Source organism: Mauremys reevesii, linkage group 5 (assembly GCF_016161935.1).
Source record: "Mauremys reevesii isolate NIE-2019 linkage group 5, ASM1616193v1, whole genome shotgun sequence".
Taxonomy (NCBI): Eukaryota; Metazoa; Chordata; order Testudines; family Geoemydidae; genus Mauremys; species Mauremys reevesii.
Window position 1 is genome coordinate 73,129,018 of NC_052627.1, and position 60,948 is coordinate 73,189,965.

General features: G+C 41.0%; 2 long non-coding RNA genes across 4 annotated transcripts; one reads left to right on the plus strand and one right to left on the minus strand.

Annotated features, from left to right (window-relative positions):
- Positions 1-3,194: 3,194 nt before the first annotated feature.
- On the minus strand, positions 3,195-38,082 carry LOC120406560. Its single transcript, XR_005599349.1, has 4 exons — positions 38,014-38,082; positions 18,130-18,248; positions 13,296-13,406; positions 3,195-3,421 (listed from the first exon to the last, which is right to left on the minus strand). It is a non-coding gene; the product is annotated as an uncharacterized LOC120406560 (long non-coding RNA).
- LOC120406561 lies at positions 14,190-32,492 on the plus strand. Of its 3 annotated transcripts, none has more exons than XR_005599350.1 (5): positions 14,190-14,305; positions 14,969-15,039; positions 25,112-25,207; positions 27,570-27,681; positions 32,373-32,492. It is a non-coding gene; the product is annotated as an uncharacterized LOC120406561 (long non-coding RNA). The 3 variants fall into 3 exon arrangements; XR_005599351.1 differs by having other exon boundaries at positions 14,200-14,338; XR_005599352.1 differs by lacking the exon at positions 27,570-27,681 and having other exon boundaries at positions 32,373-32,486.
- Positions 38,083-60,948: the final 22,866 nt, after the last annotated feature.

Sequence of the window (60,948 nt, forward strand, 5' to 3'; positions counted from 1 at the left end):
CATAGTGATTATGTCCTAGAACAGAGAAGGAACTGTGGAGCAGAAGTGTCTGTGAACATTATAATGTCCGAGTGGTAAAGCAGGTGACTTGCAGCTGATATTAATGTTAATTTTGTTCCAACTAGTGATTTCCTTGATTACTTTGATACAAGATGTACTTGAACAACCTTAATTCTAAATTAATGATCAGTGTGTGTGTGTGTATGCATATGTGTATGTATATATAGATATATAAAAAACATTTTAACAGAACACAGAATATTTGAATTTTTAGTTTGCCTGTTAGTGAATTTAAATAATAAATCCTATTGATGATACCAGAAACTTTCATTATTGATGAGATATTTTACATGATAATTAATCCTCCTTTGCAGAAATGAGAGAGAAGATTTTGAGAGAGATCACAAGAGTCAATCCTTTGGTGCCCTTTGCTTCTAAGAATGTATTTGTCTTCAAAATTACTTAGATTTCTTAAAAATAAAGCAATAACATGGAGCTAAATTAATCCCTGGTGTAACTCCAAGACTTTTGCAGGATTATATTAGAGATGAATTTACCCTTCAGTGTAACTTTTAAAAGGAATAGAAAGATTACTGTATTACCTAGAATATAAAATGAGATATTTTAATATGTTGTGGTTTGTCAGTATCTAGAATATGTTAATCCAAGGGATAAATTCCATGGGATAAAACTACACAGCAGCAACAAGGGTTCTTCTTCCAGTAGTGTCCCTGTGAGTGCTCCACTCTTGGTGTGCTTGAGCCTCCTGCGCCTTTGATAGGAGACTTCTCATGGCGATGTCCATTCGTCCCGTACGTGAACGTTACTCAGTCTCACGCTCCATGCCATTGTTACTTAGCACTGTGTAGGTGAACCACCCTCAGTTTCTTCTCAACTGCCTCAGTCTGAGACAGAGCCTTAGCAGCTTCCCTCATTGAGTTTTACATCAACTGTGTCCCTTTAGCTCTTTTAGCAGTTAGCTTATTGTAATTGTTGTCAGTAGTTAATACTTAATAGCAGTTTGAGCTGTAGTAGTAATAAAAAAATCAAACAACTTTTCTCTCTCTATATGTATATAGCTTTTAGATAGCTAATTTCTCCCCTCCTGGGAGTTCTTACTTTACTGGAGGGCAAGCCCAGTTCTCCCAGTTTTAAACATTGCATGTCATGCTGGGAAGCAATCCTTGTGAGTGACATACACTCCCGGTCCATTTGTCACCTTGGGAGATCTCACATTTCCCAAAAGTGCAGCTTCTGTCTGATATTAAAGTCTAGAGCCAGAAAAGACAGGGAGATCAAGCTCTGACGCCTCATGATTAAGGCTCCGAGTTTGTCATGGAAGTCATGGATTCTGTGACTTTGACGTCTGAGACTTCTGCAGCGGCCAGTGTGCCTAGTTCAGGGGCAGCTCAGGCAGCCCCTGTGCCAGGCACACCAGCCGCTGCTTGGGCAGTTTCAGGCCATGCTCTGCCACCCCACCCAAGCAGCTGGGCTGCCCTCTCCAAGTACGTGAGGGGCCCCCGGGCAGGTACCCCCAAGTTTTATTCACTGGTATTTTTAGTAAAAGTCATGGACATGTCATGGGCCATGAATTTATGTTTACTGCCCATGACCTGTCTGTGACTTTTACTAAAAATACTAAAAAGTAGCCTTACTCACTGTGCCTGGCCTCTGACCTTGGACTGGGGACCCATCCCCATACACTGGGCTCCAAGTAACTCCACTACCTCCACTGTCTCTGAAATGCACTCCTCAAGGACATCTAAGAGGCAGACCAAGATTCCTTTCATAAGACTCCCAAAGAATATCCCTTGGGTTATCCAGGTAGGGAACCTACTTCAAAGAAGTCGTGGTCTCCGATGCCTCCAGCCACTTCGGCACTCACTGGTCTCCAACCTACATGAGGTTGCAGGTTCCTCAGACACTGAGGCCACTGCTAAACCTAAAGACTGCAAAGATCCAGGCTCCAAGAGCTCATCTGACCATTAACAGAGCAAGGTGGCAAGAAATGCGTTACCTCTTCTCACCCAGTTTTGAAGGAGTTTACTTGGGGTCCAGCTGGACTCTCCTTGGTGTAGCAAGATTCACGGTGACATCAGCTCCCTCATCCATTATCACTTCAGTGTAGGCCCTGGACATGATACTGACAACACTCTCTGTACCACAGGAGTTTTGTTTTCCCCCAAGACTTTGCTGTGTCCAAGATGCTTGACTCACCATTGCTCAGCTCCAGTATACTCTTGGAACCAAGGACTTCTAGGTCTCTGGACAATCACCCAGTAACAATGATTTCACCTCATGTTTCTTCCAGTGCACCACTGCTACAGAGTAATTTGGAAGAGGAGGATTCTGATGATGAATCAGTCTCCCAAATATCAGTGCAAGGCTCTCTTCTCCATTCCTATAGAGGCTATTTTCCAGAAGGCTCAAAGGAGATTGGTGTCACTCATGAGAGATGACCACAAACACTATCTCACTAGTATGAAAAACCATGGTTGCCTCCACCCATACCATATGCACACCTCCTTTGACATACTGGGACCCTTGGGTAGCATGTCACCAGCAATTCTCTAGGGCTTCGAGCACCACCAATCACAGAGATAGACAGCCTTCATCACCCTTCCTTTGTAGAATACCAGAACATCAGGAAAAAAACCTTTGAGGAACAAGAAACTAGGGCTGATGAAGACATCTCTCCATCAGCCAACATCTTTTCCTCATCCCTGGATGACGCAGTTATGATTGATGATGGTTTCAAGCAGTTTCAGGACCTTGGCAAGAGAATTCTAGATTATTTACAGATCCCTCTTGAAGCAGTCAAAGAATCGCATCATAAGCTGCTAGACATCCTTCATAGAGTTTCATCTGTCTGTATTAACTTGTGTGTTAATGAGGGCCCACTGGATCTTGCAAAGATTATCTGACATACTCTGGCCACAATTCCACCTACATGCAAGAGAGCATATAAGAAATATTATGTGCCATCTAAGGATTCTGAATTTTTATTCTCTTCGCCTCCTCCTAATTCCTTGGTAGTTGATGTGGTTAACAAATGACCATGCTAAATCCACACCCTGTGACAAGGATCATAAGAGCCTTGACCTGTTTGGTAGAAAATTGTATTAATCCACTACTGTATAATTCAGAATCACCATTTACTAGGCTTTAGTGGTGAAATACATTCATACAAATTATACCAAGCTGAACTTATTTATTGAGCATCTATAAGCAGAACATAGACAGCAATTCCAGGCAATTTTTGTAGAAGGCCAGCTGCTCACCAGAATATCTTTCCAGGCCTCCCTTGATGCTACTGATATTGCCACTCATTCAATTTCTACAGCGGTAGTTATGAGGAGGGCCTCCAGCTCTCAGGATTTCCAAAGGAGGCCAGCTGCCATTCAATATTTTCATCATTGATCTGGAAGTAAATATAAAATTACTGCTGATAACATTTTGCAAATGACAAACATTAGTGAAGTAATGATGGTCAGAGGACAGTCACTCACCACAATTTGGATTGCTTGATAAAATGGGCCCATTCAAATAGAATATGTTTTAATACAGTCAAATGCAAACTCTTACATCTAGGAAGAAGGAATGCAGGTCATACCTACACAGTGGAGGATTGTAGCTTGGAAAGCAGTGTCTTTGAAGAGGATTTAGGAGTCATAGTAGACAAGAAACTCAACATGAGTTCCTAGTGCAATGCTGTGACAAAAAAGGCTTAACTTCTCTTTGGATGTATAAATAGGGAAGTGGGAGCAGGAATAAGAGGGTAATTTTACCTCTCTATATGGGAATGGTGAGACCAATACTAGAATACTGTGTCCAGTTCTGCTCTCCACAGTTTTAAAGGGATGTTGAATAATTGGAGAGGGTGCAGGAAAAACAAACAAACCCAAAATTATTTAAGGGCTGGAGAAGATACCTTAGAGTGAGAGATTTGAAATAAAAAGATTGAAAAGTGACTTGATTAGTGTATAAATGCCTTCCCTGGGAGGAAATAGCAGGTACTAAAGGGCTCTTTAATTTAACGGAGTAAGCCATAACAAGACCCAGTGGCTGAAAGCTGAAACCAGACAAATTTAAATTAGACACAAATATTGAAGGTGGAACAAACTACCAAGGGAAGTGGTTGATTCTCCGTCTCTGAATATTTTCAGATTAAGAAGATATGCTTTAGCTAAACATATGCTATTGGGGTATACCGGGGTCTCTGGGTGAAATTTAATGGCTTACAATATTCAGGAGGCCAGACTAGATAATCTAATGGTGTCTCCTGGCCTTAAACTCTATGGATCGACTTCATGTTTTCCCTTATAGTCTGCATAAATATTCTCTTCCATTATTTTCTCTCATTGTTCCAAATTATAGATGCTTTTGTTATGCTAAATAGTTGATCTCCCCCATGCTGTTTACTAGAGTGTGTTACAGTTTTTGATCTAAATGGTTTCTAGATAGAAACTGCCTTTTTTGACTAAATGGAAATGTTCAAGAAAAATTTCATCAAAAGTCTGTCAAAAAACCAAAACGCTGAAAACATATATTTTCAGTTTTGGGGGCAACTATTTTTTCAGTTTAAAACAGGGAAAAACAATTTATTTTTTTCAGTGAAAATCTAAAACTTTCAAATAAAAATAATTTCCTGACTAGATCTATTGTTTATATCCTTATAGACTATTGCCACATATCTTAGTTGCTGCTTATCCAAACTATACATATCCAGTGTTGCCAACTCCTGTGATTTTTATCATGAGTCTTGCCATACTAGGTATTTTTTCTTAAAGTGAATAACTCAAAATCTCAACTTTCATTAAAAAGTAACTTTTCTGCTTTCTTGGTTATGGAGAAAATGTGAACCGAGTTTACCCTAAATGCCCAGAAATGGCAAAAGTCATGTTGTATTCCAAAACTATATAGGCCTTTTATGCTACCATATCCCTTTGCAAACTGATGTCCAATTTGCTGTCCATATCACTACTAAATCCCTGGTGACATTCCAAGCACAGAGAGCAGCATAAGCAAAAGCTTGGGAGTATTTCTAGAAGACTACAAAGAGAATGTGGTGGAGAGCCAGGCCAAATTTGTAAGTGGTTAGAAATAAGGTAAAAGGTGAGGCAGGGACAGAGTTGTTGTACAGAGTCTTCAAAGGGAGGATGAACAGTTTGAATTTGACATAGAAACAGAAGTGAAGTCAGCAAAGTGACTCAAGACAGGATGTGTATTTGGAATATATAGGCCAAAATCTTGTCTGCAACATAAAGCCTGAGAAACCTCAATTCTCAGTATTAAACAATCAACTTCTGCTCCATAAAGTGAGACTTGGAGCTTGTTTTTGGCTTTTAAAAACCAAATTCTAGATATAATTTTATTAAATTTATATTTTATTGATTGCCCTCCCCCTCCAAAAAAATAAGGGAACAACAAAAAAAGAGGGGGTGTGTGAAGGAATGGAAAGGGAGGGAAAAGGAGAGCAAGGTCCCAGTTTCCATCTGCTAAAATTAATCAAATATTTCTAAGTTAGATCAAATCTTTTCAGATTTGTCTGAGGTCCCACTTCTCCGAATTGTTACATGCATTTTAGCTGCCAGGACATCCAAGTCACTGTGCCACAATAAAAATATTTTACATTAATGTCCGCGTTAGTGTTGGAGAAGATCAAGGCAACAAGTAAGAGCTTACAGTACAGACAAAATACATACTTAAAAAAAATGAATAGGGCTTGCTGGCTAGAGAATAAATCTAAGAGGAAGTATAGTACTAGAATACAGAGCAGACATGTTATTCCAATAGCCTGCGTACAAATCACTTGCATATTATGGAGTTATATAGTTAATTACATTAGCATTTGCTAGCAGCACTCGAAGCAGTGGCAGCAACAGGGATAAATTACTTCATAATCCAACTAAGGTAAAATCTAATCAGCTATCTACATGATTGCATGTCATTGCTGAGGTTATGTTAAGGTTAGCTTTATACGTTTTCCAAAGTGTTGGTAGGCAGAATACCAGCTGAAAGGTCAGGATCAGGAATGACATAATAATGTCTTTAAATATTCACGAAAGAACCAAATCCACTACCAGTTCTCACAATGATTTTAATAGCATCCACACATTCCACATCTGTTGCTCTTGTGTTCAGAGAAATTTGGAGGCTGCTTTTTCATTGACTCATGACTGTACTTCAGAAAGGCTCCCCAGCCTTCCATCTATTTTACTGTTGATTAGAATTTTATCAAGACATTCCTCCACCCATCAGAACTCCTCAGCTCACCACTTCAAATTTAGTATATCACTCCCATACTGGCTTGGTGTGGCTGAATAGGACTAGGCATATAAAACAAATGACCCTGCTGGGATCATTGACAGACTAATTGCTTCAGATTATGTACTGGATAAGGAGAAACTATCCTTTGCCCTGAAACATGAACTGCATGCAATAATTCCTTGTAGTGAGCCGAGAAGAACCAAAAGGCAACAATTACTCATTAATAGCAAATGGAGGCTGATTTATGTAATACTTATTTTTTTGGCCTTACATTTGATGCTCTGTTAGCATAGACTAAATAGAATTCACACTAAAGAAGACAGAATTTCAGCTTTATTTTTTTTCAAATATCATCTTTAAATATCTTAGCATTTTGTTAATGTATTACCAGAAATAAAGCATATGCCTGCAATTTAAAATACGCATAGTATTTGCTAGCACTGAGTCCAGAAAAATATATGGGCTATTATCAGGCCCTTATAGACTCATAGACTTTAAGGTCAGAAGGGACAATTATGATCTTCCTGTCTGATCTCCTGCACAATGAAGGCCACAGAATCTCACCCACCCACTCCTGTAATAAACTCTTGACCTATGTCTGAGCTATTGAAATCGTCAACTTGTGGTTTAAAGTCTTCAAGGTGCAGAGAATCCTCCAGCAAGTGACCCGTGCCCCATACTACTGAGGAAGGCGAAACCCCCCCAGGGCATCTGCCAATCTGCCCTGGAGGAAAATTCCTTCCCGACCTCAAATATGGTGATCAGCTAAACCCTGAGCATGTGGGCAAGACTCACCAGCCAGACACCCAGAAAGAATTCTCTGTAGTAACTCAGATCCCACCGTATCTAGTGTCCCATCACAGACCATTAGGCATATTTACCACTAATAGTCAAAGATCAATTAATTGCCAAAATTAGGCTATCCCATCATACCATCCCTTCCATAAACTTATCAAGCTTAGTCTTAAAGCCAGATATGTCTTTTGCCTCCACTGTTGCCCTTGGAAGGCTATTCCAGAACTTCACTCTTCTGATGGTTAGAAACCTTCATCTTATTTATTTATCCTTACAAAAGAGAAGATGCTAATCCACTGGTAACATTCTCATTTTCCATGAGCAACATGAGGTGAATTCTCAGAGCAGGCAGGCTAAGTGTATGCCTACACTTGCGGGTAAATTGGCACTGCTGCAATCAATTTGTGTACTCCACCTCCCCGAGAAGCGTAAGGGAAGTTGATGGGAGATGCTCTCTCATCGACACAGTGCAGTGTAGCCACCACAGTAAGTGGATCCAACAATGTCAAGTTGCATAAGTTAGATTGATTTACTGCGATAGTGTAGACCAGCCTTAAGAAAGTCAGTAGTTTCAAACTCACTTCTCCCCCTCCCCCATCCGCTTGGGTTGTGCCTCCATTCAGCCTCACTGTGATACCTGGTGCCCGCTGTATTGGAATACCAAACATGAGCTGGTTATGTCACAGCGGCCAACTCCCATTGGATCTAAGAACCACCACAAAACTCACCATTTTCTAATCCCAGTGCACTTCTTTAACTTTGCTTTAATTAATAACATACTGTAAACATACATTACAAAATAAATAGTAATAATCCATACACAATTTTCCTCCTGGGGAGAGGAAGAAGTCTCATGTGACAGATTCTCATGATGCTTATTGCACTGTTGGAAGGCACTCAGATATCACAGTGATGGCCATGGTATGAGAACCTGAACAAAGCAGAATTTCATGGAACCCTGCACTTGTCTGGCCTACGTGGGATAGATGGTAAACCAGGGGTCAGCAACCTACGGCACGCATGCCAAACATGGCACGCATGCCGATTTTGAGTGGCATGCTGCTGCCTGCTGTGGTTCCGGCCCCCAGCCCCACTCAGCCCTCCCACCCACCGCTCTCCCTTGCGGGGGCAGGAGGCAGAAGCTTGGTCCTCCAGCAGCCAGGCTTCCCCCATCCCCTGCTTCTTCCCCCAGCGTGCTGCTTTCCTTCCCCTCCTTCTCTCTTTCCCTGCACTGATCAGCTGGTGGCCCTTGCGATGGGGAGGGGGAAGAGTGGCAGCATGCTCGCTGCTCCATAGAGGAGGCAGAGAAGAGGTAGTGATGGGGACTTGGGGAAGGCGGTGGAACAAGGCATATCCCTTCCAGCCCCCTGCCATGAGCTGCTCAGGGCATGGGAGCACCCCCACGAGCCAAGCACCCCAGCCCTCTGCCCTGACCCCTGAACGCCCCCCACACCCAGCCTTCTGCCCTGACCCCTGAACCCCCCCACACCCAGCCTTCTGTCCTGCACCCCCACAGCCCTCTGCCCTGACCCTTGAGCCCCCCACACACCCAGCCTTCTGCCCTGAACCTCTCCACACACCCTCAGCCCTCTGCCCTGACCCCTGAGCCCCCCAGGTCTGGGGTCCCAGCTGCCGGCCCCTTGCCAGCTGGCGTCCTGGCCACAGGCCCCACTCAGCCCACTGCCGGCCTAGGTGAACAGAACCCCAGGCTGGCAGCGAGCTGAGCAGGCTGGCGGCGTAAGATCAGCATTTTAATTTAATTTTAAATGAAGCTTCTTAAACATTTTGAAAACCTTGTTTACTTTACATACAACAATAGTTTAGTTATATAATATAGACTTATAGAAAGAGACCTAAAAATGTTAAAATGTATTACTGACATGCAAAACCTTAAATTAGAGTGAATAAATGAAGACTCGGCACACCACTTCTGAAAGGTTGCCGACCCCTATGGTAAACTATTCGGAGCTGACTTCATCTTTGTGCATAGTATAGCATATTATCTGTGCTAAACAAGTAATAGCTTACAAGGTTGGTAACATTTTTAAACTGTACCAAACAAATGCATTAGATCATATCTGAAAGGATTCATTATCTTAAAACTTTGCAAAATTATACAATGCACTTGGGTGCTAAAACAACTTTAGAGTGGGGATTTTGAAGGACATTGAACAAAACTGTAATCTCTGTATATGTTGAAAGCCAGGCATTTAGTTGCTATTAGTACTATACTCCAGGGGGTGCTGCCACACCCCAAAACCCATAGGTCCAGTGCTCCTGAATATATTGTAAAGAAAGCATCGCCTAACTGACACGTCCACAAATACACACGCTCCAATTGGCTTTTGAGAGAGTTATATGACTTAACCAATTAGTATGTGCTGCGACATCATACCTCAAAACAAGAGCCAGTGATCTAAGTGGACATCCGATAGTATGGTGACAACCACCACCACCTGTACAAATCCCTAGGGTCCTGATCATGTAAAGACTTGCTAATGTGCTTAACTTTAACTTTTGTGATTACAGTGCATAAAGTTAGGCACACAAGCAAGTCTTTGAAGGATCAAGACCTAAGGGTTTGTCTACATGGAGAAAAAGTCTGGGATAGCTGGTGCAGAATGGTTATTGAGCTTTTGGAAGTGGAGTAACCTAAAACCACAAAAAGCTACTCATCACATAAAATAAGAATGTCCTTATGGGGAGTTAATGTAGAATAGCTATTGAGCTTCAAATTGACACCCTAACTATTCTGCACTAGCGTTCCTCATTAATTCTTTTTGTAGAGAAGCACTTAGGTAATTAGATGGGTGCTGATTGAAAATTTTCCCTATAGAACACAGAGGTGATCAGGAGAGGGAAAAATACATCACCAAATTTTTCTTTGTTTTTCTTTTTTATTGAAATGTTTTGACCAGCTCTATGCAGAGGAGCTCCCATCCCTCAGGCTGGCTCTTGTATATATTGATGACATTTTTATGAATTACATGAACAAACTAAAATAGCTAATCACTACTAATAAATTAAATAGCAACGTGAAAACCTACAAATTATATATCAGCAAGTCATCAAGACCCAGTGGCATTCATCCAAGATTTGTGAAGGAATCAAAGAATGAAGTGCCTAGGATGTCAACAAAAATATAACCCCATTAAAATCAGTTACTATACTAGAAGGCAGCAAATGTTTAACCTATCTTTTTTTTTTAAAGGCTTGCTAATGCTGGGGTTGGGGATGAGGGGTTTGGAGTGCAGGAGGAGGTTCTGAGTTGGGGCAGAGGGTTGGGGCACAGGAGGAGGTGCAGGCTCTGGAAGGGAGTATGGGTGTGGGAGGGGGCTCTGCATGCTGCCTTCACCCACAGGTGCCGTCCCCGCAGCTCTCATTGGCCATGGCTCCCGTCCAATGGGAACTACGCAGCTGGTGCTCAGGGTGGTGGCAGCCCATGGTCCCAGGGCCATTCCTCCACCTAGGAGCCAAGGGGCATGTTGCTGCTTCCAGGGAGCCGCACAGAGCCAGGTAGGGAGCCTGCCAGCCCTGCACCAACCAGATTTTTAATGGCCCTTTTCAGCCAGGCATTCTGGTTGAAAACTGGACACCTGGCAACCCTAAGCAATACAGAGGCACAACTGCAGTGTTGCAGCTACATAATTGCTACAGCTATGGAAGGGTTTTTTCTATCTGAAGTAAATCTATGCCCTCAAGAGGTGATAGCTAGGTTGTTGGATGAATTCTTCCATTGACCTAGCAGTGTCTATACTAGGGCTTAGGTCAGCTTAACCATGTCTGTCAAGGGTGTGACTTTTTCATGTTCCTGAGTGACTTAGTTACTTTGACCTATGTTTTAGAGCTAGGCTTAAGTAGTCACAATGTGAAAGGTCAAGTAGTGTTATGGTTTCTCTACTGCCCTCACTTTTGGTCAACATAACCCAGTTGAGCCTTTCCCCTTTTAGAGTCACAGACTTAAAATTTTGAGCCTAAATAGGCTCAGCTGTACCCAATTAGCTTCCAGCTGGGCATACTTCCCTGAACTTCCTCTGAAATTAACCCTGAAATTTTAGGCCAGGATCTGACTCAGTGAAGTTTTTTCCTAAGGGAACAACTAGAGTAGGGTGGGGTGTAGTAGGACTTTGGGGTTCCCATCCAAAGGGTGCAGAAAGACCTGAATGCCTATCAAATACATTATTTCCTGCCACTTACAGTTGTGCCCCACTTTTATCATGGGTAATCTGCATTCAGGTGCTGCTTCCCTTAGACAATATAGCTTAGAATATTGCTTCGCAATAAAGACCTGAAAGTTTTGGGACTGCATGGCTCCTGGACCAAGGCTGGACTGGTCTGAAATGTGGAGGTTTAGATATTTAGGCATACTCAAGGTTACATGTTTTACTGAAGCGGCAATTTGAAGGAGACAGAACCCCTATCTTCTTCTGAACAAAACAATAAATGGATATTAAGGCACATAAAGTTGCGTATTGCTATATAATCCTGGCCTCTTTTACATTAAAATTTCATTTCTCTTTCTTCATCCTATGTCAGTGATTGACAAGAGCAAGTAAACAAATTCACATTTCTCTGGCCTTCCCAAAAACTCCAAGCTATTGGACTTACTATATTAGACCTGAGACTTGGGTAAATGAAAAGGGCAGAGGAGTTTAATTTTTTTAAATTGTTTGCCACTGAACTCTGGTAAAAACCCTTAGATACCACAAATGTTCCTTACTGGCCCAGTTTTTCCACCATATGGTCTAGACAAGCAAATGAGATAACCTCAAGTGACCTCGTCTACGCTCCTAAAATTCAATTTGGATTGAGCCAGGCTTAGACTGTGTAGGAACTTCTTCCCTGAGACTGTCTGTCCTCACAGCTCTTTTTAAAGTGCATTGTAAGTTTTTTGTGTTGGGCTAATTTAATCCATGATCTTTTAATTACCCAGTAGCCTTCTGTACAGATGTATGCTTGGGGGTGTGCAGCTGAGCCACTGGGCCTGGTTCATGATTTTTAAATTACTGAATTATTTTATCTACAGCCCAAAGGTGCCTTTTTGGAAATGGGGAGTGGGGCTCCGTAAAGTAGGAGACTAAATGAAAGCCATTCGAGCAGAATTGTCAAGATTTGAATGTTTTTCTAATGTATGCTTCATTAATGATGAGAAACATCAGAACTGACATTTAGATTGTCACAAATGGAACTGGACAGCATAGGAACAGGATATTCCTCTGCTTAGAATTGCTCAGATTGTGATGCTGTTTGCAGTGGGAAGAGAAAGGGCTACTTCTCTGCTATTCTCCACTGTGAGCAAATGGCCAGGGAGGAGAGTGGGGAGAGCCTTGGCTATGTCCTTCCTACTTGCCTGCCAGAGAAGCTGTCTGTATGGGTGTACCAGGTGGTGCAAAAAGGAGCGAAGTAACTTAGGGTATGTCTACATTGGAACAAAAGACCTGCAGCATGGCCACAGCGGGCCCAGGTCAGTTGGCTCAGGCAGCGAGGGTAAAAATTGCTCTGTAGACATTCAGGCCTGGGAGCCTCCCTGCTTGCAGAGTCCCAGAGTTTGGGCTAATGTCTGGGCTAGAACACCTACACAGCAATTTTACAGGCTTGCAGCAGGAGTGCTGGAACAGTGTGAATAGTGGGGTTGCTGAAAGCCATTGAACAAAACTGTAAAACCTGTATATGATGGAAACCACTTCAAGCCATAGGGTATGGCAGCACCCCCCATTCCAGCACCTATGCTCTGCATCCTGAGCCCCACAAGCACAAGTCAGCTGACCCAGGCCAGCCCCTACAATTGCTGTGTAAAGAAACCCTTATTCCCCACTACATGAAATAATTTGAAGTACATTTCCAAGGCAAGTTGGAAATAACTAGTTCCACTTTTTCTCATTTACACCACTTTATTTTGGTCATTAATTAATTACCACAATAACTCCCCTAAAGCAGCTACACTCAGTCTGCCTGCCTTGCAACTGGAAATGCTAACAAACTTCTCTCAGGTACCAAAAAAAAGGAGTATGTACTGAAGAAGACTGAGAAAGTCTTGTATCTGCAATATTCAGAGTTTCAGGTGACCCAAAGAACCTTGGACAGGCACCTGAATCTTGACCTTCCACCACATTCATTCGGCCATTAGTAAAATATGCCAAGACAAAGTGTTCTTGGACAATGGTAGAGGAAGTGGTGTTGCTGCTGCTATTGCAAGTACCCCAGAGCAGTTATAGTAAAATACCAAATACCTGAATATCATTGGTTGCTTTTTCTCCAGATTAGTGTCAGTTTCTGCTTTTCTTCTAATGACTGAAATATTTCCAGCAGCTGTAGTCTGCCCTTCCCCTCTTATACCTTTACTAGAATAAAAATGAGAAAGGACCAACATCAATGAATGGGACCTGTTCAAAGTGTTAATTTGTTGATCATGGATCAACATGGTAACTATTTGATTGTGTGGTCAAGCCTTCAGTGTGACATTTGCTGGAAAACTAGGTTATAATAGTCTGAGAAGGAAGAGCTCCAGCACCTGCTTGAAAATGTGATTTTCTTGAAATTAGCATCTTCACAGCCAAGCTCTTTCCACACAGTCGTCACATCTGTGTCATTACTGTGCATTAAAAACACAACAGTCCCCCCTCCGCATATATCGAGCCTTATGACTACATCAAAGACATTGATGGGTAATGTGGAATTGTAGTAATGTAGGTAGACAATATTATGAATCCATGGTGTGACAATTTGTTGAAGCTATGCACATCTTATGAAACTGTGTTTTGGTGGGGGAGGCAAGAGCTCTTTCTATGCATCTGTCAGACTGCAGCCTCATGTTGAATATAGTGTTTGTTTGCCTTGTCTGTTGTCCTTTTACCTACATGTTGGACTGGAATTCCAAGGGGTAGCAGCATAGGGCTAATGATAAAGTGTTGTTAACTTACCTGCTCTCCCACTAATGAAACCACGCTATACAATAGGCTGGCTCCTACTTAGAAGTAGTAGTCTGTTCATCTGGGCTGGTAACTAAACAACAGATCACCTGGTAGATGATTTTGATCACCTGATGAGGCTGACCAGGTGGTCACCTGATAAAGGAGGCTGAAGGTTATAAAAGAGCCATCTCTCAGCAGCCATTTTAGAGAGAAGGGAAGAAAAACAATTCCATGTTTTGGCTAAGAAGCCATGTGCAGGAGGGCAAGAGGAGAGGAAGTATCCTGGATTTCTCAGATGACTATGATCTAAGCCTGAGAACTCAAGAGTGGTGAGGAAACTCAGGCAGGGAAAATGTGTATAGGTGTGTTTATTATTTTGTGTAGATCTGTGTATCACAAGCTAAGTTAAGAGCAAAGGGGATTAGAATCCCGTATTGGCTGTCTGTGTGTTTGTTGGTTTTCATTGTCTTGTGCCACTGAAGAGGTAAAATCTTTGGTGGGATTTTGGAGAATGTGCAAAAGCTGCTGGGGAGGCTTGGGGATGGCCATACTAGTTTCAGGCTCTAGGCAATTGGACCATGTGGGGTCCTTGCTGCTGGGAGGTGCCTCAGACCTGAGGGCTCCACCTGAAAGGCATGCCTAAAAACCCAAAGCTAGGGCACTGCATAAACTGCCCAGCCTCAGCAAGGTGAGAGCATGTTGGAATCAGCATTTGGATTCTGTGGTGTTCAACAATCACTCCATGCTTGAAAGAGTTTTGCTCTATTCTGTGTCCATTTCTAGCTGTCTGGGCATAATAAGAAGAGCTTCACAGTGCCTTATCCAGACTCTCCATCTGGGAAGCTCAGACTTTAAAGGCAGTGTCCCCAATACAACATCTTCCCTTCCAAGCCAAAGCTTAATAACAAAAACACCTAAAAAGCTAACGTTAATATGCCACCCAATTACAAAAACTTATAACCAATCTAACTAAACTTACTATGTTTTTTTAGTCTCTGCAGTGCATTGTGACTTGGAACTGTGTGCTCCCTTGGAACATCAAATCTATTGCTGCGAGGAGATGGTAAGTCCACTGGTTTTGGTTGTTCCAGATCCTGGGGCTTCATTGTGTTGGTGGCACCAGGCATGGCCCAGTGTTAACAGAGGGGTGGAAAATGACAGTGCCAATGAAGGCTCCATGTATCAGGCCTCTGCTTTTCCAAACCGCTTCCATGTTTAGACTTTAATTAACCCCACAGGCCAGATGGAAAGAATGGAATGTGTGGCAACTAGTTATCAGTACCAGGAGGCAATTATACAGCCTGCTTGCACCTGGCTGAAGGGAGTGAAACAGAATGACCGGTCAAGAAAAGTTACTAACGAGATAATGTTTTTTGCCAAGTATGATCTAACCTGTTTAGAGTAATTGCTACGTTATAATGTATTTGCTGTATGGGAACTAGAAGGGAGGGAAGAAGAGGGGGGGGGAAGGGGGAGCTGGGCATTGGGGGTAATAGACATGCTTAGCTAAAATCATGTATAAAGAGAGAGAGAGCTGCTTGTATGGGGTGTGCTTGATCTGAGACCTGTCTGTGTCTCCGAGCACGTGCGCTTTGAGTTCTCAAATAAACCTTTTTTTTGCTTCTCCACCCTGGTGTGTCTAATTGGAGCGAGGCACTCCGGGCAACGAACCACTGTTGCTGTCGCCTCAGGCCTTTGTGCCGGCAACAATTGTCTGAAACCTCAAACAGAATAGCAGACTTAGTGCCCTTTATCTTCTTCCCTTCTGGGATCTGGAGACGGTGTTGCCTATTTTTTTAGACTGTGTCTCTGCGGTGACTACCTCATATGATAGGGGCTGCTACTTGTGACTCCACTGCTGTTTGCGACCATGGTTTCACATTCCATAGAGCCACACAGCATCATTTTCGTGAAATGGTATAAGCTCTTGTGATCCCAAATCATACTGAGTCTTTTGTTTTACCATATCTGTTTCTTTAAATATCTGCAAGTTCTCAGTGACTAACAAATGAGGCGTTCTTGTTTTCTGGTGTGATTGTTTCTCTTGTGATATGAGTTAGAGGCAGAAATGAGTAACTCTAGCTGTAGCTTTAGTTTGTTCAGGCTCTCTGAACTATACCGGAAAGGGCTGCCCTGAGTATTATGTACTAGGAATAAATTTAAATGTGTTTAATAAATCCAATTACCTCTTATCAATGTAAGGGGCACAGTAACACCATTAAAGCAGCAAATCAGCTGTTGGTAACAGAACACATTCGTTGTAGTGAACTATTGCCATTATAGTACGGCTTCATTATTTATGGGGTGGTGTTTTTTTTTCCAAAAAACCAACAATTACTGCTCTTATGACACCAAAAATTTTTGTATGAAAACCATTTTTTGGCTTACAATTTCTATGCAATCTAAAAGTAATGTTCAGTTAAAAGTTTTTATGGAAAATTTTCCACTGGCTCTATATGTAATCTTTTCACTATGAAAAATGCCCCTATGATTTGAGAAAATAGGAGGAAAAAAATTAAATACAGTTTCTCTTTTGTGTTTCAAATTGCTGGAGCGTGGGCGGGGGGGTCTGAGCTAATTTTTTCATTCTCCTCCCGCCCCACTCCCCTGACATACCCCTTAAACTCCTGGTACCTCTTCTATATGTACCCACCTCCCCATCAGATGGAGCTTTGAGGATAGGATTGTCTCAGAAACTTGGCTATTGCATTTACTATTTTTATTCAAGATAAGTAGCAGCTATGTACATATCAGCTGTGATTGGAAGCCTATTCAAGTTAATGTGAATCTTTTCATTAATGTGGAGTGGGTTTTGCATCAGGCCTGTTGTGAGTTAAATGAGGTAAGAACTAGATAAGAACATACCCAGTCTTTTCAGAATACACATCTCTATTAGGAATGAACTGTTGTATTAATTTAGATGGAATAAATGGGTCCAGAGTCAAAGGTGTTAACGTGATCCTGAAACTGTTCAATATTAAACAGTTTTAAACAAGGTTTGTTATAGAGACCTCAACCTATGTATCATGGCAAAAACATTAAATCTTTTAACCTTTTATTAAAGATACAGAAAAGAAAAGGCAAAACAGCTAAAGCATTTGAAATATGAAGTATTAAATGAAATAAAAACCTTAACTTTCCTTGTTCCCTTTAGTTGGAGAGAGCTTTTAAGAGAAAACAGCCCCTATTGACAATCTTTTAGCTGATATTAAAGATGGTTAACTGTCCTTTTGGGGAAAAAGATAAAAAGTTAGTTGAACTGGGCTGGAACTGTTGTTGTTTCTGTTGTTAAAGTGTGATCCCATTTCTGTCAAGACAAAATAAAATGAGATGGGAATAAAAAACCCACAGATAGAAATTTCAGCCTCTCTGGTGTTGACTTTCACTTGCAGTCTCACTAATGGAAAAAACACAGGCACAACACGTGTCTTGTATTTATTAACCACTCTGAGATATGGCAGACTTGTACCAGTATTTAGCTATTAAGGGCATTGCTATTTCCTGCCTCTCTGGTAACAGGCTTACAGCAGTGTTGCAAAATACATAGTCTTGGCTGGCTAAGCCAAACTCCTATTAGACAAAGGAAAAAAGAGAAATGGGAATGAAGACGTGTGTGTGTGTGGGGGGGGGTGGTTGGGACACTTTCAGATTAGAGCAATAACAGCTCAGCAGTATTACAGTGGATCCCAGGAGACCATCGGAATGGCACCAAGGATGGCAAAGTTTGCTTCTTCCTTTTCTTTTAGTCAGTAATTGTTGTGTTCAAGTCCTCTGCCAATTTTTCTCAGTTTCCTTTCTTTTAAGGACCCCAAAAGTGAGTGATGGGTGGAATAGTTCATCTCATTATTTTGTTCACCAGTTTTGGTCCATTAATTTCTAGTTCCACACATGTCTCTTGTTTACCAGGCATAATTTTAACACAGTCCTTGACTTACATCAGTAGGCTTATTTGGACTAATTCAATTTTTTGTCTCCCTTTTGCACCTTTTCCCATCAGTGTTTGTTGTCATAGGTGGTTATAACATTTCATAAACTTCTGTCCACTTACCCACAGTTAGTGGGGTAGGCTTGCCCAGCTCCAAATAGCACTACAGAATTCATCATAGAATGTTCAAAGTCTGCTATGACCATTTCAAGCTGGGACAATACCAACCTGTTGACAATGTAGGATTCAGTTCCATGTTGTTGTAAACTTTCATTGAAGTGCTAGCACAAAATATTTTCAGTGTAAAGCTCCACCATAATCCTGATCAGAACATCCCCTCCTCACATCTGTAAAGTAAAAAGAAAATGGATTTTGTATGATGTTGTAGTGCCATTTCCCCTTTTTTAAAAGTAAGACACACTAGAAAATCTCCTGAGAGTTAATGTTTATTATGAAAGGATGAATCCCATCCAAGATCATGACTCTGTCTGGAAAACAGGTTCCAGGAGCAACATATTGAATCAATGGCATTGCAGAGAAAGGACTATGATAATAGCACATCTGTCATTCACTGAGCATTTAATAGCAGGACTGACTCAGGAGCCATAAGAGTATATTGATCACCATAAAATGCCATCGGCTTTGATTTTGCTGGAGGCTCAATGGCTGTATTTATATTCCCATCAGCTGAGATTGAAAGTCTGAGGGGATGTCTCCTAACAATTGACATTTCCCTCAATATTTTGTCTACTGAATTTTTCTCTTTCATTCTTGCTACTAGTCCTGGGCAAATAACTGATTTGTCACCTTGCTGTAAATTCTACAAAAATCAGAACAAAAAATTCAGTTTGGGTCAACCTGAAAATGACTTTTTTCTGAATCAAGAAGTTTGGGAAAAATTATTTTAGATTGAAGAAAATATTATTTAATCTAAAATGAAATGTCAAAATGCCCAGCAAGTAAACATTTGACAAATCATATGGAAAAATCATTTGTTTTTGCATATTTTCTTCAGCTGTGGTAATTTACATATGTATAACGTGGCATTTGATCAGCTAAATAAAGCAATAAATTCCTTCTTTCTCCTCTGATTTACACTTACAAATAGAAGATATGAATTCAAGAATCAGTGATTAGCAAGTAGAGCTGGGTGAAGATTTTTGGATGAACAGTTTATTCCCCCAAAATAGGTTTGGGTTGGGCTTTGTCTCCTTTCTTTAGTAGATAAGGACTACCAATGTTGGATCAAGCTTTGACATGCTTTAGGTTTCTTGAAGAAAGACAGGAATGAAGAATACATGGATGTTGAACCTTGCTGGTCTTGGAGAAGACCAAAATTTTACTACAGCATTATGTGCCAACTGTAGCCAAAATGAGTGTCAGTATAAAGGAAACAGTTTCATATTACTGAGATTAAAAACCATCACTGCAACATTTTTATATATATAAAAGTGTGGAATCATAATGAGAAGCACAAGTTTTTTCTGTAGTGCCAAATTTATTGCCAAAAATCAATTCCATGATAAAGTAAATGATGCAGAAGGACCAGAACTCCAGATCTGAACCCAGATATCTGGACTTGGGTAAATTCCATTCCAGATCCAAACTCTGTATCTGAGGCTTATCTTTGCAGTAAATTGAAACTGGAACCCAGATCTGAACCCCTTGAATGTGGTGACTTGGAGTTCGGTCCCATTATTTATATTATTTACTAGAGAAGGCAAAAATATCCTAGGGGCCCACCAGCAATAAATATTGGCACATCTTTGTTCTGAAAGCTCACAAGCCATCAAAACATGGGTAGGTGCTGGGATTGAAGGGTCATAATAAAAATATAGTCAGGAGCAGCCCTACACGTTTTGTAGGCCAGGATGGAAAATGTTTGGTGGTCTGCCCCCACTCCCCCAAACAGCTGACCCCCCCACGAAAGAGAGACCAGCCCAATGGGAAGCAGAGCACACAAAAAATGCCAAGTGGCAAAGCTGTTTGACTCCCCCTGGAAGTTGGCACCACCCTCCTCGCCCACCACTAGAACTAGCCCTGAAGATAGTGTGGGTACTCATGAGTAAAACTATTGTTCATTTTGATGACTGCATTTTTTAAAATACTTTAATCATCCTCACTTGTAGTAAACTTGGTGGCAAGCATTAGCTTTGAGGGAGCATATGAACGAGATGTGGGAGATAACTAAAGTTTTGTCTATACTACAGACCACTGGCAGCAGCATGTAGCATAGGTGTAGCTAAATACTGCAGTGAAAAGCACACCATGTCCACACTGCTGCAGGTGTCAGTAAAAGGCACTGGCAGACTGGGAGCTCTTGCTGAGCCTTTCCCGTCAACACAGGAAAGGCTCCAGCTACAGGGAATGGATGAAGCCTTTTTCCACTGCTGGAGTTTTTCTGTGGCACGGAGTGGTTCCAGCAGTGAGAAGGCAGCAGGAACCACATTGCTAAAAATAGTAGTGTAGGCAGGGCTTGGGGTGGGGGGGGGGTCACTTAAGGTACATATTTAAGTATGTACCTATACCCTTCAGGTGTGTCGTTACTCACCTAAGCCATAGCTCACCAGCCATCTATACTACTATTTATACCTGTGGTGTGTGGGGGCTACACAGTTATATATGCTACACGCCACTAAAAGAATCATGCAGTGTAGATGCACCCTTATTGAACTAATCTGAGGATGGTGTTTCAGTAGTGAGGGAAAGCGTGGCAAAAGGAGCAGAGATCCCTCTGGGAGGAGATGAAGGCTATATTTAGGTTAGCATTGCTGGCAGAGCATAGCAGTTGGGTGTAACATGACAGAGGACATTGTGAAGGCCAAGACTATAACAGGGTTCAAAAAAGAACTAGACAAATTCATGGAGGATAGGTCCATCAATGGCTATTAGCCAGGATAGGAAGGATGGGATCCCTAGCCTCTGTTTGCCAGAAGCTGGGAATGGATCACTTGATTACCTATTCTGTTCATTCCCTCTGAGGCACCTACCATTGGCCACTTTTGGAAGACAGGATACTGGGCTAGATGGACCTTTGGTGTGACCCTGTATGGCTGTTCTTATGAAAGGCTACCAAGTCAAGAGATGTGAGTAGTTTTGCATGGCATAGGGCCTTGAAGGCAAAGACAAGAAGTCTGAACTTGATATACAGAGCAATAGGGATCCAATGAGTGACTCGGAGGAGAAAGAGTCGAGGCTTTCTGGTGTTCTGCATATGAACATAGTCAAAGCAATAGGTGATAAAAATGATTGACAGTACCATAAAAGGAGGCTATTATCAACAATACTTGCAAGGAAGCAGTTGCAGTTGTGGCAGCAGATTAGATATGGACTAGCTATTTGGCTATAAAGTGCACTAAGAAAGGGGAAAACTTTATGGGTGATGAGTATAAAGTGGCAGGATTTTGCCAACGTCTTGGTGAGGAAAGCATTGAAGATCACCGTCTAGATTAAGAGTCTGATAAAAATTAGGTGCTTTAAATCACATTGGTGATATAAATCATAATGGAGACTAGAGTAAGAGGAGTCAACCACTGTGCTGCTTAATGTAGTAATATATTGTCTTAATCAGCATGTGTGCTGTATCAACTAATTTTTCACTCTGAATTATGGTTCACTGCTTGTAGGTATTTAGATACAGAATAGTGTTAAGGCTGCACTATGATACATGCTGATGTTTTATTCCTTCATGCTTTTCACACACATTACCAGTAAATTGTAAATACTTTTCAAAAAATTGCAGTGAAAGAACCACACAGTACGGTTACAATTATCTTTCTTCTGCAGGACTCTGAGAAACTTCATTGTGCTAATGTTTATTGTCCACTTCCTGCATGTAAGAGTAGACCATGTCCCATAGATAATCCCATTGACTGCAGTGGGGCTATTTTGGGGAATAACTGTTTAGCACTATGAGTAAAGGGTTCACTGTCTAGCCCAATGAGACTACTTGTGAAGTTCAGTACTAAGCATGAATAAGAATGGCAGAATCTGACACATACAGAGAGAGAGAGAGAGAGAGAGAGAGAGAGCGCTAGCTCACATGCAAGGTAAGGCTGTAAAGAAGCATATCAATTCTTCAAAAAACCTTGAGATTTGGAAATCACATTTAATATCAAAAAGGAAAAATATTTTCACAAATTCAGGTGTAATTGGAAATAGCAGCCTTGTTCACCCTGGACCAGTGTCAGGGCTTTGCTGACTAGCTGTAGATTTCCTACCAGAGGAGTTTGCAAGCACTTTGCATTGCTCTTTCTCAGATAGTTCCCAGCAGCAGACTGTCTCCACAATCTATGCAGGTGAATGCAAATGCAGATCCTGGAGTCAGGGTTAACTGAAGTATGTTTTCCTCAAATACATAATTAGTATGACTACATAATTGCCTGTGGTTTAAAAAAATCATTGTAATACATCAAAGAAATAAGTATTTATCTAAGCATTCTGTTTTTAGAGCACCTAAACCTGAGCTAAAGTCATCACAGTGGTTTCTTTGATCCTCTTTTACAGTTTCCTCCCTTTTGTTAAGAGAATTCAGTGGTGTAGAATGGTTGTGGGAATGAAGGTTTTTTAAAAATATGCAAGGAAAATATTAAATTAAGTAAGCCTGAAGAGTAAAGCACAAAAAATCTGTTTACAACACAAAATGCTACCAAAGTATTCAGATGAAAACCCCTTACAGATTTACTAATCCTCATTTACTACAGTCTGGGTTCTTATGCCAGAAAAAGCACAGGGAGAGAAGTGTGACTGGACTGTTTATATCATCTCAGAATTTGCAGAGGGAATAGGAAAGCGTTGTACTTCAGGTACAATAGTTAGCGGCTTGTGACAGATGTGACTTCCTGGCTTTTCACCAGGACAAAATTGTTTCTAGCTGAAATGATCAACCACACAGAACTTAATCCATCTTGAGAATCGGCTCTGACAGTCAGCTAGAAACTATAGGATTATACATTGGGGAAAAATCTCAAGTAGAAGAAACCAACAAGGCAAGACATGTGCCAACGGGAACGTCCTTGCAAAATACTAGCTACATATTGGACCACAGTAACTTTTTGTTCAACTGGCAAGTAACATTTTGGTATCAGTCATCATGATTAAGGACAAGCACATAGATTTTGTACCTAGTTTGGTATTTTTGTGACAATTTTGCAAGATTATAGAATCAAGTGTGGGACGCTTTTTAAGTGAAGGAGAGGAGAAAATGAATTGAAGGGCTCAGCAGGGGGGAAGGAATTTGTCAGCTGGGTGGCAGTCTTCAGTCATATCAGTCTATCCTCATTGCTGGAACCAGAGCCTGCTTGGGGCTCTCATTTTCATTTTGATTCCTGTAACCTGTGCCAGAGTGAGGAGCAGCCAGAGTGAAAATGGGGACCACAAGCTACCACTGGATGCCAAGAATGGAGGAAAAAATAGCTGTGATTGAAAGCTGCATATGGCACTAGTCACATAGTAACATGTCTACAAGGAGGAGCTTTTCCTTGGTTCTCTGATCATCCAGTGTCCTCTAATTTCTCCTCTTCACTGAAGTATGGTACAAATGCCCAATGATGACTCAGAAAAGTTTGGCTTTCTTGACTATTCAGCATGATAATTTTTAACATGTTACATTCTACTTATGTAAAGTGCTTCTTCATCAGATTAAGTTAATCATGACATCTCCAGGGAATCCATCTAAGCCTAATTATATAAATGCCTGACAAACAATTTATCACCTTTTAAATGTGGATGCTAGCGGGTTATTTAATGGTACTTAGGTCTTCAGCATGTCAGTCTTAGGGCTTGGCTACACTTACAAGTTAGAGCACATTAAGGCAGCCCACTGTGGTCTAACTCACGATGCGTCCACATTGGCAAGGCACGTAGAGAACCTGTGTTGGCACTCACCAGCTGTAACAATTCCTATAAATAATGGTTTGGTAATTACCGATCAGGGAAAACATTGTTTTTTCCAGGCCTTAATATTATGACAGGATACCTTAAATTTTAAGCACAAAGTTCAGAAACATTAATCTTGTCACTGACAGAGCACCTGCATGAAAACAGTGTATCTAGACACTATGGCTTCATCCACAATATACAGTGTACAGAGTCTTCCAGCATGGGTAGGAGATAAAACCACATAGAGAGCTCCTGGTACTCCACCTCGGCAAGTGGAATAACCTTTGCACCCCCATTGGAGCACCGCAGCACCAGTGTGGATGTCCTGGTCTGTTAATGCGCTCTGATCGGCCTCCAGAAAAGTGTCCCACAATGCCTGTTCTAGCCACTATGGTCATCACTTTGAACTCTACTGCCCTGCCCTCAGGTGACCAACCACCAGACCTGCCCTTTAAATTCTCTGGGAATTTTGAAAATCCCCTTCCTGTTTGCTCAGCCAGGTGTGGAGTGCTCTCTGTGAATCTTTCCATGCCTCCACACGCCAGGCGATCCCCAGTGCTGGACCTCATCAGTGTTTGCGGGAGGAAGCTGTCTAGTCCCAGCTGCGCTCCAGCCATAGGAATTACAATACCTTCGGGCAGATATCAAGGGACATGATGGAAAGGGGCCATAATTGGGATGCACTGCAGTACAGGGTTAATGTATGAATTGCTTCACTGTTATGAGTTCCTGTGTTGCTATGGAGTACCCTTCCCCAAATGCAGACCAAGTATTTGAGAAACTGTATGGGCAAAAAATACATAAATGAAACAACCCAATAGCCATGCTTATTTGGGCATATGATGAGCAATGTTATTTTCCTTGGAAGTGAGTGATAGTCAAATAAAAAGATAATTTTTTTTCCCCATTCCCTTGCTTTTGATAATGGCTAAATGTCCATTAACTGTTTGTTTTCTATTTTCATACAAATGGGGAGTTACCCATGTGTCTCTATAGAAGACTAATGTCATTGTCATATCAGAGATTTTTTTAAAGAATTGTAATAGAATAATATGTCAAGACAGAAAAGATATGGTTATAACAAACTACCCGTTTCATGCCCCCAAAAGTAAAAGGTGTCTATATAAATCAGTTTTATTCTAGAGAGTACTCCATTAGGATAAACTACTATTAAAGATACAGCTGTTTGATATTTTCCTTATGGTGCAGCATGTTTATTACCTTTTACTCTAACTTAATGCCTATATTTTTAAAATACACAGGAGACTAATATTCATGTCAAGTTTAAACTGTATTCTGCCAGTTTATTAATGCCTGTTAATCTTTACAGTGAAGTATAGTGCACAAGCACAAGGTTTCTGAGCCTCCCTTGCTGACTGAAAAGTTACGACTAATTTTGTGAAGTCAAAAGTTTTATTTGGAAGAGGTAGGTTTCACCTTCTCTGTAGTTATTCAAAAATTTATATGCTTCCACAATGTTGCAGAATTTCTACTACCTTGCTTTTTTAATGTTATTCCTCAGTGTTCAGGAAAGATACTGTAGGAAGTGAGCTGAAGGGAAATCTTAATACTTATATACAAGAGGAAACTAAAGGGGTCTAAAAACATTTAAAGAAATAGGAAAAGGATGAGTGGGTTCTCTTTCCACAATAATTTTGTAGTGACTCAAGAGTAGGGTGAGTTACAGCATATGGGGCATTCTGCCTTTAGTTTGAATCCCATCCAGATTGATAGTGACTGAAACATATAATGGTCTTTGAGTGGTCTAAACAAAATGATTTGGAGTCTGTCCAGGTCTTCCTATTGGGAGGAAAAATACAACCCTAGTTGGCACCTCTGATAGGCTCAATAAAACCCAAGGATTGTGAATAGAAAGGTTTCCAAGGCTCTTAATGGGATTTCTTTCAGAAAGCAGAAATGGAACAGCACAGCAGATTTAATTTTATGTACTAATGCAGGGGTCAGCAACCTTTCAGAAGTGGTGTGCTAAGTCTTTATTTATTCACTTTAATTTAAGATTTCACGTGCCAATAATATGTTAACCTTTTTAGAAGGTCTCTTTCTATAAGTCTAATATATAACTAAACTATTGTTGTATGTAAAATAAATAAGGTTTCAGAATGTTTAAGAAGCTTCATTTAAAATTAAATTAAAATGCAGAGCCCCTTGGACCGGTGGCCAGGACCCGGGCAGTGTGAGTGCCACTGAAATTCAGCTCGTGTGCCACCTTCGGCACCCTTGCCATAGGTTGCCTACCCGTGTACTAATGCAAACTGGAAATGTTCTAAAACAAGAAGTGGTGTTTGGTTTGACAAAAAGTCAGTTATTCACAGAGAGCAGACACTTTTTGGGGAAAGTATGTAGTCAAAACGCCAATTTTCCATTAAAACACTTTCAGTGGGCATCTTTCAAAAAGCCCTAGTTACATTCCTACTGATATTTATTCGAATGATTGACTGCACAATTTAGTAGTCCAACAACTCTGGCCTACCTAGCTCCAAAGGAAGTATCATCAGCTAAATGAAGCATTGCCTACTTGCTATTATTATTGGAGAGATTTTCATGTACTCTCTGGTCCCTTTATCAGGTAAAGGGGGTGGAGTGGTGTAAAGGGGATCTAAAAACCCTGGTTTCAGCCAGGGGCAAATCTCTGGTGCATGAACTGAGAAAGATGGCCACAGGCTGACTTCTGAGTACTCCTCTCAAGCCCTAGCAGGCATGTTGAGGGCTTGCCCATAGCTTATGCCTGATAGTGCCTTATGCTGCTGGTGGGTAAGTGGTATAAATTAGAGCATAGGTTAGAACTAATTTATTTAGGCTGTAGAACCATTGTGACCTCTATAATAGCCCACAATCAAAGAAGCATAAAGATGGCTTAATTGCTGTGCTGCAACTCTAATCTGACTTCACCCAAGCCACTAAACCCTTTGAGGTTCTGAGTCCCATTTTACGCCATAGTTCAGAGGAAAACACTTTCAGAACAAGGATTATTGAAAGAGGATTGTGGTAGCAGAACATATTGTAGGGTATGTTACTGTAGTGGGATGATATAATGTAAAGCATATGGATTTGTGTCATAACAGTCAAAGGGAACAAAATTTTAGTGATGTGTAGCCTTGCTGCTGAAAGCTTGTGTGTTGGCACTCACCAGCTGTAACAATTCCTATAAATAATGGTTTAGTAATTACTGATCAGGGAAAACATTGTTTTTTCCAAGCCTTATTATGATGATAGGATACCTTAAATTTTAAACACAAAGTTCAGAAACATTAATCTTGTCACTGACAGAGCACCTGCATGAAAACAGTGTATCTAGACACTATGGCTTCATCCACAATATACAATGTACACAGTGATGAAAACAGTCTTCCAGCATGGGTAGGAGAAAAACCATGTGCATACAGTATAATATTTTTGGGAATCTCATCTTCATGGCTTTCTAGACATCACATACATAATGTTTTGGTATATTTGGGAGTAGTGCATTTGATCTCCATAATTATTGGAAAAAAATAAGGAACAAAATTCAGATATTTATATTTCTACAGCTACACCAAGCAAAACCCCAAGAGCCCATCAGACTATGAAATCATTTCAATCTGTACATTTTATGAGAATATAGAAAAAGCACTTTGACTGAAAACTGCTTTGGGATCTATGGATGAATGATGCTATATGAATAAATTTGTGGTTCCATTCTATGCATCTGAAGCTGTAGGTCACAAAAGCTCATGCTGAAATAAATGTTAATCTCCAAGGTGCCACTAGTACTCCTGTTCTTTTTGCAGATACAGACTAACACGGCTGCTACTCTGAAAATAATAATTTTACAACTTATGATCTGGAGCTGCACAAAATTTAATGAGGCTGGGAGTACACAGTGTGTAGAGTTAAATTTCAGTAAGTGCAGGACTAGGGCCTTAAATTACAAGTTTTTGGGGGCAGAGGTTCTGTTTATCGTGTGTGTGTCAGGGCCAGAGGATTCAGGGGGCCTGGGGCAAAGAAATTTTGGGGGCCCCTTCTATAAAAAAAGTAATACTATATTCTCGTGGGGGCCCCTGTGGGGCCTGGTGCAAATTGCCCCACTTGCTCCGCCCCCCCCCCCCCCATGGGCGGCCCTGGGAAAAATAAACCTTCTGCATCTCAGCACAAACCCAGTTTTGAGAAAACTTCTTTACAAGGTATCTCTGGTTCTCAGCATCAGCTAGTGCTAAAAGGCACTAAAGCTCATTAAAAGGGTTGGACATATTTTCCATCAAAACTTTTTTTGGATCGAAACCTAGGGGTTTTTAAAACAGTAAAAAAAAAAAATCATGGACAATGTCTGCTTTCCTTCAAAATTTGTTGGTTTTTTTTAATTGAAAAGATGAAATTAGTCTGCCAAAACCTGAATATGGTTTGGGGTTTCAGAAATGTGTGACCAAATATTTGCTGCTTGCTGTGTTTGATTGTTTAAACAAACAAAAATTCTGCTTAAAAAAAAATCCAAAACTTTTGAACCACCTCAGCTTGTGACCAAATGCCTGAGCCCATCCAGTCAGAGATTTTTTCCAGGTTTCTGATACTCTGCTGGCTTCCTTGACTCATATCTGTCTCCATAACTTTGGGTTCATTTAGGTTAGAACATAAGAACAGCCATACTGGGTCAAACCAGAGGTCCATCCAGCCCAGTATCCTGTCTACCGACAATGGCCAATGCTAAGTGCCTCAGAGGGAGTGAACCTAACAGGTAATGATCAAGTGATCTCTCCCCTGTCATCCATCTCCACCCTCTGACAAACAGAGGCTAGGGACACCATTCCTTACCCATCCTGGCTAATAGCCATTAATGGACTTAACCTCCATGCATTTATCTGTTTCCTAGAGACTAGCTCCATGGGGTCCCTCACAAACTGGAGACAGTTACTGTGGGTTTGTTTTTAGTATAGCTTATGTCAGGCTGGGGCAGGGGGGCGCAGCCCCAAGCCGCCCGGAGCGCGCCGCCGCGCCTCCCGGTCCCCGCCCCGGGTCCCCTGGTCGCCTCTTCCTGAGCTGCTGCCTGCCCGGCATGGCGGCCGAGCGTCCGGAGCCCGGCCGGGGCCGCGCGCCTGCGCGAGGAGCGCGGAGAGGGGAGGCCGCCGCGCCGCCCCGCCGGTCATGTCTGGTCGCAGGTCCGGGTCCCGTGCTCCGTGGACCTGCCGCGCGCCCATGAGCTCCGGAGCCGAGCCAGCCAAGCCCCGGGGACGGCCGCCCCAAGCGCCTGCTTGGCGCGCTGGTGTCTAGAGCCGCCCCTGGCTTATGTACATACTCCAAGAACTGAGCATTTGAGCTTGTTCCAGAATCTGGGATGAGCCTATGTTGTGAAAACTGAAATGCTCAAAATAGCACATGCATGTGAATGGACACAGGGTGCTAAAATTAAATTAACCCAGGGGTTCTCAAACTGGGGGTCGGGACCCCTCAGGGAGTCACGAGGTTATTACTGGGGGTTGCAAGCTGTCAGCCTCCACCTCAAACCCCCCCACTTCCTGCCCCCCAACTGCCTGCCCTCCTCAGAATCACAACCATCCTGCTCCTTGTCTCCTCACCATCCCCCAGAGACCCCACCCCAAACCACCACCCCAAGATCCCACCCCTGCTCCCTGTCCCCTGACTGCCCCGACCCCTATCCACCCCTCTGATGAGTCCTGACAGACCCCCGGAATGCCCACAATCCAATCCCCCCATTCCCTGTCCCCTGACTGCCCCCCAACCTCTGCCCCCTCCCTGTCACCTGGACTCCCTGCCTCTTATCCAACACCCTGGCCCCTTACCCCCGGCTCCCCCTTCACCCAAAGCCTCAGCACATCCAGGAGCATCCCTGGACAGCTGCAGCGTGGCTCTGGCGGGACCTGAGCTTCTCTCTGCTCAGAGCTGCGTGATAAGGGGGTGGGGCTGCGAGCTCCAGTGGGGCCTGAGCTCCCCCTGCTCAGCCTGGAGCTCGCAGCCCTGCCCCCTTATCACGCAGCCCTGAGCGGGGAGGAGCTCAGGCCCCGCCGGAGCCACGCTGCAGCTGTCCAGGAATGCTCCTGGATGTGCTGAGGCTCCAGGAGAGGGGCGGAGGTGGGGCCGGGGAGGGAGCCTCAGCCATTCTCATGGGGGCCCCTGCGGAGCCCAGGTCCTGGGGCAAATTGCCCCATTTGCCCCCCCACTATGGGCAGTCCTGGTGTGTGTAGTGCCTATCACAAATCACTAATTTAAATGTTAAGCAGAAGCCACGCAGACCTCTTGATGATGTTACTAAGTTGAAACTCAGGTCAGTTTTGTCAAAAGGGTTTAAAATGAAAGACTGAACTTTTTAACTACATGTGGTTTGACTTCTGGTATGGCATGGAACCTATGAGAATGTCTTAATGCAAGAGCAGGTGAAATTTAGCATACTCCTTTAAAAGATTCTCCAAGAGATCCAAGAAACTAGCAACAATGACCAGGGTTGTCAACTTACTGCTCAAAAAAAAAAAATAGTAGATTTTATTGAATAGAAAAATATGATTAAAGCTCTCTAAAATAGAATTACAATGTCACCAGTGCAGAAGGTAAGGTTGGTTTGAAACAAAGCACATTTGCCCATTCAATGAACAAACACTCATCTTTTCTGTCACTTCAGAAATATGGACCTCTTAACGGGAAATTAAATTTGATTCTTGATTCTTTAGTTGAAACAATATAATGTGCAGAAAATGGGTTATATCCTTTAACAGAACAATGTTGTCCACTTTAAAGACTCATTCACTTCAGATTATTCTACTGTGCTAGGTAAAAGGTTGAAATGAATAACTTCATGATAAAATGAAATTAATGTAATTGCTCTGACTTTTTCAAAGTAGAATGTCATTTCTTTTAAAAAATGATTTGGCTTTTAAAGTTTGTTTTCCTTCTTTTGACTTTTCTTTTGAGCACTGTGCTGAATATTAATAATGTCAGACTGAATGCTACACAAAATGATTACAAGGCTTATATTATAATATAATATAAGTTTATATTAATAAAAAAATATTTTGTGCTCTATGCCAAAGAGAGGTAAGACTTCTTTGATATTTCTTTCTTATTGAAAATCCTTTACTTCTCACGCTGTCTTTGCCCACCCCCACAAAATCAAGTATTAATCATTCAAAATTGATTTCAAATGACCTTATCATTAAATTGAATAAATATCTTTGCTCCCGTGTTCTTACATCTTGACACAATCTCATCTTAAGGTGGCAACTGCAATTAATACAAGTCAATACATTATTACTATGTGTTTAATTGGTGTTCTACAAATTTAAGCTGGCTTGAATAACTGAAAGTGCTTTCCTGAAACACACAATCAGATTTTATCCTATTTTGGTAAGGATAAGAAAATAATATTCAGAAATCTTATCTTTCCTTGGTATGTCAACACTGAGGCATTGAACGGACTTTTTATGGGGACAGGGGTGGAAATAAGTACATACATTCTGCCAAATAGATCATAGTGGGCACTTCAAGCAAATTTAACAAGAAGAGTAAATATGGTTTCATATCATGAATGTTGTATGAGACTGTGGGGCCTTACATCTTTACTCATAAATGTTTAAATGCTTGCAATTTTCCACTCCAGTAATTTAAAAAGAAAAATATTTTACCTTTATGGAAATTTGTTTGAATGCACAAATTCATTCATTGTCTGAATGGAGAAATGTTGTCTGAGACAAGAAATAGTAGGGTTAATGGAAAATTCTTCCTGTTCTTACACAATATGCTCCTACTTTAAACACTTTTGAAAATACCACCCTTTGTCCAAATTGGCCAGAAAACATTATGGTACTGATCCTGAAAATGCTTTAACTTTAAGCATGTGAATAATCAGATCAATATCATGTGTTTTCAAGATCTTGGCTTTCATTGGCAAGCTATTTTAAATGGGACAGAACTGGCATTCTCCAAAAAGTTTCATTCCACTTCTACATCAAAGTATTGATCCTGCAAACAGTTTGCAATGAGACTGCATAAAGTTAATCATGTGCTTAATTCTTTACAAGATTGCTGCCCAAGGTGCTGGGGGAGCTAGGGTGTACAAATGGTGAAGCGTGGATGTACCAAGCAGAAGTCTCACTAAGCTTATCTTGCAGAGCTCAATCAGATAAAAAGTAGCTGATAGGAGATGGTAAATTAAAATATCATCCACTCGACCACTTTAGCTATACTCACACCATAGCAGACAACATCAAAGTGGCCAATAGCTTATACAGGAACCACCTAACGTAAAATGGAACTCTGAACTTGTCTGTGGGCACAATATAGAAATGATATGAATCAGACCTATATTTTGACAAATAGATGTTTCATATCTTTTCCTTTTCTTGATAATATCTAATACAAGTATAATACATATTAGTATAAATTTTACATCATTTCATTTGTTTATGGGAAATAGATTATACTACAAAAGGTTTCAAAAGAAATTACATGCCTCTGATATCTAATACATGTAAGCCTCTTGATGCCATAGTTTCAAGTGGCTCTGAATGTAATGAAGAAATTTTGTTTTACAGTGAATCCATTCTAGAACCCGCATTTTGCAGATACTATAGTCGTTTTTTTCTGTGCAGATTAAAGCCTCGGGTCAAGCTTGTTACCAATGAAGTCAGAATTGAATAGCAAAGAGTCCATTAATTTCAGAAGAGGAAGATCAGACCCCTAGAAATTACTGCCATGGAACAGGCTGTCCACTGGTTTTATTGATGGCTTAAGACATATTGCTAAAAACTGTGTAGCTCCTTTTGCATGAGAAACAGAAAGCTAAATCATTAGTGCTGCACTTGTACTATCTCTTGAGTGTACATGCAATGATCTGAAATGTGAATTTCTTCAGCTTTTCATCATGATGACACAAACAATGGCTTGCTTTCTCTCAGAAGACCAGCATTTGTGTGAAACACATGGAAAATGGTTAGTTTACAGCATACTTAAAATAAAAAGTGAAAGGTGTAGAAAAGAGGGCTGTACATACACTGCAGCAGAATTGAATAAACTTGGCCTCAGGTTAAGGATTGAGAGCTGTACTTGGATGTCTAAAGTACAAAATAACCAGGTCTTTTTATACATGAAACTGGGTTTGGCTAGGAGGTTCAGAAGCACAGTCTAACAGGTGAATGCTGTTCTAAACTCTACCAGAACCAATCTTTTAAGATTTTTCCCTTGGTGAATAAGGACATTGCAAATCTTGAAGAAAGTATGCTTGCTTCCCTGTGGAGAAGTCTGAAGTTTAATTGCAGGCCTGTAGATCCAATTACTTAAAATAAGAAGTTGGGGAAGGGATCAATAGTGAAAAAGCACATTTTCTGTAACCAGAACATCCACCAGATAGCATGAAGTTGGCACTAGCAAAAGGAGACGTAATTTTCCCCTAAACATCTCCAACAATGGGATTTACACTCTGCAAGTCTCTCATAGTCATAGATAAGAAAAGCTGCTTAAGTTTGTGTCCTTTAGAACAATGAAATATAATACAATACAGGTCCAGTGCTAAATCAAAGGTGAGCTTTGTTTTTGAATGGATGAAGAAAAGGTGTGTCCTAGACTTGCTGCTGCTTGCTTTAAATATTTTAATTTGGGGGTGTTCAGAATAAATGTGGATCATGTTTTGCTGGAATAAAATTGAAAAACCAATGGAATGTACTGTAGGTAGCAGAGTACCAAGGTTACAACTTGTTAATGGAACACAACACCTCTCCCCCCCCCCCCATAGCTGTGTTGTCACAAGCTGGCATTTTACCAAAACATTTTCTAAGCACACACACTGTTTATGCAGGAGATCAGTTGTCAGAGAAATACTAACTTAAGGAATCTTTATTTTAATTTCTACTTTTCCCTTGCAATATTGCAAACTGAGAAATGTGGTGATTTTTTTTGAAAGCCCCAAACTCCTGTCATTCTGGATATTTATCATCTGCAATCTTTTTTTGCAAGACATGAAATTCTTTAGTAAGTGTTTTTAAGAAAGTTGTCCAAATACTCTTGTAAAAAAATCAGTCTTTGCAAAGCATTGGGATTTTGTGTGTGTCACATCAAGTTCAAAATGTCCAAGGTTTAAGGACCTAGCAGAATAAACTGTTCATGCTGCCAAATATGCACTTAGGACAATCAACCTCATATACCTGTGGTTGCATGCAGGCATAGACCCCAAGAAAGCAGCAATCAGCCATTCTGTCAGTGATAGGTAAATGCCTGAATAGAGTACCAGTGCAACTACTTTTACTTTGAATAAGCTGAAAATTTGTGTAAAAAAAAAAAATGCAGAAAAGATGATATGACAAGACAACAAAACCACTAGTTAATGGATAATGTTCTCTATATTTTTCTGGGGGTGATGTAATAAGGCCTTAGATTACTTATCTATGAGAAAGCTGTGCCGATTTTAGTTACATTGGTGTATCCTAGGGGTAGGCAACCTATGGCACATGTGCCGAAGGCAGCACAGTAGCTGATTTTCAGTGGCACTCACACTGCCCGGGTCCTGGCCACTGGTCTGGGGGGCTCTGCATTTTAATGTAATTTAATTTTAAATGAAGTTTCTTAAACATTTTAAAAACCTTATTTACTTTACATAAAACTTTAGTTATATATTATAGACTTATAGAAAGAGACCTTCTAAAAAGGTTAAAATGTATTACTGGCATGCAAAACCTCAAATTAGAGTGAATAAATGAAGACTCGGCACACCACTTCTGAAAGGTTGCCGACTCCTGGTATAAAGAAAACAGTTTCATATTACTGAGATTAAAAACCATCACTGCAACATATATATATAAATAAAAAAGTGTGGAATCATAATGAGGAGCACACATTATTTCTGTAGTGCCGACCCCTGGTGTATCCCCTTTTACAGACACTTTTTTGTTTATGAAGTTAGCTTAAACTATTTAAGCTAAGTTCTTTCCCATTGTTTCCTTAGGTAAATCACTCCCTCAACTGATAATGTTATTGGTTGTATAACTCACAGACAGTGTAATTTGATTCCCCCCTGCCCCAACATTTAGCATACATATCTCCTTGACAAAACTGGCCTGCAAGGAGGCTCCAAAGAAGCTCTTCCTGCAAAATATGGAGGGCAGTTTCTTCTTTCATCAAAACAGGATGTATGTGATGGGTAGGGAGGGGCAGCTCTTCCTCTACTAAAAGAATACTCACTCTTATGGCAGTTTAGGATGGAGCAGGGCCGCCCAGATGATTCAGGGGGCCTGGGACAAAGCCCGGGAGCTGCAGCGCTTGTACTCATCCGGTGGCAGTCTGGGTCTTTGGCGGCATTTCGGCGGTGGGGGGGGGGCTTTCAGTGCTGCCGAAGACCCGGAGCGACTGAAGGGCCCCCCCACCGCTGAAATGCCAGACAAAGACCCGGCCTGCCGCCGGGCCAGGGCTCGCGGGGCCCCTACAGGGCTGGGGCAAATTCCCCACTTGCTTCCCCCACCTCGGTGGCCATGGGATGGAGACACAGCGTGCTTTATCTAGCTATTTAACACTGGCTGATCAGAGTTACCTGCCTTGACAGGAATAGTGTGCATTCCATCAGTGTGGTCATCCTAACCTTCCTGTCTAGTCTGGATATCTAGTGATGCCCCTTAAGCTTGAAACTCCATTTCTGAACTGATCCATAAGGTCATTCCCCTCTTTCTTCAAATCTCTCTTCAGGACTTACCCTTGCTGCGATGTTTATAAAAAGGCTAGTTTAAAAGCCCAGCATAAGGATAGTTGGCACATTATTTTTAATATGCTTTGATTTTGCAAGTGTATATAGGAGCTGTGCATGTTTGATAGTAACTTTCCTTGTGCCCTTCATGCTAATCTCACTGGGGCTAGGATCATGGTTTCATATATGTATGTACAGCACCTACAACAATGGTCCCACAATCCTGAATTGGGCTTCTGACTGCTATTGTAATGCAAATAGCAAAGCTACATGCTGCCATCTAAGAATCAATTAATTCTTCATAAACTGTTGAATGTTGCAAAAGGGATTCAGTAACAGCCTGATCTTTTAGTATTACCGGGGTAAACATCAGCCTAAGGAAAGTCAATGCACAGGCCGTAGTAAAAGTACTTCCAAAAATTTTAGACACACCCAAGCAATAACATGTTCTTATCAAGATACTGTAACTTGTCTGCCAGTTTTGCATTGTTGAGGTGGAGTGAAATTTCACTCCACCTGTATCATGCAGTAAAAAATTATTCACAAATATGCAACTTTCCTAATAATGCTGTTTATAAGATTGAAGATAAAGATAAGGCATCACTACTGAACAAAGACAGCTGTGATTAAAACATTAACAAGAGTTTGCACAAAGTAAATGAATGTGCAGCATGCACTTGCAATGATAGCCACATCTGCTTAAAGGGTGAACTGCTACCAGCTTTAAATACTAATACATTGCACTTAATTGTGTAAAAGATTTCAAGGCACTTCAAAAAAAGAGTAAGAAATTTAAATTGAGTCTAGATTTATTTGCACCCATAAAATTCCACCTGCAAATTATAGGCCCCCTTTCTTCTGAAGAAACACACACATTTTATCACCTGGAATTAGCAGAAAAGACAGTTCTTATTCTTTAGCAGAAGCTTTCAGAGAGTCCACCTCTTTTCATTAGCTGGTTGTCCTGTACTTAAATACTTGTCAGTGAATTTGACAATCTAATTGAAGGCACATATTAATCCTATATTTACTACTACTGCAGTCAATCAACCAATAGAATTGATAGAATAGCAGCTCATCAGAATCTTCATTGGTAATTGCCAAATACTGACCTACCTTAGAATTTTCTTTAGCACTGATCATGCTCCCAATGAAGTCAATGACAAAATAATTAATTTCTATAGGTGCAGAATTGGGCCTTTTAAATAAAAATGGGAGTTTGCAGCACACTGAAAATTTAACTCTACTAGATATGTTTAACTATTCCTTTACAACTTACTTTATCATAATAGCAGGAATATTTAATTAGCACTTTAAGTTGAGCACAGTTTCAAGGGAAAGGGATAGATAATAAAACAGAATAATAATGCCACTATATAAATCCATGGTACTCCCACACCTTGAATACTGTAGTAGTGCTGGTTGCCTTATCTAAAAAGAAAGCTGAAATTGGAAAAAGTGCAGAGAAGGGCAGCAAAAATGATTATAGGTATGGAAGAGCTTCCATATGAAAAGAAATTAAAGAGACAGATTGGTCATCTTAGAATAGAAAGAACTAAGGGAGGGAATATAATAGAAGTCTATAAAATCATGAATGGTATGGCAAAAGTGAGTAGGGAAGTGTTATTTACCCTTTCATACAACACAAGAGCTAAGGAGAATCCTATTAAATTAATAGGCAGCAGATTTAAAAACAATGTACTACATACAACACAGTCAACCTGTGGAACTCATTGTAGTGGGATATTATGAAAGCCAAATGTATGATTGGTTTAAAAAAGGGTTAGATAAATTCATTGAGGATGGGGTCATCAATGGCTATTAGCCAAAAGGGTCAGGGACATAAACCTATGCACCAGGTGTCCCTAAGCTTCCAACTGCCAGAAGCTAAGACTGAATGACAGGAGAGGGCTCACTAGAAATTGCCCTGTTCTGTTTGTTCCCTCTGATGTATATGGCATTGGCCACTGTCAGACACAGGATACTAGACTAGATGATCCAGTATGGTCATTCATATGTTCTGGGAAAAAGTTGCTACAATAAAGTAATATTTCTTCCCTTTACTGGGCCTTAGATACCCTATTCTCTAAAAACATATAATGCCAATGAATGTGGTATGAAGTGCCAAAGTAATCACAATAGCTGGTGTAAGTATGCTTACTGAGGAAAATACAATCTATTTTTACCTTTGCAGCTGACCTAGATAATTGATAATGAAGGGCTTCATCATAAACAGATTACAGCATCCCTGAAGCATTAAATTTATTTCAGAATTATCTTCCAGGATCCACAGAGAGGTAATTTGTAATTATAAAAAGTTAACTCTGCTGTTTACTTATTAATGAATACTGAAAAAATATTATGGTGTATTTCATATGATTGGATATTTTAAAAGTCAATGGCATAAGCAGTGGGGCATTCTTGCTGAGATTGAAAGGTAAATTAAGAGTCATATTTGCACAGTATTATATCTGTGTTGGTTTCAAAGGTCAAACAATAACAATATAAAAAAATGTAAAGTAGAGAATATTGTTAGACTTCTGTATCCATAGGCTACTTCCTACCTTATCTTCTCTTGCTGTTTTTCCTCACTGCAACCACTTTCTGCTCTCAGCTGATGGGCTTTATACAGGTCCCTCCTGTTCCTGTCCAGCTGATCCTCATCTCTAATTAGTCCTTGCTCACTGGGTGCTCCTCCAGGTGCAACCTAGGCAGTTAATATGTCCCCCTAGCCACCTTAATTCCTCCAGGCCTTGTGTGGGACAGACACCCCATTGTGTGTGTGCGCGTATGAGAGAGAGAGATCATTATTGCTCTCTCTATTAGTACTATCATATAAGTGCATGCTAAGGTGCTACAATTTAAGTCATGTACTACTAGATGAAACAGTATAGCCAAAATTCTTAAAAAAGAATAATTTGATTTAGACATTAAAAGATTTTCAATTATGGCACCAGAGCTGAAAAGTGAGCAGAAGTTAATATTACCAAATGGTATTCCTTGCACATATCTGCTTCTTCATTCATTTAAAAATGTTAAAGAAAGGCGGAAGATGCTACTGGGCCCAGTTAAAATTTAACTATATTTAATATAGCTTGTGACATTAAGGGATCATACTATTAAGCATTCAGAATACAGAAAATGTAACAGTTAAAGTTGCACATAAAACTTATTTTTGTCTTCTTGTGGCCTATGTATTAAAATGTATTAAAATATACTTTTCAATTATACTATCACTTATTGCTCAAATAATTCAATATAACGTTTACAAATGTATTGCAAACCTTATTCACACATCAGTCTTTTATAGAAAAATGCATTGTTACAATAGTACAATGTATTTTTATAGGTTTAGACACTTTATGTAACATCTCTACTCTCTAAGCCACATACTATACGTTTTATTTTTCACTAAACAGCAGGGCATTCCTTTAGATGGAATTTAGGGTTGGAGACAATTAATTACAAAGCTAATTTAGTGGGCCATGATCCTGAAAACCCTTAAAGAGGTGCTTAGTTTTAAGCATGTGCGTAGCCTCAATGAAATTAATGGAACTACTCATGTGCCTAAAGACAAGGGTTTGCAGGACCAGGGCCTTATTGTGTAGTGTTGCACAAATGTGTACTTTCCCTGTAAATTACTTTCCTGGACTCTCTGGCACACAGTGCAGTACACAGTAGTATTGAGATTGAAGGGGAAAACGTATGTAATTTTCACAGAGCTATAGTCGTATTTTCCCTTATGTATCTCACTCAAGACAGTCCCTCCAGCAGCACAATGCCCTTTGTTTCCACTCTGAGGCACTGCAACAGTGATGACTCAGAGAACATTGATACCTGCTGATGATTCACCAGCTTTGGTGGTGTTTAGAGATCTTCCTCTACAGTTATTTGATACAGCCAGGGCCGGCTTTAGGCCGATTCCCCCGCACCTAAGAGGGCATCATGCCAGGGCCCCGCGCCTTAGGTGCCTTTTTAATATTTTTTTTACTCACCCAGCGGCAGTCCGCTCCGGGGGTCTTCGGCGGCATTTAGGCGGCGGGGGATCCACTCCAGGGGGTCTTCGGTGGCATTTCGGCAGTGGGGGGGGTCCTTTGGTGCCACGGAAGACCCAGAGCGGACTCCCCACCGCAGAAGAGCCGCCGAAGCCCTGGACCACCACCAGGTATTCAAATCGGGCCCCGCAGTTCATAAAGCTGGCCCTGGATACAGCCTGGTCCTTGTCAAATTTCATGTAAAAAACAATAATGTAGCATTTTGTTCATATTGCAGGAAAACACCAGAATAGCTTTCCCAGTCAATAGGTTTGGAACCTGTGACATTAGGCCTCTAGAGAGGATCCCACTTCTTTGGTTCCAAAATTGTTCTCAGGTGATCCTTGAAACTATTAAGGCTTTTTGAGTCAATGCATCAACAAGTAATTTTATGTTCTCCCCCCAGTTGAACTCTCCTGCATCTCACTGAAATCCCCGAAACGAACTGAAGCTTTGTTTTTCTGTTCAAATAAAATTTAAAGACTATTCCAGAACTGTCAGGCTACAAGGCCATAAAATGCCTTATCTCCACTGGAAATCAATTTGATCAAATGAAGCCTTTATGCCATGTGACAGTTTTGTACTGTCATACATTTTTGGCATAAATAGTAGTTACTATTCCCTCATAATAGTCTTGTTGCTAATTTCACCCTCTCAAGTGCCAAACAGTAGTGGTCCCTTGTCCACAAAGCAGCTCACAATTCAGTATAAGGGGATGGATGCAGGCTGTGATTCTGTCACACTTACATGTTAAATAAAAAGATGAGCCACATCAACTACAGCCATAAGTTTCACTGGGGCCAGTACCCACAACTCCCAGTGAATTCAACAGAAGCATCCATCTTTTCTGAAAACCAGACCTTGTGGTACCACCATCTGAGGCGGGTGGCTGGGAGATGTCTGTTAGAAAAATGAGTGATAGATGAATATTTTTCCAGGAGAGATTGAGAAATGTAGCAAGTGGGCTGTCCCGTGCTTTATTATTCATAGATGACAAGTATGTAACAGTTATTACATTTTTTTCTTACAAGGGAAGTTTCAGATTAACAGCTGTAAACATTTATAAAATCCACTCACCTGACCCAAAAGCTATTTAAATCAATGGGAGTCCCTCTAGTGAATACAGCAGGCTTTGGCTCCTGCCACTTATGCAAACCAGCCTGTCATAAAGAGTAAAGGTATGACAATACCAATTAACTAAATGTAGGCAGTGGTTTTTCTTCTGGCATTGGTGTGATAAGGTGGATAGGAGAATGTTACTTTTTTGGTGGGGTGGGTTGGATTGTTTTATGGACATTTGGTGAGCTTGAAGTTTTGTTTGTAGTTGTTTTAATGATGATTTTGTTAATGAACGTGATCGAACACAGCCTCTGACATTTAACATATTCAGCAGTACTCTGTGGTCATCCTCTTCTATCAACAAAGCAGTGCTCTAATACAGTTTAAAGGAAGAATTAATGGGAATGAAAATAATTCTAACCAAGTAATTAACATTTAGAGCTGTTCAAACTGTAACATTTTCTGGGTCACACAGTGACCAGTATTCTCTAGGGGCTATCAGATTTCTTGCTAATGGACCAGAGTACAAAGTTAATTAATCACTTATAGAATTAAGCCAACTCTGGGACTAATGATGGCATTTCCATATAAATAAATAAATAAATAAATACATTGCCATTAAGCAAACAAATGCAGCATTTTAGAACTTGTTTTACTTCACCCAACCAGAATTGCATTCTTCCCAAAGATGACAAACCTCACTTTCTAATTCTTCACGCCAAATCTTAACATCTCGATTGACAGGCCAGATTGTGTCTTGCAAAAAAACAAACAAACCAAAGAAACCCCTGACCAAACAAAAAAAACACACCCCGTCAGGATGGAGAACTTTGTGAGGATCACTAACATGATGCCCTTCCCCACACTCCACAGAACAGAACAAGTTCAGACTTCAAATTCATTGGATCTCTCAGTACTGCTAAAGACAGAGGTGTCTGCATTGAAATCATGCTGGTAACATCTCCAACCTATGGCTGTCCCTGGAATCACACATTTAGGGGGTTCTTATACCATAGAACTCCAGTGGAAGAGAAACCTTGCAAAGCAAAACCAATGAGTTTTGAATAGTTCCAAGTACATATAAAAGCCATGATTCTTGTCTCAGTTACACCAGTTTATATCAGGAGTAAGTCTACAGAAGTCAATGGAGAAAAACCAGTGTAAAACTAACGGGAGTGAAAAGATAATCAGGCCCATTGGTTCATTCATAGTTAGAAAAATATAGCTCAGCTTGGGTCACCAATTTTCAAAGTTTAGATCTACAATAACAGTTATCTCTGGGATGAGATTTAGGTTGAGAAATTATATACCAAGATTTTGTTTTAAATACAGGAAAACATTGAATAAAGGCTTTGGAGAACACTCGTTGCTATTTCAGGTAAAAAAAGCTGACTTTTAAAACATTAAGTAATTGAGAGTCAGTCTAACATGGGACTGTTCTGATTTTATTAAAAAAACCACAAATTAATTATTTGGTCTTAAAGAGTGACTCTATTACTATTATTTGTTTTATTGAGGTATTACCTCGTGCACAAATTGAGGGCTGAGGTGCCACTGTGCTAGGCACTGTACAAATACAGTCTTTGCTGCAAAAACGTCATCTAGAGCTAAAAATCTGGAGAGGATTTAAACTTGAACCTACCTGATTGTGCTCAGAAATCAGGCACACATCTGAAGCCAATCATTAATACCCCAAATTCACTGTGTCCTGAATTTTATACTCACAGATAATTGTTGGTGCAAAACTAGATGTTGGATTGACACCCTGTTAATATATTAATTTTATACAAGACTGATTAATTAGGGCCAATTTTTGTTCGGTTACACCAGTGGAAATCCAGACTGACTTCAGGGGACTTTCTTCAGATTTATATCAGTGTAAATGAGAGCAGAAATCAACAGAATTTTTTATTGTCCTACCAGAATGGTAAATTTTCCGGAATAATGTGTGATCTGTTTTATCAGTTCTCTCAGTCTGTGTTGGGATATCTCTGTCCTCTCTCTGAACCAAAACCTGACATTCTTGTGAGATTATTACTTAGAGAAAATTGGGGGATCTGGTTATTCCGCAAAGAACCACTTGTTGAGCACATCCTGAAGATGGCACAGGCAGATTTCCCTCTTTCACCATAGAGGGGGGAGTTGAAGGGAGTAAGATCACAATGGAGGCAGGGCCACAGGGATATCTGTTATTCTTACCCTCAAACCGTATGGAACTACAGTAACTCCTCATTTAAAGTCGTCCTGGTTAACGTTGTTTCGTTGTTACGTTGCTGATCAATTAGGGAACATGCTCATTTAAAGTTGTGCAATGCTCCCTTCTAACATCATTTGGCAGCTGCCTGCTTTGTCCACTGGTTGCAGGAAGAGCAGCCTGTTGCTGGTGGAGGCTTGGAACCAGGGTGGACCGGCAGCCCCACTATCAGTTCCCTGCTCTCCTAAGTTCCCTGTGCAGCAGCTGCCCAGCAGGCTATCAGTTGCTTGCAATTCAGCTGTCCCTTCCCACACTGCCATGTGCTGCTCCTGCCCTCTGCCTTGGAGCTGCTCCCCGAGACTCCTGCTTGCTGTGCGGGGGGAAGAGGAGGAATGGGGGGCTGTCAGGGTGTCCCCTTCCCCCCCTGCTCTTGCACCCCGCTTACCCCATCTTCCATAGAGCAGGGGACATACACGACAGGGCTCAGGATGGAGGGAGCTTCCTGGCAGCAGTTGCGGTCTCAGCAAGCTGATCTAATTAACAAGGCAGTGTACTTAAGAGTAGGGTCAGCGTATTTAAAGGGGAAATGCACATCTCTCTCTCTCACACACATGGTGGGTGTCTCTGTCTGAGATGCTGTCTCCCCTCCCTCCATTCCTGCTGCCTTGTAGAGTGTGAGAGTTAACCCTTGAGGGCTCAGCCAATTGCTAGTTCATCATTTAGCAGTAAGGCATTTCCTGGGAAATATCCCACCCTCTGACTCCTCCACCTCAACCAAGCTTCACAGTCATAATCACTGTGTACCAGTATTAATTTTTTTATTTAAAAAACTTATACTGCGTGTGTGTGTGTATGTATATATATATACAAATATAGTCTTTTGTCTGGTGAAAAAAATTTCCCTTGAACCTAACCCCCTCATTTACATTAATTCATATGGGGAAATTGGATTTGCTTAATATCGTTTCACTTAAAGTCACATTTTTCAGGAACATAACTATAACGTTAAGTGAGGAGTTACTGTAATTAGGTAAATTATTAATACAGGTTATGTCCACCTGCTGTGCACCCAGGGGCAGGGAAAGAGGAAGCACAACTGCTGGACCTGTTTATAAAGTGGAGATATGAACTTCACTGCTCACAAGGGTCCTGCATGTGTTGATTCTGTTGTGGATCATCAGTGGTTTCAGTAGCCGAGTTGGTGCCTTCACAAGGCCCGCTTATTATGCTCCCCAAGCCTGCCTTCTCCAACCACCTCAGGTTCAGGGAGGAAGCCAGAGGAATGGGTAGGCTTCTTTGTGGATTTGAGGCAGGAGCTTCCCTGCCTCTGGGAATCCTGGCTCCATCCACCTTTCAGTGGATTAAGGGAGACAGAGCAGTTTTGAAGGGAATCGGTAGGTCACCACAGTCTGTTCATTAACCTGGAGGGAGAACCTCCAGTCCCCTCTTAGTGAATATGGATTAATGGAGGCGAGTGAGCAGAGAACAGAGATGCCCCCATCCAGAAAATACCACCCAATAGCACTCTAAGTAGAAACTGGAAACCTTACTTAAAAGACTCCCCCAAAATTGACAGAAAGTATTAAATAATTTGGTTTTGATTTTTTTCCAAAATAAGTATATAAGCTGTAAAGGTCTCATCACAGGAAATAAAAATAAAAAAAATCACAACCTGACCTACGGACCCACTAATGCATCTCCTTAGTAATCCATTTTCCTGGCAGACAGTTTTAAGAAACATGGCATGATTTTTCCTCAATAACTGTAGAAAGTTGAATGTGCCTAATTAAAAAGTCTTAAGCATTACTGAGAAATTTGACTCTAGACTTGCAGGAGAACAATATAGAGAAATCAACCTGAAGAGGCAAAATTTCCTGTTTGCAAAGTAAAAACTCATGCAGGTGAAACTGTGTGTGGCAAGACACTGCAGGGAATTAAAATGAGCTGGTCCTCAGTGATTTTATTTCTATCTTGCATACATATATTTAAAACCTAGTCACAGTCCAGAGGAAATAGTGTCCCAGGGAAAAATACTCCATTTTTGTTAGCACTTCCAACATTTAACACTGAATAGAAATGCACAGTGCTGTTAACCACGAGAATTAAGGATTAAGTCACTCAAAGAAGATAGTGTATCTGGAAGAAAATAAGCCTGAGATACTAATGACTAATTCTCTTTGGTCAAATCAAAGATTCTTACCGTATATATTTGAAAGTAACTTGGGAATCAATCACAACATGATTATAGAAGAGCAAAATTCTCAAGTTATTATTTAATAAGATGTTCTAGGTTTGTATTCTCCCTGATGAGTATTGTGTTGGTTAAAGTTTGAGTTAGAGTCTGCAGAGAATTTAATCTCTCTTCCTGTATTTCACATTTCTTACTAAAAGCATCAACAAAGTCTGCCTGTTTTCAAACAAAATACCACTTTATTAAGTGAGGTTTATAAATTGCCTAACTTCCTTAAAGGAGTATGAGCCATGCACTGCACTACATGAAATCCTCTTTTTCCACCAATAAATCTGCAGACTCAATTACATTCAAAACTACATTAAAAGAATCACAATAATTGTGCAACCTTAATTCAGCCTGCTTGTGCATCTGCATTATGATAATCTTTAGTCACACAATGTTTTTTCCACAGGACCATACTGTGTATCAGGCACCTTTGCAACATTGGCAGCTGGTGCCCAAAATAAGGGGTAGATCTGGGGCTCACAATTAGATAACAGCAACCAGCAAATGATTTGTGGGATGGGGAAGTCAGAAATAATTTCTGATCTCCCAAATAAAATCAGACAACTAAATAGTGTGGGGTCTTTCTCCTCCCTCAACAAATACGTTCTCCTCTCCCAAATTAGGTCTTTGGCTAACTTCCACCGTAGTTCACCTGCTCTTCCTGAAACTGATCTAGCAGCTCTCCTCTGCTCCCTGTCTTCTTCCCCTCACCAGGTCATAGGTCCCTTTGCCTCCCTGTTTTTGGCTTCCCCTCATATGGTCAGAGGGCTCAACATGCAACAAATGTTTGGGGACAGTCTTTAGACATATGTTAATTCCCTCAAATTAACTGGTAATAAATGAACTTCAGTAAAAACTCTAGTGTAGACAATCCCCATGGCCTTGTCTTCACAAGGAAAAAAAGTGCATTTTAAATATGTTTTGAGCAAACCTGTAAAAACTAGCTCATGTTCAAGTCCTACTAAAGATGAGGCTGCTGTAGTTTTAACCCATGTTAGCTGTTTGAGGTAAACGCTAGGGGAGAACAACATGCAATCATAGTTTGAGTATCTGCACTATCTATCATGAGCGGTGTCTCATTTTCAGAGCTCACATGGTCAAAGGTTATTTTATGAGTAGAGTTTGGGAGAGTTGCACCACCTTTGCCCCCAAGTCCCCTGTCCCATCTGACAAGGTAAGAAAATGACCTTTGCTTAAAAAACCCACTAGTTTTAATAGCCTTTTCAACCAGTCTTTCAAATCATGTGAAAAATTAAACAGATCTGTTGACACAGGAGGGAACAAAGTCTCTCTCAGTACTGAAGTCCCTCTGGAGAAGGTACAGAGTTCTGTAGGAGATACACCAGCTACATCAGAAAGATAACTAGCTGGGAGTTCAAACTAACCTTGATGCCTCTGGCTGCCATTGTCTAAGTTCCTGTGGTGGGATGGAAATGTTCTCCCTTCAGCTGAAAGAGGAAGGAGAGAATGAAAAGAATGTCTGAGCTGTAGAATGCTCCCCAAATTCTGCATTACATGCAGGTCTTGTATGGTGTGCAATAAATAAGGCCTGGGAGCCACACTTTCAAGTCTACTCAGTTTCTATCTGTGCTATGTGAAACATGAGGATAAAAAGTAATATTGAACAGATGCCTCATTTACTGACCACCCTCCATCCTGTGCACTGACTGAGGCAGGGTACTGTGGAGGAAAACTGTTATCAAGATTATTTGGGACCCTCCTGTATCTCTGACATACTTCATCACAGGAGATGACACAATAAGGCTATGACGTCAGTAGCTTACGTCCAGTTGCTGCTTGGCAGTCCTATAACATTCTCATCTCCAAGAGCAGCATAAGCATATAAAGCTGTTGAAATTTCATTCAAGAACTGGATCGGGGTCATCAAACAAAGTTATGGAAAAAGGAAAGGGACCCAGATGAACAGCAGAGAAAGAAGCATCATGGGAGAAGAAAAAAGGTAATTGCCACAGAGAATCATGTAGGGGAAAGAGGAACCACAAGGGATTGCATGCAGAAGGAACCATGAGAAATTGTGAACTGGAGGATATAGGGGGACCCTGAGGGATTGGGTGCCAGAGCATGAAGATGAGGGACACTGAGGGATCATGCACCAGAGCTGGAGGAAGAGGAACTTGGATGAATAGCATGAGAAAGGAGGAGGAAGACAAGACACCAACAGATCGCATGCCAGATCAAGAGGAGTAGGGATCATGATGGATCACATGCTTGTGGAGGATGCAGAGGATGGACTGTGTGGGATCATGCACCAGAAGGAGAGGGATTCACACATGAAAGGAGGAGGGTCTGCAAGGGATCATGTGCCAGAAGAGATAGGACCATGAGGAATCATGTGCCTGAGGAGGATGTACTGAGCAGGACTGCAAGAGATTGTACACTGGAGAAGGAGGAGGGAACATGAGGGATCATACATCAGGACAGGAGCAGGGGCGGCTCCAGACCCCAGCACGCCAAGTGCGTGCTTGGGGTGGCATGCCGCGGGGGGCGCTCTGCCGGTCACCGGGAGGGCAGCAGGTGGCTCTGGTGGACCTCCCGCAGGCGTGCCTGTGGAGGATCCGGTGGAGCCGCGGGACCAGCAGACCCTCCGCAGGCACGCCTGCGGGACGTCCACCGGAGCCGCGGGACTGGCGACTGGCAGAGCGCCTCCCGTGGCATGCCGCACTGCTTGGGGCGGCGAAATGTCTAGAGCCGCCCCTGGACAGGAGGACAAGGAATGACTGTGTAGGATCATGTGCCGCAGGAGGAGGACAGATCATGTACCATAGAGGGAGGACAGATTGCACATCAGGAGGAGGGTCAGCAAAGGACTGTGTTCTAGTGGAGGAAGGACAAATTTCCAGTGCTCTAAAGATGGGGCAGAGAGAGGGAATGGGGTGCTAGTGAAAATTGGATCCTATAATGGGAAGTGTGTGGGAAACTTATAATGGGAGGTGTCAATAACAGCTCTGCTTATAGTATATGGAATTAAGAACAGCTGAGATACTAAATGCCACATGTGCCTCAACCTGTGATCAGTCCTAGGATCTTAGGGAGTCCTCTCTGGCCAAGAGAGGCTAAAGGATCTCTGAAGAAGAGGAGCATATTGATGGTTGTTCCTCTGTTTTAAAACATTAGCATCTCATGCTTTGGCTTGAAGCAAATTGAAGACTCCATGGATGAGATTTTTTTTAAAGGAATTCTATTACGATTTAAGTAGAACACTGAGGTTTGGCACTCTTCTAGCCAATCAAATTGGAGGACATACAAGAGGCAGTTTTCAATTGAGACACAAGTAATACATCTCCTTCTGGGTTAGCCACAGATGGTTCCTTTTTGGGGAGGAGGGAGGCACGGCATCACTGTGGTTGTGTGCAGCATTTGCACACTGTCACTTGGTTGTTCACTCTTACATCTGGCTGTGAGTGAGCAGACAGAATACAAGATAATCTAATACGTTTAGTTTAATTGCCATTTCATTTGCTTCATGTGAAGATAAATATATTGACTGGGGAAAGTATTTGATTGCCACTAAGCAAATCTAGAGATGTAATGAAATGATATAAGATAATCACTCAGGAATTGGGGACACTCATGTTTTCGTTTAGTCCTAGAGTCCTCTGAGGTACAATTAGTTCATAAAAACTTTATCCTTTATTACTTAATTAATTCAACCACTCCACTCTTATTGACCTGAGGGACTGCTACTTAAGCCTTCCCGGAAGGACACAATGAATTTGCATGGGGAAGATAACCAAACCCTGTTAGTGGATTATTGGTTTTTACACTTATTGTTAGTAATAGCCTTTTAAAAGAATTTGAAATTAGAAGCAAATATATTTTAAATAGTTTAATTATGTAACTTTTAGTGTATAGAATTTTAGCGGTTTTAATTATTTTTATTAAGGCTTCTAAATATGTTTGACATAATATTATAATAGCTATAGTTTTTAACTACTAATACATTAATACCTAAAGAAATTCCATTTCATCAGGAGAAAATACCGAGACTAAGTTAGCAAGGCTTGAGAATTAACTAGTATGATGCAATACTTTTCTGTATATTTCATACTTGTTTAACTTGAACAAATAGGCTTGGATATGGAGTTATTAAAAACATGTTTCCATTGAGAACTTTGCTATTGACTTCAGTTGGAGCTGGATCAGGCTCTAGTCTATGAACATATGGTAACTGTTTTATTAACTCAAGATTAAAGGCAAGATTCTGCACTGTAAAGTGGAGAGGCCACACTGTGGCTGAATTCCCTCCCAACTTCCTGGAAGGAATTCAGGTGGTGTCACTCAAAAATCCTTTTGGGGGCTTCCAGATACCTGATGTTTAGGAAGTACAGGATCAAGGCCCTGTTCTCAGCACAACCCTTTTCAGACAGGTAACACCCTTGGGAGGGGTGGAGATGGAGCAGATATTGAGGAATGCACTGTCATTCTACACAGCTTCTTCAAGAGAGCTGTTGGGTGGGAGAAAAGTTCCTTTTGTCCTAATCTTTCTGCCCCCATGCAGCGTCTTCCCAGAATATGGTCCTAAAAGCATATTTTCAGAACAAAGTACCTGCACCATTTGTTTACGGTCTTCAGTAGTTGGTTCAGCATAAAGTGACATTTCACAAACCTCTTAAGTGGATATTTGGTTTAACCCAATTGTATTAGATTACTGCACAGACCTCCCAGAGTATTTAACTGTAGTAAGTGCATGTGACAGGTCACACATACATATTAATATATGTATATTATTAATGTACTTTGTGGACACCTTTCAAGCTCCTATTAAAGTGAACGGGAATATTGCCTGAATAAGAATTGTGTAGTGGGGCCCTGCATATAATCGTAACTTCACCTCAGTGGGCACTTACAAAGCAGTCTATCCCACTTAAGGGTGGTGTGGAGAGATCATTGCTGTGGGTGGGGACCTCTTTGGAGGCAGGAGGCCATAATGATACAGTCCTGTGGCATGGCTGAGTTCTACCCAGATGCTTAGGTGCCTGCACAAAGGTGCTCTAGTCAGCTTTTTTTGGTGGAAGTGAGGGTGAATTTTATCCAACGTATTCAAGCAGTATCTACTACCATTATTTCTCATGAAAATAAATCTTGGTAAGTGGTTACAATATCTGTTGGAGCTAGAGTAAAATTAATTGACCTTTGAAGTTAAAATTAGTTGAAGGAACAAATGTCTTAAGCAAACTATCATTTTGAAATATAGAACAAGTTTTTTTGATATGAAAATGGCTAGTCCTGTCACTTTCTTTCCATTATGCATGTTGTTCCCTCCCAAAGAAGTGTATTGGAATGTCTACCAAGTATCCTTTCACCAATTTCTGTATCTTTAGGAAACAAAATGCATCTATTAAATAATACAGTTCCAAATATTGTACACTGTGTCTAATTCTGTAATTTTCCCACATGGAGACCTGTTGGTGGGTTTTGAATTAGTCAATGGCTATGAAACATATTGGGAACTATGCTATTGGCCAGATCCTGCCATCCTTACTCATGATGAGTAATGCCTTACTTCACCAGTAATCCCATTGATTTAAATGGGGTACTCATGGAGTAAGGCAATAGGCACCATGAGTAGGCATGGCAGAATCCAGCCTAAAGTAAGGACTTCACTTAAAATAAATTAGGTGGCATGTAAGTAATTTAAAATCTTTTTAAATTCTCCATTAGCTGATTTCAAACATAAGTAGGGGAAGTGACAACTCTTGCTCATATGTGGTAGGCCACTCTCCCCCTTTTTACTTTAGCTACATGCATATATTAGGGCCTCTTTTAAAAAGCCTCGCTCCAGCCACCCTAATATCTTGTGCTTTCTGATCTCTTTCCTAAAGTGCAGGGACTTCTCAAAAATTCTGCTGCTATAGGTCCTCCTACAGGAATGTGCACTACAAGCCTGGTGCATTAGAGCAGCTACTCTGTCTAGGATTTTATATTGCACTCAAACACATGGTATCTGAATGTCCTGCCTGTATATTTCATATGGAAGATTGATTGCCATTCTAAGTGGCTGACAGTGAGGAGGTGTAGCCTCCCTCAGAGATAGATCAGGAGGGATGGCCATGCATGCCTACAACATGAAAGCACATTTTTTCTAACTTTGATTTCATTTTTCTGAATGAGACCGTACCCCAGTGCTGTCAGTTGGTGTGCATGTATGTGCTCTCTGTGTGCTGTCCCAGCTCTGCACACTAACACATGTACACCCATTACAATAGACCAGTCAGTCAGCGATGGGACTCTCCACTGCCCCCGAGGCTGGACAAAGGGTTAAGACAAGGTACTTCAACATTTATAGATTGAGATAAACAACTTACATACCACCTAATGTGTTTCAGTCATGACATCTGCTTGTTACCTCCCTTGTACCTTGCTCCAGCTCTCTTAGGCAAAACATCCCTATTTATCACTCCTTTCAAACCCTCTTATCTGGTGTTATGTCAGGATGTACCTGGGCTAATCATCTGGAATGTGTACACACATACCCAGTAGTAGTTGCATCTTATGAGTGCCTGTGTTTTAGCAACACTAGCAGTACCTTTGCCAAAGTCATATGTTGGACAGTGAACTTGCAAGCATCTACTCTAATACACGGCCTTCAGGGCTCACATCAGTCCTTGTGCTCCAGGGTCTCTCTCTCTACTATACCCAAGTCCTCCAGTGATAGAGCAACCACTGACAAACACAGCAATTGAACAAGAAATGTAGGAAATATCCACTCAAAAAGAAGCTGCCAGCCAGATGTGCTTTGGGAGGGGGAGATGGAAAGAAAGAATCTGAAGTGTAATATGGCATGCAGTTTATATGCTGCTGTACAACCAGATTTAAGGTTGCCATAGTTACTGGACTGCTGTTACAGCAGCTGCTATGATTCACTAGATTTATATTGTCACAACTACATTGGGATATGGCAGGCAGGATTTTCTAAGCTACTGTGCCCAGTAACAGCAATTTTTTAGTACAACAAACAAAAGCAGTTCTATGTTAACTCATAGTCTTAGTAGCCAAGCAGTCCTATTTCCATAGTACAGGCAAAGACAGATTAATCCGTTTTGTTGCCCTCAGCAGAGACTAAAACTATTACCCTTGGCTTTGTGTACCTACAAGCAGGCAGCTAGCAGTTCTCCCCTCCCATCTACCCACTCACTTGATTCTGTTGCTGCTTCTGGTTCTGGCATGAAATTAAACTTAAATTGGAGAAATAGCAAAGTGATCAGAGACCTTTGGAACATAACCAATTCCACAACTGAGTCAAATCATTTTGAAAATATAAATATTTCCCTCCACCCCTCATTTACTTTTATTGCACGGCTAGAGCCTGTAGAAGCCGTGAGATACATACAGTTAATCATAGGAGAATTCATTCATTCATTCATTCAAGAGACTCACATTCTTACATTTCATGACTTCACTACATACATAAAGCCAAGTCACCTGGTATAAAGAGCAAACTACACAGTCTAATTCACTTTGAGCACTGATGTTTGGGTTTTCCCCGCTGACCATGGCTTGCATCACGCATCTTACTCTTGGTCAATGATTTCACTGAGTATCCTGTCCTTATGCTATCGATTGCTCATGTGAAGCGGGGGAGGGGGAGGAGGGGTTGTCTCAGACAGCCGTAGCCCTTCTAAGCAGGAACCAAACCACCTCTTCAGCAGGTCAGCATTGTCTTTCTGCTCCACTGATCCATTGCTTATGAAGTGTTCCTTTTAAGCAGTTACCAGAGATCTTTCCAGACTCATTTGTCATCTTGTTCTACGGGTTTTAGGGAAAGTTACAATAAAAGTCCAACCTCGCAAATGGATTTCATAAGGAATTGTGCAAGCGTCAGCTATGAGTGGCTGCCATAGAAGAGCAGGTTATATAAGCAACACATGCTGAATGCTGACTTTTGCCCTTGAGATTTCAGATAATGTTTATATTTCCCAACAGTGAGTAATGGTTCTGCAGTGCTGCTTGAATCTGTATTTTTTTTGCAGTCTTTGGCCCCACTATATACAGCATACAGTGTGCAAGCACAGAGTCACAGATGGGTATCAAGTTTGGTGATTTGTAGAGTGCTCATAATTTTTGACGTGACCCGTTCGTTACTTTTTGAATGTTTATTCAATTTACCTTGTTCTAGTAATCAGAACTGGAAATCAAAAGAATAGGTTTATTGTTCACATTTCATTGTATGCTATGCCATGATTCTAGCCAGGTCAGAAATGCCAAGAATTGTAGTTCTTTTGCCTCTGGCACTGGCTGAAACCGTGCAGTGCAGAGAACATTTAAAAAACAACAACAGAAAAGCAAACAAAACAACCACAAAAAATCTTTTCCAAACTAGTTCAAACCACCCATGGTCAGGTTTCTCTCTTATTTTATCCTAACTCTTCTGCACATTCTAATCATAATATCAACAATTTTCTAAGAGCAGATTTTTCTCCAAAGGGGCTAAATCCTCTCAAGAACATAAGAATGGCAATAATGGGTGTCATGGGGTCTACTCACCACTAGGGGCACCTCCTCCTAGCTGCTCTAGGGATTAGGTCCTTCCAGATCTGGGGATGCCATCTGCCACTCACTACCATCCCTGCTGCCACTCTCCTCTCCGTGACTCCAGATGCTCTTTCTTCATGACTTAGCCCTCTAGCCAGGTCACTATATGTGTTTTCCAGTTCTGGCGTATCAAAGTCTTTCTTTACTAGCAATCTCTGGCAGTATTAACATTCACTGCTCCATAGTGCCATTTCCTCAGCAAGTGGCAAGGGAACTTTGGCCCATCCTCTACTCTGGGTTCCAACTCAGGATCCTTCTAATCATCAGCCAAAGATTGTTTCCTCCTGGACCTTACCGCCTATCCATGAGCCCTTGTCTTCTGGCTCTCCCACTCGTTGGGTTTGCCATCCTCAGAACTCCCTAGGGAGTAACTGTGGGCTATTTATCTCTGTAGCCCCAAACACTGCTTTCCTACAGCCCCCTCTGCTATGAGCTTCCTACCTCTATAAATCCAGCCCAGATCGTTCCCCCTCAGCTGGGCTCCCTCATTCAGTCAGGGGATACCCTAAACCACCTGATTCCCCTCAGATATGGCCTATCAGATTAATTGGCCCCCTTCTTAGCCTACATTAACCCTTTCAGGATTAGTGTGGGATGAAAACACCCCATCGCATTGGGTCAGACCAATGGTCCATCTAGCCCAGTATCCTGTCTTCTCTCAATAACAGATACTTCAAAGGGAATGAACATTTTACCCTCTGTTGTCCAGTCCCAGTACCTGGCAGTCAGCTTTAGGAACACCCAGAGAATGTGGTTGCATCCCTGACCATCTTGGATAATAGCCACTGATGGACCTGTCCTCCATATCCTATCCTCTTCATTGGGTAATAAGCTCTTCATAAATGCCTTTCCCAGGAGGGTTAGAAAAATATTTGTACATGCTAATTAAACCTCATATAGTAAGAATATAATAGTTATGTAAACAAATTGCACTAATAGAATTGCAACTTTGAACTCAATGAGAGTCATCCTGCTAATTGAAGTAACACTTTTCAATTTCCCTTTGCAATTGGCATGGCTAAAGTAATTTCCTGTTGTGCTTTATGCTGAATGTTTTACAGCTCAATTAAACTCTCTCCCAGAAAAATGAACAGCTGAGACATAAATCCAGTTGCCAAAGTGGTCTCAAATCATAATAATTTCAATAGGAAAGGTAAAACAAAAACCATTTTTTTTCATGCCATTTCACTATAGCATGTCCACTAAGGTAAGTAACTGCACTCTTGGGAAACATTGTCAATATTACAGTATTATTGTTTGCTATTTTGCAAACCTTGTTTTTAACATAAACAATAGCAAGAGTAAAAAGTGAGGCTGGTGTATATACATTTGATCCTCTTAACTCCTCATAGTAACCCCTTTAAATTGTGTTTATACTGAAAAGTTACTATGAAAATGGCACCTGAGGGCTCCATGTTTTTTGTTTCTGTATGGTTCTCATATCATATTTGCTTAGTTTATGAGTAAAACGATAGCTTTCCTAACTACCAACCCTGAAAACTCAGCCTGGGATCTGAAAGTCAACATACATTTGTTTCTGGCTTCCACATTACCACAAGTAACATTTTTTTGCAACTGGAACTTAGTTAAAAATTCCCGGTCAAAACCTTTGTTAAGGTGACACCTAGGTTAAGAGTTCATACTGTATCAACAACAAAAATCTAAAGTTCCTTACAAGAAAGCTATACTGAGTAGTAGTAACAGCCATTAAAAAGCTAAAAAAATTAGTTTAAGCTTAAAGAAACCAAATCATTAGAAAGTATGGACATTCACAGCTAATCCAAATTACCTTAAATTTTCTTCTAGCCCCCATCTTCTTTGTGAGTGAACTATTAAAAACATACCTAGGAGAGCATTAGTTACATTCATACTAAGGCTGATGCTTTTCTCACTACTCTAAGCTTTGCTCTGGTCTCATAACAGTTATAATTTCATGATCTGGGCTTAGAACATTTGTATGTGGGAGACAAACTACCTCAATGTCTAATTACATGTGGATAACTAGCTGGCCTTTGGAATCTTAGTCCTTGATCCTGAAAGTCACTGAGCTTCTCCAGTATTTCACAAGACTGGGCTATTAGGCTTCTATCCTGCAAGAAGCTTTTTATGGAGCTGCCATCTTGAGGGCTGCAGGAAGGGTGCATATCCCCTAAGAATCACAGTGAGGGGGCCTCAAGAAGCACAGGGAATGAAATTCCTGTCCCGAGGCAAGTTATAAAAATTTCAGAGGGATCATGGGGGTGTGCAGCACATCTTGAGCCTTCTCTTTGCTCCCTTCTGGTGGATCTCCTGAGATTCAAGTAAGGAAACCTACTTCCCCAGTTGTCTGGAGATGCACAGAAGCAGGGCTCCATCAGGGTAACTTAAGTCTCTCAAAGAATAATTGTGGCCATTGGCGGCACCTCCAACTCCCATGGTCATTAGGAGACTCGTTAGTTCTGACATAGCCCCCATGCCTTGCAAGCTTTCAGGGTTGGAGGGTCCAACTGGTTCATCCACCAGTGAACCTTAAGATAATCGTCAGGGCCCAACTAAAATACACCACTTCTTTCCTCCTGCAGACCATAGAAAATGTATTTATTATCCACAGTAGGCTAAAACTGGGTCATTGGTCACTTAACAAGTCTAAACAGGAACATCAGTCTCCTAGTCAGGATCTGCTAAGTGTAGAAAAGCTTCCAGTGAGTGGGGTGATTATAAGGAACTCCAATGAGACTGTTGGTTTTGTGGACAGTGGGGGTCCTACGGAGTCTAGTGCAGGGTTTCTCAAACAGGGGGCCCGCCAGGGGCTTTCCCTACACAAGCGGCGATCCCTGTTTGAGAAACCCTGGCATAGTGAGGCTTGCATGGGGTAAAGGCAACAAGCATCCAAAGGCTTGCAGTGGAATATACATGTTGGGTGACCAGTGAGCCTCTTAAGGTCTGCAGGAGGGGTTGAATGCGCCATTTTGCCCCTGACCTCCATATTTCCCTTCTTCAGTGCTCCCCATTTCGCTTCCTCTTCCCCACTGCAACCCCTCTTTGCCCCAGCTATGGTGGCATCTCCCAAGAACACTCGCTGCTACCATGCCAAACTCTATGTTCTTCCCAGTCCAGCTACACCCACAACAAGTGAGTTCCACAAGACAGAGGGGTTAAGAGCCTACCAAGTGACTTCAGGGATTAGGACCACAGAAATCCTTCTCTTCACCCATCCCCATAGAATAGATGAACTTAATAAATATAACTGTGATTGTGTCCCCACTATACTCTTAATTCTCAAGCTAGTATCTGGCAAAAAAATTCTAGACAAAAATTGCATTACTGGTGATCACTTTTTAGACGTTTTCAATATAATAATGGTTTATGTGCTTAACTTCAGTTTTGGTGGGAAAATCTCCTTCTCCACTGAGAAGTCTCTCTAGCTATGAGTTGATACTAAGAAGTCTCCCTGTTTGGAAAAGGGCTACAGATTTACAGTTTTTAATGAAAGTTTATGCCTCCATCAACTTTTGGCACTGTGGTGAACACCTCTGTTTCTATGTAGTCATAATTCAGGGATCCCTTTGATAAGCCACTTTAGACCTGTAGAAAAATTTGAGTTTGACCCTTGACTTAGAGTATGTCTACACTGCAATTAGACACCTGCAGTTAGCCTGTGCCAGCTGGCTTGGGTTTGTGGGGCTTGGGCTAAGGGGCTGTTTAATTATGGTATAAACATTTGGGCTCAGGCTGCAGCCTGTGCTCTGGGACCCTCCGACCTTGCAGGATGTCTACGCTGCAATTAAACAGCCCCTTAGGCCAAGCACAATGAGCATGGGGCTGTGATGGATTTTTAATTTCAGTATATACATACTCTTAATGCCAACATTCCTTTGTGTAAGGCTTTTAGAAATGGAACCAAAATCAGGCTCAAAATGGAAACTCACTTGCACCCTTAACAAGGTAGATTCTGATGGTGATGCATAAGTGAGAAAAGAACATGGATCCCTCACCGTACCTGGTTGGGCTCTGAACTGATAGGTGTAAAAAGTTGTGAAAGCTTATTTTTAAGTAATCAGATATGACTCAGACTATATACAGAGATCATAACTATTGCATGAGAGGGTGTTATTTTTACATGGCCATAAACCACACATTAGATAGTTCAACAAGCTATGACAATACAGGATTGATTGCTTCATTACAAAATTTAAGATGAAAATATCCAGAAGCATTTCTAGTCAAATTCTTCTCTCATTGTCTTTGTAGTATAGGGAAGCATCAAAGTATTATATTGAATATTAATGTGTGCATCTAAAGTATTAAATAAAACAAATTACCTGCTTTATTCAATAAAAATCTTTAGCCAGGAGTATTTTATAAAACATGGAATTCACTAATAACACAATAGTGCTAAATATAACAATTTTCAAAAGGGATAGATTCACCAGGGAACTTCGGTGTGAGGATGCTGACACTCAGCGCCTGCTTGCTGGATTGGATGCTGCCAGTGAGTTAGGTGGAGGAATGTCTATCTTCTCCCTGTCTGTGCATCGCTTAGGTATCCAGACACTTGAAGTGAGGCTGCAGTGCACATGAGCAAACACAGAAACATAGACACCGAGGGACCTTTTACAGTGAAAATGTAGGCCCTGAGCAAGTTTAGGAGCCTATCGGGGTCAGCAGCAGCTGATCTGGGGTTTTGTGAATCCTAGGGTGCTGATTATGGAATTTAAGTGCCAAAAATGGCAGTTAGTTGCTTAAGTCCTTTTTGTGAGTCTAGCCCTTAGTCTTCTGGAAATACACAGGAAAGTTCTCAAGAATCTCCAATGATAAACAGGGTCCTCCAGTCATCCTTTGGCTCAATGGTATGGTGGTTTTCACAGGTGTCATACAGCTATTGAAGGGAGTTTACCAGATACAACCCTCCTTTGCTGAGCAGGTCTCCCATATAGCGACCACAGATAGGAAGAGAGATGGTTACACAGTAGAAGGAAACGTGATGTGTAGCAACCAATCTGCTCTGCACAACTCCCTGATCCCAGTATCTCTTCTGTGGCACAAGGGCTGTTCTTCTTTCCATGTTGTGCAGGTGGATGGAACATATGATTCACACTGTTTCATACGGCTGTATTTAGTCTGGTTGAAGTGTTATTTTTTTTATTTCAAATATGGTCCTTTTTTCTAAGCAAAAAAAAATATTTTTTTTAATTTTCCATTTCTGGGATGAAACCAGAAAATGAAAAATTGAGTGTGTCTTCAGTTGTTAGTTTCCTGCTCCCCCTTTCTCACTGGCAAAGTAGAAAAAGGGGGACTAAAGAAAAAAAAGAGGTAAAAAGGGGAAAAGTGTGTGTGGGGGAAACGTAAAAATGAAGACTTTGAACAAAAAATTTCAAATAAAATTTGGAGGGCTGTAAAACGGTTTCTTTTCAGAACCTGTAGAAGGGCATAATAGAAATTTTCATGATTTCTCCCCAATCCACTTCCTTTTTTTGACCAGCTCTAGTCATATCACTAACTAAAAATGTTGTTGTGGAATAAAATTTCATATTGCAGGAATAGTGTGACTTTTCATAAGCTGAAAATATTGTTCAGGCATATATTATTTCAAAAAGGATAATTATAACTTCACTGGTTTAGATATTATTGTACTTTTATAATAATAGATATTGTAACATTTTAGAAGAAGCATTGTGAAATGAAAATGCATGCATGCCCTATAATGCAGTCTTGATCAGCATGTATCTTAATGTTCCTCAAAAAATGAGGATTTAAAAGTCAAAATGAAATACCTAAAATTAAATATAGTTTGAGCTTTAAAGGAATTGACTGTGATTTTCAAAAATGGGTTCCTGGAGTGGGATCTTATGGCTATAGTTAGGCATTTAAACAAATAGCCTTATTTTCAAAAGTTCTGGACACTGGACAGTTCCTATTGACTACTGTGAGCTGTCAGGGGCTCAGCACTTTTGAAAGTCAGGCCACTTAATTAGTAGCCTAAATAAGAACTTAGGAACTGAAGTTTATGCAAACATTTTTGAAAATCTTGGCTGTCAACTGAAGGATTTCCAAGTAGCTACAAAATCTTTACATTTTTTAATAACTTTAAGCCAGCATGAATATCACAATAGCTCCATGCCACAGACTGACATAAAGGCTCTTTTTAGAGATGTTATTGTGTCAGACTTTCTTGTGGTAGGTCCTTCTAAAAATATACATTAAACTGATAAAAGTATATTTAAGGAACATTAATATTATGACCAACAGACAAAAGTAAAAAGGTATAATTTTTTTTAAACTGGGATTTGCAACATTAGGGCCAGTCTGTTAAATGTATTTAGGTGTCTAACAATGAATATAGGCATCTAGTGGGATCTTCAAAAGCACTTAGGTGTTTTACTCCCACTGATTTCAACGGAAGACAACTTCCTTAGGCTCCTTTGTAAATCATAGCCTTACTTCTCAAACTGAGCCTCCTCTTCCAAGGAAGTGAGAAGTGCAGATTTGCCCATGCAAAGGTATCCGGTAAGTGCTTACATGCTACAGTGATGGGCACTACAGAAAGTTGTTAACTAAACAGATAGACAGATTTCCTTACAGGGATTTATGAAAAGATTTCCAGACTTGCAAATAATAAACATGCTGGTAAAAGAAATGATTAGGCTAGCTGACTCAAACATAATCCATTATGTACTATTCTGAGAGCTACTGTTATAGCCTAAGGTGAAACATACCTGTAGACATTCTTTTTACGTGGTTTAGAAAAACTGTCTCTAGCAAGGCATAAAGAAAACAATGGACCAAATTCATCCCTGTTCCAACTCCATTGATGTCAATAGAGTTTGTATAGGAATGAATTTGGCTCAATGTCACAAGTAATTTTAAATTGTTTTGCCTTGCTTTATTCTATTAGTAATTAAACGTTGTCATACTTATTCCTAGTTGCTCTTTGTATTGTCTGTGAGGAATATACTTGTTGTAAAATGAGCAGGGATTATTTGCAAATACATATGTCTGAAAATATCGTGGAAATGCATGCTTACAGAAGCACATTTGTGGGAAATTGTAGCTCCAAGTGGACTGGATTATGATCTACAGGGTGAAAGAAGGAATATTCTCTATCCATCTCAGATGTCAGGGTGATTGAAGTTCCCCATGAGAACCAGGGCCTGTGATCTGAAAATTTCTGTTAGTTGTCCGAAGAAAGCGTCATCTACCTCATCCTCCTGGTCTGGTAGTCTATAGCAGACGCCCACCACGACATCACCCTTGTTGCTCTCACCTCTAAACTTAACCCAAAGACTCTCAACAAGCTTTTCTCCAGTTTCATACTGGAGCTCTGAGCAATCATACTACTCTCTTACATACAGTGCAACTCCTCCATCTTTTCTTCTCTGCCTGGCCTTGCTGAACAGTTTATACCCATCCATGACAGTGCTCCAGTCATGTGCGTTACCCC